This window comes from Panthera onca, chromosome B2, assembly GCF_046562875.1.
Source record: "Panthera onca isolate mPanOnc1 chromosome B2, mPanOnc1 haplotype 2, whole genome shotgun sequence".
Lineage (NCBI taxonomy): Eukaryota > Metazoa > Chordata > Mammalia > Carnivora > Felidae > Panthera > Panthera onca.
Window position 1 is genome coordinate 46991826 of NC_138343.1, and position 72089 is coordinate 47063914.

General features: G+C 37.1%; 1 protein-coding gene, 1 non-coding gene and 1 pseudogene across 3 annotated transcripts; 1 reads left to right on the forward strand and 2 right to left on the reverse strand.

Annotated features, from left to right (window-relative positions):
* Positions 1–1157: 1157 nt before the first annotated feature.
* TRNAK-CUU (transfer RNA lysine (anticodon CUU)) lies at positions 1158–1230 on the reverse strand. The gene has a single exon. It is a non-coding gene; the product is annotated as a tRNA-Lys (tRNA).
* A 9281-nt stretch (positions 1231–10511) lies between these two features.
* RHAG (Rh associated glycoprotein) lies at positions 10512–32113 on the reverse strand. Of its 2 annotated transcripts, XM_060615712.3 has the most exons (11): positions 31913–32023; positions 25678–25776; positions 23376–23559; positions 22628–22778; positions 20467–20614; positions 20196–20362; positions 18562–18699; positions 17847–17968; positions 13427–13500; positions 12960–13033; positions 10512–11197 (listed from the first exon to the last, which is right to left on the reverse strand). In XM_060615712.3, the coding sequence occupies exons 3-11, from the start codon at positions 23537–23539 to the stop codon at positions 11165–11167; spliced, it is 1071 nt and encodes a 356-aa protein (XP_060471695.1). In that variant the 5' UTR covers positions 23540–23559; positions 25678–25776; positions 31913–32023; the 3' UTR covers positions 10512–11164. The 2 variants fall into 2 exon arrangements, with proteins under 2 accessions (XP_060471695.1, XP_060471694.2); XM_060615711.3 differs by lacking the exon at positions 25678–25776 and having other exon boundaries at positions 31913–32113.
* Positions 32114–58595: 26482 nt separating this feature from the next.
* LOC132667936 (mediator of RNA polymerase II transcription subunit 7-like) lies at positions 58596–59416 on the forward strand (annotated as a pseudogene).
* The last annotated feature ends 12673 nt before the right edge of the window (positions 59417–72089 follow it).

Here is a 72089-nt window from a genome sequence, read left to right on the forward strand (position 1 = left end):
ATGAGTTTGTTAACTCCCCTCATTTGCTACTCTCTCCAGCTGACCTATCCCACCAACTCACATACATGTAAACACCCCCCCACACACACACACAAATAACTTCTATCTTCAAAAAGAAGAAGAAAGAATTGATTGAGCAGACTTCTAATCTTTCATTTCATAAACAAAGTACTCTCCAGGGGAAAGAGTTTTGGCTTTATTTCAATAGAGTTGAGTCTTAAATCACTCTTTGCCTAATTGTATGCTTTTTTAATGCATTTTTTTCTGGCAAGTTTTCCTTGATTTTTACTTAGGTTCCTCTCTCTTATTTATGACACTCTGTGTATGCTACCATTCTAGCTCTCTTCACACTTTAGTCTATCACTGATCCACTAGCTATATTCCTGGTTGATACAGATGGATGGATGGATAGATAGATAGATAGGTAGATAGATAGATAGATAGATAGATAGATAGGCAATAGATAGATATTTCTTTTCCCTTGAGGTCAAGGACTTTGTCTTATATGACTTTGTATTTACAGATTTATAGAGTCTGGTGCATAGCAATTGCTCCACAAATTATTATTGAATAAATGAGTAACAGGGTAAATAATAAAAATTTCCTTGCTTTTTTGAGACTGATTTTACTCATTTGTTCATTTATTCAATTATTTACTCATTTATCCACTGAACAAACATCACTTAAACATGCGCTTTCTCAAGATATGAGGGTTATAAAGAACAAAATGAGAAGTATCAGCTCTTAAGAGTTTACTTTTTCATCTTCAAAAGGCAAATGTAACATTACCAAATTGTCAAGTACATGGAATCACACCTTTATACCTTATTTAAGTGGGAAGATGGTTGCTTGAGTGTGTCCCTCCTGATTTCATCATACATCTTTTTTTTTAATTAAAAAAATTTTTAAATGTTTATTTATATTTGAGAGAGACAGAGACACAGAGAGACAGAGAGACAGAGCGACAAAGCATGAGCAGTGGAAGGTCAGAGAGTGAGGGAGACAGAATCCGAAGCAGGCTCCAGGTGCTGAGATGTCAGCACAGAGCCCAACATGGGGCTTGAACTCATGAGCCGTGAGATCATGACCTGAGCCAAAGTCAGCGCCACCCAGGGGCCCCTCTTTTTTTTTTTTTTTTTTTTTTTATGTAGGCTCCTTGCCTAACATGAGGCTTGAACTCATGACCCTGAGATCAAGAGTCACATGCTCTGCCAACTGAGCCAGCCAGCCAGGCACTTTTCATCCTACATCTCTAACCAAACTATAGGACTTGTCCTGAGCTGAGTAGTAGCCAGGTCTGCTGTTTAACTGGATGATGTAAGACCTTGGAGAAAAAAAAGCTGATAGAGAATCTCCCTCCTTTGTGTTGGATGAAAGTTTGGAGGCAGTTGGCAGAGACCCAAGGGGTAAGGATTTGAGAACTACTGGTTTGCAGAGACTTGTGAATTCCCAAGGAATTTATCTTCCTGACTGAGCATTCCTGAGATGACAGTGGGTCTCGCTGGTCCCCCATGAGGTGCAGGAATGCTTAGCAGATGCATTGAGTTCCTTCTGACACTGGTCTAGAACATCAAGCATTGACTGCTGAAAAGACTGAGGAACAAAGAAGCTTTGTTCAGGCTCTAATCAGGGGGAGTATGTGTTCACCATCTGGCAAATCTCTGATGTATTTTTGCCAGATTGCTGTTCCTCCCTTCATTTTCAAGATTGTTGCTACCCAAGGTACCTCAGCAACTGAAACTTCACCCCCCAGGGAATAGACAAACAAAATCAACAGCCAACCAAAGGGGTGTCAGAACACAGAATGAAGAGAATCAAGAGATACACAAAATAAGAGGCTTCTAGCAAAATAAAGCTATTGTAGAAGTCCTCCCTTATATCAGCAGAGCTCTCCTATCTTATGCAATAGACAATTAAAGACTGTGGAAACAAGGGCTTGGGAAGCCTGAAAATATCTCTGCTTTCCCCAAACTGCCTGAAATTGCAGTTAAAAATTATAGACCAGTCTTTCAGACTTAGATAAGAACAAAGAATAACAAAAACTTCCTGAAACCAATCAGCTAGGTAGAGCTTAAAAATCAGCCAATTAGTACAAATCAGCCAATTAATATAAATAGTATTATTTGATATCTGAAGTGTTTTTCTGGGAGAGATACAAAATGGTATAAAAATGTTATTTAAATATTGACAGAGCTAAGTTAGACTTTGAACTTGATCTTGAGCAAAAATGCACCCCATTTCCCAATAAACAAAATTGTAAGAACAATTAAGGATATTTAAGCATAGCATGCACACACACACACACACACACACACACACGCCCCTTTGCCGCATCTATAAAAACGGATGATGATTTGCAAACAAACAAACCAGCAGACAAATGGAAAGAGCACAGAATCTCTGTTAAAACCAATGATATAAAAATGGGCAAGATAATAGATTTGGATAACAGACCCAATAGACTTTAAAAAAAAATATTTACTTTTGAGGACGGGAGGGGCAGAGAGAGAGGGAGAGAGAGACTCCTAAGCAGGCTGTGTGCTGTCAGTACGAAGCCCAATGCAGGGCTTAATACAGGACTTGATCTCACTGAACCATGAGATCATGACCTGAGCTGAAATCAACAGTCAGATGCTTAACCAACTGACCCACCCAGGCACCCTATCCAGTGGACTTTCTGTGTGAATAACAGGAGTGCTAGACAAAAAAAAAAAAAAAAAAAAGAACAGATGGAGAAGAGGAACACATTAAGTAGTAGAAGGAAGTTTATCTGAGCAGAAGACTCAAATCTTCAAATTAAAATGCTTCACCAAATTCTAGGCAAGATGGATAAAAAAGGACATATTCTACTGTGAAAAAAAGGCCATGAACTCAGAATTTTAAAATAAAACTACCGGTTGTAAGAAGATCATTGAAGAAAGGCAAGGAGAAAGTGCTCATAAGCTAAGGGCTGGTGGCCATCATAACCCTGTTTCTAAGCACATAAAAATTATAGACTTAAAAAAATACTTGTGTATACTCAAGACCCTCTGAGTTTTGCCTTATTTTTTTTATTAATTTTATTTCTTTAATGTACATCCAAATTAGTTAGCAATATAGTGCAACAATGATTTCAGGAGTAGTTTCCTTATTGCCCCTTACCCATTTAGCCCATCCCCCCTCCCACAACCCCTCCAGTAACCCTCTGTTTGTTCTCCATTGTTAAGAGTCTCTTATGTTTTGTCCCACTCCCTGTTTTTATATTATTTTTGCTTCCCTTCCCTTATGTTCATCTGTTCTGTGTATTAAAGTCCTCACATGAGTGAAGTCATATGATGTTTGTCTTTCTCTGACTAATTTCGCTTAGCATAATACCCTCTAGTTCAATCCATGTAATTGTAAATGGCAAGATTTCTTTCTTTTTGATTGCTGAGTAATACTCCATTGTGTGTGTGTGTGTGTGTGTGTGCGTGTGTGTGTGTGTGTACACATATATCACACATCTTCATTATCCATTCATCCATCAATGAACATCTGGGCTCTTTCCATACTTCGGCTATTGTTGATAGTGCTGCTGTCAACATTGGGGTGCGTGTGTCCCTTTGAAACAACATACCTGTATCCCTTGCATAAATACCTAGTAGTGCAATTGCTGGGTCATAGGGTAGTTCTATTTTTAATTTTTTGAGGAAACTCCAGACCGTTTTCCAGAGTGGCTGCACCAGCTTGCATTCCCACCAGCAATGTAAAAGAGATCCTCTTTCTCCACATCCTCACCAACCTCTGTTGTTGCCTGAGATGTTAATGTTAGCCATTCTGACAGGTGTGAGGTGATATCTCATTGTGGTTTTGATTTGTATTTCCCTGATGATGAGTTATGTTGAGCATTTTTTCATGTGTCCATTGGCCATCTGGATATCTTCTTTGGAGAAGTGTCTATTCATGTCTTTTGCCCATTTCTTCACTGGATTATTTGTTTTTTTAGGTGTTGAGTTTGATAAGTTCTTTATAGATTTTGTATACTAACCCTTTATCTGATATGTCATTTGCAAATATCTTCTCCCATTCTGTTGGTTGCCTTTTAGTTTTGCTGATTGTTTCCTTCACTGTGCAGAAGCTTTTTATTTTGATGAGGTCCCAGTAGTTCATTTTTGCTTTTGTTTCCCTTGCCTCTGGAGACGTGTTGAGTAAGAAGTTGCTGCGGCCAAGATCAAAGAGGTTTTTGACTGCTTTCTCCTCAAGGATTTTGATGGCTTCTTGTCTTACATTGAGGTCTTTCATCCATTTTGAGTTTATTTTTGTGTATGGTGTAAGAGAGTGGTCCAGGTTTATTCTTCTGCATGTCGCTGTCCAGTTTTCCCAGCACCACTTGCTGAAGAGACTGTCTTTATTCCATTGGATATTCTTTCCTTCTTTGTCAAAGATGAGTTGGCCATACGTTTGTGGGTCCATTTCTGGGTTCTCTATTCTGTTCCATTGATCTGAGTGTCTGTTATTGTGCCAGTACTATACTGTCTTGATGATTACAGCTTTGTAGTATAGCTTGAAGTCTGGGATTATGATGCCTCCTGCTTTGGTTTTCTTTTTCAAGATTGCTTTGGCTATTCAGGGTCTTTTCTGGTTCCATACAAATTTTGGGATTATTTGTTCTAGCTCTGTGAAGAATGCTGGTGTTACTTGGATAGGGATTGCATTGAATATGTAGATTGCTTGGGGTAGTATTGACATTTTAACAATATTTGTTCTTTCTATCCAGGAGTATGGAATCTTTTTCTATTTTTTGTGTGTCTTCTTCAATTTCTTCATAAGCTTTCTATAGTTTTTAGTATATATTTTTCACCTCTTTGGTTAGATTTATTCCTAGGTATTTTATGGTTTTTGGTGCAATTGTAAATGGGATTGATTCCTTGATTTCTCCTTTTGTTGCTTCATTGTTGGTGTATAGGAATGCAACCGATGTCTGTGCATTGATATTATATCCTGCAACTTTGCAGAATTCATGAATCAGTTCTAGCAGTTTTTTGGTGGAATCTTTTGGATTTTCCATATAGAGTTTCACGTCATCTGTGAAGAGTAAAAGTTTGACCTCCTCCTGGCCGATTTGGATGCCTTTTATTTCTTTGTATTGTCTGATTGCAGAGGCTAAGACTTCCAATACTATGTTGAATAACAATGGCAAGAGTGGACATCCCTGTCTTGTTCCTGACCTTAGGGGGATAGCTCTCAGTTTTTCCCCATTGAGGATGATATTAGTGTTGGGTCTTTCATATATGGCTTTTATGATCTTGAGGTATAATTCTTCTATCCCTATTTTCTTGAGGGTTTTTTTTTATAAAGAAATGATGCTGTATTTTGTCAAATGCTTTCTCTGCATCTATTGAGAGGATCATACAGTTCTTGTCCTTTCTTTTATTGATGTGATGAATCACATTGATTGTTTTGTGGATATTGAACCAGCCCTGCATCCCAGGTATAAATTCCACTTGGTCGTGGTGAATAATTCTTTTAATGTATTGTTGGATTTGGTAGGCTAGTATCTTGTTGAGGATTTTTGCATCCATGTTCATCAGGAAAATTAGTCTATAGTTCTCCTTTTTAGTGTGTCTTTGTCTGGTTTTGGAATCAAGGTAATGCTGGCTTCCTAGTAAGAGTTTGGAAGTTTTCCTTCCATTTCTATTTTTTGAAACAGCTTCAAGAGAATAGGTGTTAACTCTTCCTTAAATGTTTGGTAGAATTCCCCTGGAAAGCCATCTGGCCTTGGACTCTTATTTTTTAGGAGATTTTTGATTACTAATTCAATTTCCTTACTGGTTATGGGTCTGTTCAAATTTTCTTTATCTTCCTGTTTCAGTTTTAGTAGTGTATATGCTTCTAGGAATTTGTCCATTTCTTCCAGATACCCATTCTATTGGCATATAATTGCTCATAATATTCTCTTATTATTGTTTTTATTTCTGTTGTGTTGGTTGTGATCTCTCCTCTTTCATTCCTTGATTTTATTTATTTGGGTCCTTTCCTTTTTCTTCTTGATCAAACTGGCTAGTGGTTTATCAATTTTGTTAATTCTTTCAAAGAACTAGCTTCAGGTTTCATTGATCTGTTCTACTGTTCTTTTGGTTTCAATAGCATTAATCTCTGCTCTAATCTTTATTATTTCCTGTCTTCTGCTGGTTATGGGTTTCATTGGCTGTTCTTTTTCCAGCTCCTTAAGGCATAAGGTTAGGTTGTGTATCTGAGATCTTTCTTCCTTCTTTAGGAAGGCCTGGCTTGCTATATACTTTCCTCTTATGACCGCCTTTGCTGCATCCCAGAGGTTTTGGGTTGTGGTGTTATGGTTTTAATTGGCTTCCATGAACTTCTTAATTTCATCTTTAACTTCTTATTTAGCCCATTTATTCTTTAGTGGGATGCTCTTTAGTCTCCAAGTATTTGTTACTTTAAAAATTTTTTTCTTGTGGTTGATTTCGAGTTTCATAGCATTGTGGTGTGAAAATATTCACAGTATGATCTCTTTCATTATGTACTTGTTGAGGGCTGATTTGTGTCCCAGTATGTGGTGTTTTCTGGAGAATGTTCCATGTGCACTGGAGAAGAATGTATATTCTGCTGGTTTAGGATGAAATGTTCTGAATATATCTGTTAAGTCCATCTGGTCCAGTGCCATTCAAAGTCATTGTTTCCTTGTTGATTTTTTGATTAGACGATCTGTCCATTGCTGTGAGTGGGGTGTTGAAGTCCCCTACTATTAAGGTATTACTATCAATGAGTTTCTTTATGTTTGTGATTAATTGATTTATATATTTGAGTGCTTCCACATTTGGGCATAAATGTTTACAATTAGGTATTATTGGTGGATAGACCCCTTAATTATGATATAATGCCTTTCTGCATCTCTTGATACAGTCTTTATTTTAAAGTCCTGATTGTCTAAGTATGGCTACTCTGGCTTTCTTTTGTTGGTTCTCCATCCCCTTACTTTCAATCTGAAGGTGTCTTTAGGTCTAAAGTGGGTCTCTTGTAAACAGCATATAGATGCATCTTGTTTTCTTATGCATTCTGTTACCCTATGTCTTTTGATTGGAGCATTTAGTCCATTGACATTTAGAGTGAGTACTGAAAGATATTAATTTATTGCCATTATGTTGCTTGTAGAGTTGGAGTTTCTGGTGGTATTCTCTGGTCCTTTCTAGTCTTCGTTGCCTTTTTTTTTTTTTTTTATTTGTGTGTTGTGTGTGTGTGCACGCGCATGTGTTTTCATCTTTTCTCCCCTCAGAGAGTCCCCCTTAAAATTTCTTGCAGGGCTGGTTTAGTGGTCACAAACTCCTTTAGTTTTTGTTTGTCTGGGAAACTGTTCATCTCTCTTTCTATTTTGAATGACAGCCTTGTTGGATAAAGAACTCTTGGCTGCATATTTTTCTGATTCAGCACACTGAATATATCCTGCCACTCCTTTCTGGCCTGCCAAGTTTCTGTGGATAGGTGTGCTGCAAACATGATCTGTCTTCCCTTGTAGGTTAGGGACTTTTTTTTCCCTTGCTGCTTTCATGATTCTCTCCTTGCCTCGGTATTTTGTGAATTTGACTATGACATGACTTGTTGGTGGTTGGTTTTTGTTGAATCTAATGGGAGTCCTCTGTGCTTCCTGGATTTTGATGTCTGTGTCTTCCCCTGGGTTAGGAAAGTTTTCTGCTATGATTTGCTCACATAACACTTCTACACCTATTTCTCTCTCTTCCTCTTCTGGGGACTCCTATGGTTCTGATGTTGTTCCTTTTTAATGAGTCACTGATTTCTCTAATTCTTAAATAGTGCTCTTTTGCCTTAATCTCCCTCTTTTTTTCTGCTTCATTATTCTCCACAAGTTTGTCCTCTGTATCACTGATTCTGTGTTCTGCCTCATCCATCCTTGCCTCCGTGACCTTCATTTGAAATTGCAGCTCAGTCACAGCATTTTTTATCTCATCCTGACTAGCTTTTACTACTTTTATCTCCACAGGAATGGATTCTAATCTATTTTCGACTTCAGCTAGTATTCTTATTATTGTGATTCTAAATTCTGCTTCAGACATCTTTCTAGTATCTGTGTTGGTTAAATCCCTGGATGTCGTTTGTTCCTACTCTTCTATTTGGGGTGAATTCCTTCATTTTGTCATTTTGAAGGGAGAAAAGGAATTAATGCAGTAAAAAAATTAAAATTAAAAAATATTAAAATTAAAAAAAATTATAAATTAGAAACACACACACACACACACACACACACACAAATCGAATAAGTGATGCTAGATCCTAGGTGTGTTTTGGTCTGGGTGTTGAAAGGGGCTTGATAGATTAGAGAAAAAAGGGGCAAGAAAAAAAAAAGGAAATCGATTGAAAATTTGAAAAAAATGAATACACTGAAGTAGACTAAAATGAAATGATGGAAGTAAAATAGAATTTGAAAAAGTTTTCACAACAGTAAAAAATATAGTAGAAAAAAATTAAATAAAAATATTTTTAATAAAAATTGAAAATAAAAATGAATTTTTTCTCTTTCTGCATTCATGAGAAGAAACAAAATGAAAAAGATAAAAAAGAAAAAAAAAAGACAAGTGAATAGGAGGACCAGCCAACAGACTAAAATACAACTGAAATTACTTCATTTTCCCCTGGGAGTAAAACTATGAAGCACTTTATAGTCCATAAACTAAGCAGGCGGAGAGACTTGTGTTCCTGAAGAGCAAGGTTGGCCTAGTTGGCTAGTGTAATGGCTCCGTTCTCCACTAGATGGTGCTGCTTAGCTTACTGGGGTGGATGGTTGTGGTGCTTGTGTGTGAAAACGCGCATGTGCGGGAGTAAGACAATGGTGTTACCCAGCTACCCATTGTCTAGTATGGGAACTTTGTCCCCCGGATCAGCAATCATGCACCTGTCCTTTGTCTTCAGCTTCCGTCCACTTCCCGCTTTTACACAGTCTGTGACCAAGCCCCAGGCAGCACCTCCCTCCCGAGTTTTGTCTCAGATGCGGCTATTTTTCCCGGCCCCTTACTTCTGAGGGACTGCGGCTTTGACCCATTCTGCCCTTCTGCAGGAGGGTCTCACGGAGCAATGGCCGGGTGCCGGCCGCACTCAGGAATGTTTGCAGGATCGTGCTGCTACCAGTGCCCAGAGACTGCAACCGGGTGCCAGCCGGGTCCAGAAAAAGTTTGCAAGATAGTGTAGCAGCAGTGTTTCAGGGATTATGGAAAATCTCAACACGTATCTGGCACCAGGTTTCACCCTTAACGACTTTGTTCCAGCACCAGTGAATGTGGTTGTTCTCCTGGGTCCACCGGGGCCTTGCCTTTAGGGGACCCACACAGCCTCTACCAAGTGTCCTCCCAGCAGGGGAACCGCCTCTCCCCATTTGGCCTGAAGACCCCAGACTGCACTCTGCTGCTGGGATTCGCCCTTCCCACCAGAGCACTGCCAGGTATTGTGCTGCGGAGTTTCAGACTCTGCACTCCCCCTGTTTACAGTCTTAATGGAATTTAAACTCTCTCCTTTCTCCTTTTTCCCTTTTTAGTTCAGTCCCTGAGACTGTTTCCACTTTTCTACTTTCTCTCCAGCTGCTTTTGCGGGGGGCGGGGGGGGGGTGCTTTTCCCGTATTCTCTGCCTCTCCACCCCCCCCTGCCCCCGCACGCAAAAGTGGCTCCCTGCCCTCGGCAGCTTCTCTCTCCCCCAGTTTGCCTCTCAGCGCCGTGTACCTGCTGAATTCTGTGGTTCAGGTTGTGCAGATTGTTGTGTTAATCCTCAGATCAGTTTTCTAGGTGTGCAGGATGGTTTAGTGTTGGTCTGGCTGTATTTCATGGACTCAAGCCACACAAAAAACTTCCATGCTGTTCCGCCATCTTGGCTCCTCCCCTCTGAGTTTTGCCTTTTGATCATCAGGAAATGAGGGGGTCTCTGGACATTGGGTAGTGAAGATGATTCCTTGTGATGATCAGGAAGAGTGGAGATAGTGGACTTTATAACGTAAGCACACTTAAAAAACCCATGTGAAAGAGACTTGGATGTACATTTTGAAAAAGTCACCTAAAATATTTAGGATCTATAAATAAACTATACTATTTGTCCCGTGGAATAAAATATTAATTAATTCACTGTTACTTGTAAGTTTTAAGTTCTAGTACCTAGTAACTGAGGTTTTGTTAATTATGCCAGGGGCTTATTTCCTCCCTGATACTAAGACACATTTTGAGAAGATTCCAGGACTCCAGAAATAGAAGGAAAATCTTAAAAAGCCTATAAAGAAAAATGGTTTTATATGACTATGTAAGTTACCTTTTCTAGAACTTAGTTCTTTAAAAACTACCCTATAATGTGAGACATTAACTTGATTATTTTATAGTAAATATATAGTAATAATTTATTTGAATTGAATATGAATTAAATATGAGGAGAGTGTGTGTGTGTGTGTGTGTGTGTGCTTGTTACTAAAATGAATTCCAAACACCAAAGAAAGGAGAGCCAAAGACAATGTTTTAATTTATAATAAAATAACATTTAATTTATTGGAATTTTATACAAAATAGACTTTGGTCAGATAGCATTTGAGCTCTTGTTGCAAATAGTAAACATGCAAAAGGAATTTAGGACAAGAATTCAAGCAAAGACATAACATTACTAACTAGACTATTTTTAAATCAAGAAAGCACCATCAAAACAATTATATTCTTGCTTTACACAATACTTTTCTTTCATATTTCTTATATAGATTTATTATATATTATATTATTGGCTTCAGTTTTACAATTTTGGGATTGAAGACATAGTATGCATATTAAGAATCTTACATAATCAGAGTGTGTTGATTTCTTTGTAAATTTACCTCTATTGGAAAAAAATATATACAAGAGTATACATGGAATTTCACCCTATACCAACCCACTGGCAGAAGTAGTCTGGGAGTCCTAAAGAGAATCCATTTGAACATCTGTTTCATAAGCCACATCCTTCCAACTAAACAATCATTGAGTATCAAGAGATAGCACCAGTCTGTGTGAAGAATTTTTACAGTGGACATTTGGGGCTCAGGACCTATCCATTCTGTTCAATTTTCTCGTTGGATGCTGCCTTTTAAAAAATTTAAACACGATTCTAGATAATGGAAAAGGAAGCTGGGGCACAGGAGGTGTTTAGTCTTTAGGTTCCGGATGGTTGTGTTTGTCACATGTGCTGATGATTGTCTTGTTTGCTGACCTTGAGGACATTTAAAGAAAACAAGGTTAGGGCACTAATTTCTTTCACTTTGGGCTCTCAGAGGTTAGTACTGAAACAGAGGTATATTCTGTAATTATTATCTAAGCTTACAAAGAATTGGGGATAAAAATTGTTTGCATTGGGGAAAAATAAAAGAACAAAAACATTTATCCCACTCACCCTGACTGCATTCTTTTTCCCAAACCTGTTATCCCTGAAAGTCCCACTGAATACATCAAAATATCTATCACTCTTCAGCTTTGCAGGAAATAATTTGGGGGAAATGTGAATGGAGTAATGAGTAGACACTGGAGGATAGAAGGGAGCTGATGTTTTGTTATTTGTAAATCCTCTCATGAGATTCTTTGACCTTCCATATTCTATCTTCTTTTGACCACTCTTATATATGGTATAGAATCTAATGCCACTGTTCAGGATTCATATTATTTTTATGAGTAGCTTTTTATTGCTCTCAGAGGAGCAAAGAATATTGGCCAACTATATTCTGTCTTTTCTTCATGTCCTTTCTGCTTTGGAAAAGACCATAACTTCTGATTTTATCTGCCTGGACACATTGTCTCAACTTCTCTCTATAAATAGGCAGTTTATCCAATTTTATCAAAAGGATGCCAGACAGACATTTAGGCTTCTGTTGAACAAAACATTCACTAATATAGTCATCACTTACATCCTTAATTAGAACACTGTAGCAGGGAGCAAGATAGCTTTCCTAGATTTGATTCCTGAATTCCATGAGAAAGAAATCAAGAAGCAAAGTCTAAATTTGGTTGATTCTTCCTAAGAGCAGCATTTTGGGAGTCTCAAAAATCCTACTATTAAAGATTTTCAGGCAATTTAACCAATAGTGGAAACCAAAACTCATCTTCCTGGTATCTTATTCAAAATATCAACTTTTGTAAAGAAAAAAGTAAGAAATGTAAACCCCACCATAGTTTTCATTAAACCGTTGGGATAAACTTCAGTTATCCAGGGGCGCCTGGGTGGCTCAGTCTGTTAGGGGTCTGACTTCGGCTCAGGTCATGATCTCGCAGTCAGTGAGTTCGAGCCCTGTGTTGGGCTCTGTGCTGACAGCTCAGAGCCTGGAGCCTGTTTCAGATTCTGTGTCTCCCTCTCTCTCTGACCCTCCCCCGTTCATGCTCTCTCTCTGTCTCAAAAATAAATAAACAGTAAACAAAAAATTTAAAAAAACAAACAAACTTCAGTTATCCAATCATTGGATCATCACATTTAGGAATAAAAACTTGTGTGTGTAAGTCTTCCTAAGAGGGTAAATTCTTGATTTCTTAAAAACAGGTTCCACAATTAAATAATGAAGAAACAACATGAATTTTTTTTTAAGTTATATTAAATCTGGTTGACTTCTTTGTTTGGTAAATGAGACTTCTGCCCAATGTGGAACTTGGACTCACAACCCCTTGATCAAGGGTCACATGCCCTATCCATTGAGGCAGCACGGAACTATGGGAAGGTGAGGGCAGTTAGGGAGAGGGGAAGAGAAGAAAAGGAAACAAACCATAAAAGACTCTTAAGGATAAAGAACAAACTAAGGGTTTTTGCAGGAAGGTGGGTGGGAAATGGGCTAGATGGGTGATGGGCATTAAGGAGAGCACTTGTGATGAGCACTGGGTGTTGTATGTAAGTGATGAATCACTGAATTCTGCTTCTGAAACCAATATTGTACTGTGTGTTAACTACCTCAAGTTTAAATAAATAAAAAAAAAAAAAGAACACTGTTCAGTACCTCCCAATAAACAGAATCATCAAAGAAGTTCCTCTCAGATGGTTGTCCACGGACAATGAACTTGAGAATTAAACCTGTGAGAAGAGGGAGAAAAAAAGTCACATTAGGATGCTGAAGAGGAAAACCTATTTGCATAGGTAATAAAAATAGTGAGATAAGGGGCACCTGGCTGGCTCTACCTGTCAGTAGAGACTCTGAGTCTCAGGATTGTAAGTTTGAGCCCCAGGCTGGGTGTAAAGATTACTGAAAAAAATAAAATCTTAAATTATATATATATATATATATATATATATATATATATATATATATATATATTCTAGTTATACAATCATCCCCTTGAGCTTATATGATTCACGATTACTTTACTGTCAGAGTTTAGAACATTTTCAAATTTACCACTCGATATGCTTATTATCTATTATGCAGACAGAATGAGGTACATGGGAGTGTTTTCTTTTCATCTTAACCTGTGATCAGCCCTCCAACAACTGCCGTTCCGATAGAAGAACCTAGAGCAGCTGCCTGCATGGCCATGGTAGACCTAGGAAGACAAAAGAAAAGAAGAATGTTGTTTTTCCAGGCTACCAACTAGCAAATCTCATTTCCTGAGGGAATGGATGCTAGCCATCTTCAGGCCAGAGGGCAGCATTACACCAGCAAACAAATGTTTGTTACAATTTTTTATTTCCTATTTTCATTTTCTTTGAAATTCTTGAGCAATGTTAAAAAGTCTTTATAAGCACATAAGAAAAATTACCTTTCCCTTTAGGAGGGATGAAAAGATCTAACTTAGAAAGAGTTTAATATTTTCTAAAAATATAGTACCAGGTTTTGATCCTCAATCCAGTTCATTCAACAAATATTTATTGAGTACTCACTCTGTGCCACATTCTCTTTTAGGCACTGAGGATGGAATAATGTACAACACGAGTTTCCATCTTTCCCCACCCCATCCCAAAAGAAACAATTGTAATTAAATTTTAAAAATCAATAATCAGGGGCTCCTGGGTGGTTCAGTGGGTTAAGATCTAACTCTTGGTTTCAGCTCAGGTAATGATCTCATGGTTGGTGAGTTGGAATCCCTCACTGGGCTCAGTGCTGACATCAAGGAGCCTGCTTAGGATTCTCTCTTTCCTTCTATCTCTGTGCTTCCCCTTTTCTTTCTCTCTTTCTCTCTTTCTCTCTCCCTCCCTCCCTCAAAATAAATAAACTAAAAAAAAAATTTTGAAAAAAATCAATAAAATCAGAAAAGTTAATTTTAGCATATATCATAGAGACAACTCATTGAATACAGTAAAAAAAAACAACACAAAAAACTCTGTAAGTCATCTTAGATGTAGTTACCTTAAAATAAAATTAGTAAAAAAAAATACCTCATAATTTTTGGGAATGGAAGAATGTAATAAAAAGCTATTGAAGTGCATAAGGTTGTTATATGAGTAACAAAAGGACTAGGAGTGTGAATACCCTGTTATCACAGTACCCCACAGTTAGCAGGCAATTCATAAATAGCTGTTGAAGGACTGAATGAGTGTTTATGGGAAAGTAAACATTTGGAAAATGAGAGTATCTTGGTGTTTCATCATCATCCAAAGGACAGAAGGCACTAAACTCAGATTTCGTTTTTTCTCTTCATTTGAAGTGTTTAAATTTTTTCTACTATATAAAAAAAAATGACCATTGTAAAAATATGAGACCATTGTAAAAACATGAGAAACCATTAATCCAGAAAATGAAGAAAAAAATTTAATTTCCCTCAAACCTTAGTCACAATAAAAATGTAAAATATAAACATATATTTTTACAAAATGCAATCATGTTGTAATATTGATTTTCCCAGGACACTTGGGCTGCTCAGTCTATTAAGTATCCAACTCTGGATTTCAGCTCAGGTCATGATTTCACAATTCATGGAATCAAGCCCCATGTTGGGCTCCCTTCTGACATCAGTGAGCCTGCTTGGGATTCTTCTCTCCCTCTCACTCTGCCCCTTCCCTGCTCACATGTGTGTGTGAATGCTCTCTCTCTCTCTCAAAATAAATAAATAAACTTAAAAAAAAAATAAAACTGATTTTGCCATTAAATCTTCAGTGCCCTTTGATGTCAGTAAATGTAGACCTGGATCATAATTTCAATTGCTACCAATTACTACACTGTAAAAATGTACTGTAATTATAGCTCTATAGTTTAGATACTTGGGTTGTTTCCAATGTTTCATATTTTTACAAATGCCATGAGAACACATCTTCTTATGAAATGCTTATGAATTTGTCCAATAATTTCCCTAAAATAATTAGAAATGAAATTATTAGTAAAATGAAATTATTAGTAAAAATTTATATACTTCTTAAGGGCTTTTCCAAATAGAAAAATGCATAATTAAAATCCCCATTATTCTACTGTAGCCACCATTCAGTATCATCATTCATTTAATCTTTCACTTTGTAACTGAAAAATTAGTAACTTGTGTTAATTTGCATTTCTTTGATTACTAGTGAGGTTGAATATTTAATATATATTTATTCATTTGATTTTTTTCTTTTGTAAACTGCCTGTTAATTTTATCAGAACTTGCCAAAATCTTTTCCAAGGTATTAAAAAATATTTTTTGATGAAAAGATTTCCAAGATTACATGGGCTTGGAAAATAAACATTAAGAGCATTATTAGAATTAGGCTGCCATAATGTACGCAGATGTCCCTTAAGAATACTTACTTCTGGGACACCTGGGTGGCTCAGTTGGCTAAGCATCCGACTTCAGCTCAGGTCATGATCTCACAGTTCGTGAGTTCGAGCCCCACACCAGGCTCTGTGCTGACAGCATGGACCCTGGAGACTGCTGTGGATTCTGTGTCTCCCTTTCTCTCTGCCCTTACCTCACTCATGCTTGGTCTCTCTCTCTCTCTCTCTCTCTCTCTCTCTCTCTCCCTCTCTCAAAAGTAAATAAACATTAAGAATACTTACTTCTTATTCAATGCTTACCAAGAAACCTGATTTGCATTTTAATATTCTGAATAGAAACATCTGAGTAAATAGTCTTGGGTCTTGGCCAAAATATTTTGTCTGGTGTGTGAGATGTATGTGAATTTCACCCAGGAAAGATGTATGTGGATTTCACCCATGTGAATAGACCTTCCAAGGCTCATCATCCAACCCCTCCGCTTTCCCCTCTCCCCCCACCACCAAATCCCCCTGAGTACGTTGAGAAGTGGTTGCCAAACCTGAATACCAAAGCACTAGACTCTCAACCATGGAACCTTCCCCAAATTTGGCCATCCAGCAAGACCCAGCCTGTGAGAGCCAGATAGTCTTGTTTTATTACATCCATGGAACTGGTACAAGCATGATGCTCAAGAATTCCTTTATGTCTAATCATGAGTGACATCTTAAGAGTGTTTGCAGTGTTTACACACTAGAGCATTTAGGAGTTGAGCTCATGGACTCATGCATTTATTGTGTTTGATTTGCATTAAAATATGTTCACATTTAGTCTCCACAGATGTTAGGTCCTGGAGAGAACTGCAAAAAAATATGGATAATTCTGGGGTTGTTCTCCAAATTTTCAAAAGGGGCAAAAAAAGAAAACAAACAGAAGAAAGGGGTCAACTATACACATGAAAGTAGAAGCAAATTTCTGTTGAGTAGTAAATGTGATTAAACTAATTTTTCAAATATTTATCATTACTGGTCTCAACAGAGTTGAATTTTAATCTGTTAAAATTAAAGAAATTTTTCTTTTCAAATTATTCAGCTCTAGTCAGGAGTCACTTTGATACATTTTCAAACATATTCACCTTATCTTCATGCTTTCAATTGGCTTTAAAAATTGAGCATTTTGATTCTTCCTTACTTAATCTCTGAGTGATCTGGACTGTGTGATCTTCCTACCTGTTTTGCATCAGTAACATTCATATCAAACTGTTCCAATCTTGTTGCCTAAAAGTGACAACTGATGGCTTATGACATCACTTTTACTGTCTTGGATTTGACTGATAATTGTTCTTCCTCCAGCCATTTAAATCCTATGCCCCTTTTGGGAAGAATCTAGGTCTGTTTAGAGTTGAAGAGATCTTAGAGACTAAATACTATGATTCTCTCATTTTATAGAAGAGGAAATTGAGAACCACAGAGGCTGAGTGAGTTGTAAGGCCCCATAATTAGTCAATAGCAAAGCCTGAGCCATATGCCAGTCTTCCTGATTCTCCAGATCCAGCTGCTTTCTACATTATGTGAATTCATTCTTCTATGTGTTGATTATATGAAATGGCAGCTCAGCTCATCACAGATGCCCCCTCCTTCATTTTGGTGAGAGCAACTAAAAGAGCAAGCCTGCTGTATTCTGACTGTGATTATCAAATTGCCAAATATGCTAGAAGACACTTGCCTATGGTAGAAAAATTTAAAATAACACCGTTAAGTAAAAACAACCAACCAACCAACCAACCAATGTTAATAACATTAAGTTAAGACCATCTTCCCTTACAATTCTATTCTCTCAATTGTGTCTCTTTTGCTTCAGTAAGGACAATACTTACGAACTGTGGACTGGATTGGTAAAGTAAAAGCTGTCTCATTACCAGATTCCTCCAAGAGTGAGATAAAACATCAGACCTGGAAAACCTGGGTGGCTCAGTCAGTTAATTGTCTGACTCTTGATTTTGGCTCAGGTCATGATCTCATGGTTCGTGAAGTCAAGTCCCAAGTCAGGCTCTGCACTGACAGCACAGAGTCTGCTTGGGATTCTCTCTCTCCCTCTGTCTGTCTCTCTCTCTGCCCTCCCCTTGCTCACTCTCTCTTTCAAAATAAACAGATAACCAAAACCAAAAGCAAAAAAAAAAAAAAAAATCATCAACCTCAGGGTGCAGGAAAACCCATTCTTTAACTCACGTCTTAGATGCTCCCAAGGCTATCGCCACAATGCTTGCGAGGCCTCCTACCACACCAGGTAAGCCATGCAGGTTATGAACACCACATGTATCATGGATCCTCAGTTTAGTGGTAAAAAATGGCTAAAATTGTAAAAAGAGGAAGTTTTGTTATTTTGTTAGACATACAGAGTTTTATAACTGAAGGCAGTGACAAGGCAGGAAAATGTTACTATAGCCCAGTTTGCCATCCGTATCTAAATCCCACTTAAGTCAAAGAGTCTGAATACATTGGTGGCAAAACTACTCATGTCAGTTTTTAGTAGATGGATTTGAAGTGAGTGATTTCAACTCTTCCTCCTTCCTACCTACTGATATCCAAAATCCCCTTCAAAGGACACAGAGTCCTTCATTATGCAAAAACAAACAAACGTCATCAACCACAAAAACTTGAATGGAACTGCCCTGAGGAAAGTAACACAAGTACTTAACATTCAGTTCACACTAATTTATAAATAATTGATATCAAATTCTTTCCTGGTACACAGAAGAAGTCAGAGGACAGCAGAAACCATTGTACACTGAAATGTGAGTGGTATTTCTGACAGGAAGGGAAATGACCCTGAAATAAGGAGAGATGGTGATGAAAGGAATTTTCCCAGCTTTTCTCTATTGGTGGGATGTCAGAAGATGATGGTTCAGATCAAAGTCTGACTAAGAGCACTTGTCATACTTACAGTCAGGAACTTGAACCCAAGCACAGAGACAATTCCTGCAATGCTCCCAATGATCATAGAACCATACGGGTGGATCTTCATGTCCGCACAGGTGCCCACAGCAACTCCTCCAGCAAGGGTTGCGTTCTGAATGTGAACCTGCATGGAGCACAGACACACGAGTGGAGTGAGCTGAACGAAGGAGACTTCAGAAGGAATGAAGGAATGTATCCAGGGTTGGATGGACTCCACGGCACGTTCTTCAGTTCAAAGGGCTATGGATTCTTTTCTAAAAATAGGGTTCTTTGTAATTACAGAAGGCCTTTCTTCCAAGCAGCTGTTTGATATCTTTCTTGCTGGGGTTCCTTGGTAGTGCCTGAGTGATCTGGTTAGTGAGACAAGTTTGGGGAGGGACTTGAGGAAAAACAAAAAAGGTTGTAGTGGGAGGCTTGGGAGTGTAGTGCAATTATTCTAGCAGTGTTATATCTATTTATTCAGTTTGGGGGATGCATCTGTGGTTATCATGAACCAAAAGAGGTCTGTTGTTGCTGTGTGCTTTGCGGAGTCCATGATATTCCAACACTCAAGGAATATAGAGACACCAAAATGTGCACATTGTACATGAAAGACAACAGCTTTCACACGTGTCACCGTGCTGAGAACCTTTAAATATGGTGGAAAGAGTGACCAATTTCCTTTTACCAGAATTCATCAGAAAGATTATCTTCTCACTGATCTGCCTAAGGAAGAAAGTTCATCAGTGTTTTAAAAGAGCAGGACTGGGCTGTGTGTGTGTGTGTGTTTTCTTTTCTTTTGTTTTTAATTTTCTTTCATTAAACAATTTGTACAGCATTGAAATCCATGTCCTTGGCTATGCCTGAAGAAATTACAATATCCTTTTCTTCCCTGAGGCTGGAAAAGAAGAGCCGCTGATGTGCAGATTACTCCTTGACTGACATTTCTCTAGCTCACAGGTCAAAAACTCAAGAGACCAACTTGGGAGGATCTTAAAAAATGTTTTGTTTTGAAGTAATTTTAGACTCATGTAATAGTTGCAAAAGTACTGCAGTTTCCATATATCCCTCACCCAGTTTCCCCTAATGTTAACATCTTACATAATCATGAAACCAGGAAATTAGCATTGATAGAGTACTATTAAAAGTCTTATTTGAATTTCACCAATATTCCCATTAGTGTCCTTTTCCTTTTCCAGGGTCCTACTCAGGATCCTACCTTGTCATTAGTTGTTGTTCCTTTGAGAGGGACATTTGCAGCTTAGGAAAACAGAATCAACTTGCACCCTCCTCCTCCCTCATTCTCTTTTTCTACTTTTGGCAAGTCCTGTTTCTAAGGAAAATTTTCTAAGACCTTGGAGACAGTCAACTCTATCATTAAAGAAATATGTCTCAAATCTTTGATTTTTGCATGACTATATTCTGTAATAGACTGTCAGTTCCTTGAGGACAGTCTTTTTGATTTGCCACAACACAAATTTGATGAAGAAACAAATGCGTGCTCTTTTCAAAATATTCTGCAAGGTTTGCCGTGTTGTGATTTCCTGCGGCGGCCCAGCAGCGATGCAAACATGACCTGCGCATCCGAGCGATCGTCAACATCACTTAGCGAAACTTCCATGGTGGTTAATCTGCCCTTACCATATCAAGCCTGCCTCTCTTTTCAACAAGGCTGGAAAATGCATAGGCTGTGAGCACACAGGCGACAAGAGAGAAGTATGTATTTACGATGGCCATGTACTGTTTCTCTCCGGTTTCAGCGATGACTGAATTAAAGCTGGGCCAAAACATCCACAGGAAAAGAGTCCCTGCCGGAAACCACAAAAAGGGACATTAATTCTGGAAATGAAAGACAGTCGCAGGGAGGCAGTTTGCCTTGGGAACTGAATCAGGCGAGTCCACCTCTACTCACCAATCATGGCAAACAGATCTGAGTGGTACGCAGACTTCTCCATCTCGTGCCCCTTTCTCAAGCTTGGCTGATACAGGATGCCTGCTACCGCCAAGCCAAAGTATGCCCCAAAAGCATGGATGGTCATTGATGCTCCGATGTCAGAGGCCTGAGGACCAAAACACGCACGTTATTAGAGGTGAGATTGAGTCTCACTTTGGGAGGAAAGTCAATGAAAGGACTGCTTCATTGGTTAAACAATAATTAAAAAAAAATTAAAAGAAAATATAAGTCAAAGAAAGGATAAAACAGGATAATGAAATTAAAAAAAATACAGGCTTTGGAGACACGCAGAACTGACTTTCAATCCTAGGTCAGGTACTTCCTTGCGATGTGGCTTTAGACAAATTACCATATTTCTCTGGATCTCTGCTTCTGTAAAGTGGGAAATATTACCCAGCTAATATAGCTATGGTGAGACTTAGTGAGACCACGTTTGTAAAGTGGTAGGTCTTTGTGGACACTCCATTCATTTTAGGTTACTTCTCCAGGTTAGGGAATTCTTAGTGAAATAACTATGCACTGCACTTGTTTCAAAAAAAAAAACAGAAGGTTTTTGCATTCATTTGACATTACAGTTAAAGCTCATTTCATTGCAATTCAAAGACTTGAAGCTTTAAAAAAGCCTGAGTCTTTCCCATATGTTTTCACTCTGTTATATGATGACATGAAAGCCAGAAAAGGTCCAAGATTCACTTGAAACGATCTATTTAGTTCCCTCTTGAGGACACTGTATGAATTTGACCAAGTTTTCTACATTCTCCTGTTCCTAGAGGGAAAGTTTAGAGTGCCAAACCTGCTGCTTAGCTCTTATTATACTTATTAAGTACAATTAAGGTAGGAAAATGATACACATTTATTAATTTATTAAGACTTTCATAGTTGATAAACTCCTATGTACCTTTTAGGTCCAGTTTAACTGTCACTTCCTCAGAGAGGTCTTCCTTGATTCCACTATCTAAATTAGGTCTTCCAGTTATGTTCTCTCATAGCCCCCTCTACTTATTTTTCATAGCATGTATTGCAATTTATAATAATATTTGTGTATATGTGTATGTGTGTATGCACGTGCCTATAGGTGAGTGGGTCTTGCATGATTATCTATTTGATGTCTGTCTCTCTCACTGGACTGTAAACTCTATAAAGACAGGGACCTTCACTGTTTTTTCTGTCATCACAATCACATGACACCTGGAAAGTTGTCAAAAATATTTTCTGTTGAGAGGGGAGTTGGATGGGGGGGATGGGTTAAATAACTGATGGGGATTAAGAAGAGCATTTGTTGATGAGCACCAGGTGTTGTACAGAAGTGTTGAATCACTATGTTGTATACCTGGAACTAAAATTATACTATATGTTAAACAACTGGAGTTTTGTTTTGTTTTGTTTTGTGGTTTTTGTTTTTGTTGTTTTTATTTTAGGGAGAGAGAGAGAGAGCACGAGCAGGGGAGGGAGCAGAGGGAGGAAAAGAGACAGAGAATCCTAAACAGGTTCCATGCGCAGTGCAAAGCCTGACACAGGGCTTGATTCCATGACCTGAGTCAAAATCAAGAGTCAGATGCTCAACCAACTGAGCCACCCTAACTAACTGGAATTTAAATAAAAATTTAAAAAATTATTTGCTGTTGAATTAAATGTTCAGTACTGGAGAGTGCCCAGAAGTATTCTATTGACTGTTCTTAGGGGGAATCAATGAGCTTTTAAAGGTAGGGGAAAAATTTAGGCTTTAACAAAAGTCTTAGGAAGGGCAAGGTCACCTAGTAGTTGAAATATAAATAGGAATTTATCATTGATAGGAAATATAATGTAATAAATAGAGTTGTGGAGTTAGAAAAATCTGGGTTTAAATCCATATTTGGGACAGTTTTTCAGTATCTGTGATGACTAGTTGTAATTTGTAACAACTAATAATACCCAGGTTATAGTGTGGCGGTGACAGTGAAATGAGGCAATGTTGATGAGACTCCTGGTTTATGATAGGCACTTGAATAAGTGATGGGTGTAATTATACTTGCTGTGCTATCATGCTCACTGATGTTTGTCCCTATGTAGAGTGGACATCCATTAGGTGTAACCAGAACTGATGTCCAAAGCTAGTAAGTATAAATCCTCTAATCCTTACCTCAAATATCTCACCAACCAGATATTCATTGCCAACAAAGGCAGCAATTTCTAGTATTGTCATGGCCAGCATTTGGGTTGGACTTATTTTTCCCAGGACAGCTCCAAAAGAAATCAAGACTGTGGCTGTACTGAGGTCTCCATTTATCATGCTAAGGGAAAAAAGGAAAGAATACATTGAAGAATAAGGCACACCCAACATAAAACTGAGAGTAGGGATTTACTATAGCACCATTTTATCCAGAGTGCAAGCCCTGCTCCCCTACTGCTCCCCATCAGGCACTCCTCCCAGGCACCCTTTCACACACTCCACTTTCCATCTTCCATGCTCTCTAGCTGCTCCAATGTTTCCTTTATTTTGACCTACCTGTTCTTGATCTCACTGAGGTTTTCCTTTATTTTTGTTGATCTGATAAATGAATTACTTTCTACAGTGTTTACCTTTCAAAATGTAAATATAGAAAAGTAGCTAAAGGAGGATTTTGCCCCCTGTAGCTGAGATGGAAGGAATAATGTTTTTATGAAAGGGGATTTCTCTTATCTTTAAAGTCAAACTGGAGAAGATATAGACACGAATGTATGACCCTGCTCAGTACAGCAAGGTGTTGATTCACATCCTAGGATCCCAATATTCTTCTCTTGTCTAAGGGGGACAATGTGCCAGCTGGTTCAGAGGCTTACTGACAAGAGACTAAGCAGAGAAACAATTGCTCTGAAAACACAATTGTTGAAAAATAAGGGATGCTCACTTTTTGATTCCAATGTGAATTTTCTGTCCATGGTTGTGCACGATCCCCCACATAAAAGTGCCCCATTGGAGGCCCAAAGCAGCAATGAGTAGATTGATGCCCACACTACTGAAGCCATAATTTTTCAGGAAGGTCATGAGGAAGCCAAACCCAACAAATATCATTACATGTACATCTTGAAACACTGCAAAAAAAAAAAAAAAAAAAAAAAGTAGCGGAAAAAAACTCTGCGTTAAGGGAGAACTAAGAAAATGTTACATCATGAAATACCGCATTTATTAAATTTTACATCCTCTACGTAAAACACTGCAAAGAGACAGCATTAACTGGGCAGCCAAAGGCTGGGTCTCAGTGCCAGCTTGGCTCCTTACCAATCATGAGACCTTGGGTAACTATTCAAGTTTTTCTTGGAATACTATGTGCTCTCTTACCCGTGTGCCTTTCATCCTCTCCCTGAAGAGTTTTCCATTCCTTTCTACCTGAGGAAAACTTTGCACAGAACAATGCAAACATCACCCCCTCTTGCAGACCTTCCTAGTACTCCCAGGGAAAACTAATATTTCCTCTTCCACACAGCATTCTGTACATACTTCAACTTTAACATTTGACACACTGTGTTAGCATATTTTTGGCATGCATCACCCTGTAAGAGTTCCTTGATGAGGTGTTTATCTCCTGCACCAGATTTTGAGTTTCTTGACTGAAGGGATTAGAACATATTCATTTTTTGCTCTCCAGGATTTGGCATAAAAATCTGCCTATAAGAGGCAATAATGACTAAATGAATGAGCTTCAGTCTCCAATGATCAAATCTGTATAATAGTACCAGATTATTGTTGAAGTCCAGTATGATAATGTCTTTGTTAGCACTTTCTAAGCCAAAGCAAAAAAAAAAAAAAAAAAAATGCTGTATCCTCTCGAGGAGCAAATACTTTACTTAGTGTTTGGAAATGTAAGCTAAGGTCCCCCAGTTCTATTACATGATTGTGTGACCTTGGGCAAGTCACTTACTCTCTTTGAGCTTCAGTATTTTCATCTGCAATACTGAAAAGGCCCTGTTTCACAGAGGAACTCTGTGTGAGATAACCTGTGTGGGAAGGAGTGTGCAGTAGAGCACTATATAAATAAAACATAGGGTCAAAAACAAATAAAACATATGATCAAATATGAGATAGTGGAAACATAGGCTTTTCCCTCAAGAAAGGGATAGCTTCATTAGCGAGACATGCATTTGGTTGAATCCCATGAAATGGAAAATTTTGCATTAAAATTATCAATGAAAATGATTAAATTATTGGCAATTTCTTGTGGTTTAACCTAATGGATACACAAAGCAAACTGAGGTCAAATTGGGCACAAATATAAAAACAGAGAGACAAAAAGAAAACATTTAAATGTTGGATTAATATTAATCATTGTGGCCAGGGGTTTAAGTGAAAATAGGCATGAGAGAGGACATTCCTAAGAAATGTATCTCAGAGGAAACTGATGTTAGAATCCAATTAATTCATCTGAAGGGTGGGCTTAAAATTTGAATCCAGGCCTGACTCCACCAATTCCTCTCTGCATTGAGCACTGTAGGGATTAACAGGAAAATAATGAAGGCAGAGTGTTGGCCTCCCAGGCTCTCAGAGACATGTTACTACCCTTTGGCTCTTTCTACCTCTGTCCTACCATTAGGCTCAGGAGACAGTGTGTTTGAGGTTGGGAGACGATGGCACTCAGGTTTGTCTGCTGTAGGAGATGCTGTGATACGCTGCCCAGATACCTCCTTTAGAAATGGATAACTTATTTTTCCATTTCCCTGGATGTAGGGAGTCCTGCTACATGAGAGTCTTAAGCTCTCAATTCTCTCCGGAAAATATTCTTGTCAAGGTCACAGCCTTTTCCTGGGGTAGCCTGCACCAGAGAGAAGAATGCTGTGCAGTCCTAGTTGGATAAGGCAGATTGATGACTATTTCACCTATGCCAGCGTTTTGGCTGACCACCCTCATCTCATATATACCCAGACAACTTTGGTATTGGGGCTTTACAAGACCTGTTGATGGACAGTGGTCAACTAACATGAACCTGTTTGGTTTTTGAAGTATTAAGTGACCATATCTATTAACTGTGTGCTCAGATGGTTTTTTTCCCCTCAAAGCTTATTCTTGCTTTTCGCCACAAGGGGGCTTAAGAACCTCATCTATTATTTAAGTTGCTATAGAGAGCTCACAAAGTTGTGAAAACTCTTGACAGATCATGATTCTGTATAAAAAGTGTGGATAAGAAAGAGCTATAAACAATTAGGATTATGTATTACCTTTTATCCTGCTCTAAGATTTTGTGGGTGGGGACTGGAGGGAGGGCCATGAGATTAGTTCTATGTTGTAAGAAGGCCATCAAAGGAATAAAGTATTCTCTGTAGAAGAAAAGGAGATTGAACTTTTGTAAAGTCTTCCAACAGGTTTTAAGAATTGCCAAGACTTGTCTGAATCACATATTCTCAGTAGAGTGTGATTTTTGTCTCCCCAGTAAATGTGACAATGTCTGATGTTTTTGTTCTGTTTTACATCCACCTTTATCTTGTGTTAGGATATCTTGCAAGCTCTGATAACTCAACATGTTTAAAATACAACCGATGATTCCAACTCACTTTCTACCACCACTAGCACCAAATGAATGAATCAGATCCCTCCTTTCCTTCTATTTCCTACATATGGCTGTTGCCTCGAATGTCCTTTCCATCCCAAACCCAACACTTCTTTACCTGACAAACTTCTATACACACTTCAAGAACCAGATCGTCTGCTATAACATGGCGCATACCCTCCCTTATTTTATTTTCTTTGCTTATGTGTTTGTTTTGTTATTCTATGTGCTCGCATGCCATTTATTCAAATAGAGTATTGAGCAAGCACTGCCAATAAGGCACTCTTTCAAGAGAAAGTGAATCCAAGTGTGAAGGCAGTAATCATGATGTGGCTAACAGACCCCAGCAGAAAGTCTGGCACCTGTACCTTTTCAGGAAATGCCTCAGATAAGCAGGAATAAATGGATCACTGGTAAGGACCATTGAGAATTTGTCTGACTGGGACCATCAGGACCTTATTCAGAAAAATTGTTTTTCTCGATCAAGTGGTGAAAGTTGTTCAGCTGGCCAATTAGAACTGGTGGCTTTCTTGTTTTGTTTTGTTTTTTAATGGTTAAGGGCTGGCATGGTGTTTGCCAGGCATGTAACTTTTTTTGCTCTTCTAGAGTTCCAGTCCTTGGAACCACTGGGATTATATTCTGAACTCATCTTTTCTGAGAAGAAGGTATCCTTAGGGTGGCATCTTTACTCCCCACCTCCCAAATATTTTAATTTCACATATTTCAAATATTTAGAAAAATAGTACAATGAACATCTATGTACTATTCACCTAGATTTATCAGTTGTTCCTATTTTCTATATTTTTTCTCTCTCTCTCTCATCAGATATATATATATATATATATATATATATATATATATATACATATATATATATATTTTTTTTTTCCTAAGCCATTTGAAAGTAGGATGACATTTTGCCCCCAACCTCTTTAGAATGAGTTTCCTAAATAACCATAACACCATCCTCACATCCAAGAAATATGACATCAATACAATAATATTATCTAATACAGTATCTATATTCAAATTTCCCCAACTGTACCCAAATTGTTCTTTTATAGGATTTTTAACTCATTATCCATTCAACTGTCATTCATTTTTTTTGTTTGTTTGTTTGTCATGTGTCTTTATTTTTCTTTAATTTTGATCGGTTCTCCCACATGCTTTTTATTGGTGGTGTTGTTCTGTCTTTTACATAGAATGTCCCACAATTTGGATTTGTTTGACTGTTTCGCCATAATTAGAATGAGACTAAATATTCTGGGAAGAATATTCTACAGATAGTGCTGTGTACTTCCCATTGTACCACACCTGGTGGTGCATAAATTTTGTCCTATTATTGGTGATGGTAAATTTGACCACGTGGTTAAGACTGTTCTGCCAGATCTCTTCACCATAAATGAACCTTATGCCCTGTAAAGGATAAGTAGTCTGTGGGGCAATTCTTTCAAATGTGTGTTCTCCAGTAACTTTACATAATGGTTCTTGCATTCCTTGAAGAGTCTTGCTGGAATCAATTACTACATTTTTAATTTTAAAATTATAATTTTCTATATCTATTATTCCTTTTGTATTAATTAGTTGGCATTCTTTTGTGAGGAAGAGTTTCCTCTTTCTCCCCCTACCTGCTTTGGGGAATATTTCTATGGGTTCATTGGCTCCTTTATCTTTATTTCAATGAGTTACTATTACCATCTGATTATTATTTTTAACTCTCTGTTTATCCTCAACTTGTCTAGTTGGTGCTGCTTCAAACAGGATCCTGTGTTCTTTTGGCATCCTCCCATTAGCTGTTACACCCTTGGCTTACCTTGTCTTTCTTCACCCTGACCTTGAACCAACAATTTCTCCAGTGCACCTCTGAGTGGGGAATGGTATATAACTACTAGGGTTTGGGTTTTATTTGTGCCCATCGCTTCCAGTCCTTTCCAGTACACAAAAACTATTCAATCAAAGGCAACACATAGGGTTCTACTGGAGGCTGATATCTTACTGTTAGGTTACAAACTACAGACAGTATGTTAATTCAGGAATAGTAACAATTCCAGGTAACACTTAGAGTAACAGCAAGCAATTCTTTAGGAATCATTTACACTGCACAAATTAGTTACTCTTTGCCTATAACATATCTAGATTTGCTGAATCTTTTGGTAATAAATGAACTGAATAGTATCTGAGTAAATATAGAAACAAATTCTTAAATGTAGATTTTTAAAAATAAATCATTGTACTTAATCCATTACTGGTATTGAAATTCATAAAGTAATGTCTAGTGCTGTGTACATCCTTTGTTAGTTTACCTATATCTTCAGTGGTTCCCAAAGCGTGATCTGCAGACATCTGGGGGTTTTGGAGACACTTTTAGGGAATCTGAGAGGTGAAAACTATTTTCATGATAATTATACAGTGTAATTTGCTTTTTTGTGTGTGTGTGTGCTAATATTTCCAGAGAAGGTGAAATAAATATATGTAAAACTACAGGCACTTTAGTCTGGGTGAAAGCAGTGGCATCAAAGTGTGCTGGTTGTCGTGGTATTCTTTTTTATTTTTTTAAAAAAAATTTAATGTTTATTTGTTTTTGATAGACAAAGAGAGACAGAGCATGAGTGGGACAGAGAGAGAGGGAGACACAGAATCTGAAGCAGCCTCCAGGCTCTGAGCTGTCAGCACAGAGCCTGATGTGGGGCTTGAACTCATGAACTCTGAGATCATGACCTGAGCTGAAGTCAGACTCTAACTGACTGAGCTACCCAGGCACCCCTTCTCATTGTATTCTTTTTTTTTTTCAATATATGAAATTTATTGTCAAATTGGTTTCCATACAACACCCAGTGCTCATCCCAAAAGGTGCCCTCCTCAATACTCATCACCCACCTCATGGTGTTCTTAATGACCACTCACTTGCAGGAAAAAAAGTAGGTTTCTTTCTTTCTTTCTTTCTTTCTTTCTTTCTTTCTTTCTTTCTTTCTTTCTTAAGAGAGAGAGAGTGTGTGCAAGTAGGGGAGCAAGGAAGAGGGGGAGAGAGGGAGAGGGAAAGAGAGAGACAGAATCCTAAGCAGGCCATACACTCAGTGGAGCCTGACAGAGGTGGGGGCGGGGGGGTGGAGGACTTGACCCCGACCCTGGCATCATGACCTGAGGTGAAATCAAGAATCAGATGCTCAACTGACTGAGCCACACAGGCACCCCAAAAATGCAGGTTTTAATTACGAATTCTTTTATGAAGCAGCAAAAATTATCAATTTCACTACTGAACTCCTTCTACGTGTCCTTTTCCTATTCTGTAGGAGAGTGTGCTGAAATGCAATTGTACATAAAGCGCTGCTGAGACATGTGGTCATCTCAGGAAAATGGCACTTTTGTTATTGTTTGAGTACCAACTGAATGAGCAATTTTTTTTTTGTGGAACTCTATTTTTACTTGAAATAAAGACTGACATAAACTATGGTTTTTCAGACAGGTATTGACATCGTCTAAAAAATGAGGGGAGGCTGTCCTTTCAGTGAAAAGAATCGACAGTATTTGTTGCCAGGAATACATTTTGACTTAAAAAAAAATTAGAATTTCAGAGTTTGTGTCTGCCACTATGAACTTATCAGCTTCCTGATGTTCTCAAGGGTTTTCTGGTGAGACTGTTGGTGATATTAACAAGTATCCTCTTCTGTTATTATATGATGGAATATGTCCATGTTTGGAATATTTGCATAACTGTGAATCAGTATTTTTCAAATGATTGATGCACACTGTAACAAGATCTCACCTTGGTAAAAGCTCTACTGAAAGTGCAAGAGAGGGGCACCTGGGTGGCTCAGTCGGTTAAGGTTAAGCGTCTGACTTCAGCTCAGGTCATGATCTCAGAGTTCGTGAGTTTAAGCCCCTCTTCGGGCTCTGTGCTGACAGCTCAGAGCGTGGAGCCTGTTTCAGATTCTGTGTCTCCCTCTCTCTGCCTCTCCCCCACTCATGCTGTGTCTCTCTCTGTCTCTCAAAACAAAAAAAAAATTACAAAAAAAAAAAAGTGCAAGAGAGACCAATGGATTTTAATGTAACAGAGTACAAAATGATCATGGACATGGCTTTAATGTCCCATAGATATTAAAGATGTGTGTCTGCAGAATCTCTAATAAAATGTTGACAGGCCTCAAAGGGCCTTCTCCTTAAACTCTCCTGTTCTCTGCTCTGTCTATATGTTAACAAGGATTAGCAGACAGTCACAGTAGAACTTCACTCCTTGTCAAATTATTTGCTTCAGCAGTGTGACCAATACCTTGCCAGGAGCCATGAAGGCCAAAAAATCATAGAGTGTAGCTTGTTTCTCAAATGAGTGTCTATGGAGTCATTCAGGACATGAAACATGATATTCAGATGTGCCACAGACTTCCGTGGCTGTGCCTTGGGATGGGCTGTGTGACACCATGTATTGCCCCACTATGCAGAAAAGCATAGCAGGATGCAAGCGATGAATAAACTCATATCTAATTGACTTTACTTAAAATATAAATTAATATTCTGCTTCACCTATTTGTGAAAAACTCATAACTTTTGCCACACTGCATCTGAGAACTGTTGTAACACACGTTGAGTTCCTCATGCAGAAGCAGAGCCTTCCCCATACTGGAATCCCCCCACTTGGTGCAATTCATACAGTACAAGGCAGGTACCCCCAAGGGTCTGACTTGAACATTTCTTAATAAGTGAATGTTAAATAATCTTCTCTCTAATGACTTACGCTGTCACCTAAGTTTTGTGTGAGTCAATTTGAAATGTAGGGAAAAATGTAGAAAATGTAGAACAAAAAATATGTATGTATAACCATAATCATGTAGCTTTTAGGGCTATTCCACAAAATATTTTATCCGGCGGTAATATGGCTGAGTCATTTAGCAGTGGTAGGTCATGATGTCTGCATGAGAACACTCCCTGTTATATAAACTTCCTCAAAAAATGTAGCAATGAGGGAATGAATGTCATATGGTCTTTAAAAAGCTTAGATATATGCTATAGAACCTTAATACGCATTGCTACTATTTTAAACATTTAATAAATTAATAAATTTAATCATTAATAAATTAATAAAAAATTTATGTGTGCCTTATTAAAAAAATACAATGTATATAATAGGGATATATTATCACCTCCCTGCCTGGTTAATGATGTAATGAATATGCCTGGCTCATAATAGGCAGTCAGTTAACAGTAGTTATTAACGTTATATTAACTATTTCATAGCCTTCCCCGTCAAACTTGAAACTATATACCTTCTTTTCATCAGCTACCATTCCGGAGGAAGGAAGGATTCTGCTTTTAAAATATGTTAGGTGCTCACACTTTCTTCCCATTGCTAAGGAACAAATTACTTTCCTTTTAGAGCATTATAAAACCCAGAGTACATCCATTTACTTCCTATACCATTGATAATACCACTTCTTATACCTTAGGGCCCCCACATGAAATCCATGTTCCCTTCTCAATACTTCACTTTGTTTCTACTCTCTCCTTGAAAATTACTTTTGACTCTGTTGTTGTGTTGTTTTTTTGTGGGGTGGTGGGTGATATTTTTATACCTCACAAAACTAGGGATCAATTTAAGGGAAAGTTAATGTCATTTAGCAGATGTAGTTAACACAAAAGATTGACCAATTATTTTAATTTTTGCCTTCTTGTGCTGATATTTTAATAGACTCAGATTCTATCCAAACACATTAACTACAGAGACCATTGCCATGGACCAGATACCTCAGCACAAACTTATAATAATACCCTCAGCACTCATAAGTATCATAAATTGAGTTCCAATGTGGCACTCAAGTGGTTACAGAATTCAGAGTTCACATTCTAAGTCCCCCAAATGGGTTCACATTCTAAAAACCCCAAAATGTATAATAAGAAGTAGATTGCCTACTCACGAGAATGTAACTCAAGAAATCTGTCCACTTTTGTTGAGTTGGTGGTGTTAGGTTGCTGGAGATTGATCTGCTCCGTTTCATACTCGACAAAGTATCCAAATAAAATAATCATGGCAACCTCCAAGACGATGGCCACCATAGGGAATTTGAGCTTCATGTTTGTGGAAAAGGACAGAGGCACACTGAGGGCTTCACAGGCTGTGGGAGGTTGATAAGACTGCTCTCTGTGTGGAATCAGGCTGCCTGTTCAACTCACTCCAATGACGTTGCAAGAAAAAAAAATGGGCAAGACTGATGAAAACACCCCCACTTCTTGGGGAGAATTATGGTCTGTAATCAGATTATTCTGAATGCTAGTTTGAATAACATACAATGTAGATTGGAAGAAGCCAGGTGAAGGAAATGATCTATTGCACAGAAGTGTCTAGAATCTTATTTACTTCTTCAGTGCTTATTGTATGGCAGGCACTGAGCTAGGCTCTGTAGGAGACATAGGACTAAAAGAATATAGAATGGGTCTATTAACTTCCAGAAATATAAGCAAATGATTGTATAAAAACAGATAGGTAATATAATAGTGGTTATAAAAGTATTAGGGAACATACATAAGGCAGCAATTTATTTGGTCTTGGGCTAAGAACACTAGCACATAAAATGATATTGATGAGGACATTAAAAAATAAATAGGCTTGGGGCACGTGGGTGGCTCGGTTGAGCGTCCGACTTTGGCTCAGGTCAGGCTCTCGCAGTTTGTGAATTCGAGCCCCACGTCGGGCTCTGTGCTGACAGCTCAGAGCCTGGAGCCTGTTTCAGATTCTGCGTCTCCCTCTCTCTTCCCCTCCCCCGCTCATGCTCTGTCTCTCTCTGTCTCTCAAAAATGAATAAACGTTTTAAAAATTAAAAAAAAATAGGCTTTATTAATAATACAGATAGAAGGATTAGCATAAGATGCCAAGGAATTAAAAAATACCATGATAGTTCTTGACTCTATCCTGAAATTGTTCTTGTAGCAGTATCGAGAACTTTGAGAACTTAGGGCTAGCAGTAAAATAAAATTCCTTTGGTGAGTCCCATTGTCAAAAGATTCTATTCAGAATATAAGTGCAAATGACTGCTAGGCCAAATTGTATGTCACAACAAATGTTTACAAAAGAAAGCAGCAAGTTTATTTTTTGTTTTGTTTTTGTTTTTCTGCTCTGTTTGTCTACAAGAGAACATGAGATATTAGGACTAAGTGATTTTGACATTTTATAAATCTACAATCCAAAGATTTGGGAAGTGGCCATGTCCATTGTTCCTTATAGGCTGGTACAGCAGGAGTGGGTTCACATACTTAGCTATGGGAATACATGTGTCTATTCCACACTTCGATTTCTGGTTTTAGAGAGGCCCGAAGAGCATTCATGAGAACTCAAGCAAATCATTAATGCAAAGTATTTATGTTGATAAACTATACACCAGGTTGTAAAAAAACAAGTAACAAAGTATAAATTGTGAGAAGAGCTAAACAATACCATAAAGCAATGTGGCTTTAAACTATTTAAAAATGATAATATAGTAGCTATATTGGAGTATTGGCCATTGAGGAGTTCAGATCTGTTGCCCGTCTTCTGAACCTTTGCACTGAAATAAGCTGAATCACATACAATCTGGGAAAATAGTTATTTTTTTCTTTTAGCTCTTTGCTCAAACTGCTCTAAATGGAACATCCTTTTCACATATTTTTCCCCCATACCTCGCACTTATCAGCCTTCAGTTCTCAGATAAAAAGTTACCTTCTCAACAAAGCCTTCCTCAATCTCCCATTTGAGCCCAGTAGATCTCATTAAATTGTGATCTTCTCTTTCATGCCACTTCTTATAGTGGGTTGTGTGTGCTATGTTTCTGTAGTGTTTGTTATTTTTATTACATTTTAAAAATGGCTATCTCCCCCACGGCCCTGTTGCTCCCTGAGGGCAAAAGCTATTGTCTCCTTAGCCCATTATTTGTTTTCCAGAGTCAATACTGTGCCAAGCACACAGTGGACAATCCATAAATATCAGTTGAGTTAATTAAATTAGAAGAAATTTTGAAGGAGGAAGAAAGCTCAGAAGGCAGTCCAGGTGGTGTGAGGGAAGGAGATAGGGACAACCTTACCTGACAAACTGCATTTATGGATATATAGAATTCCCAACAGTTAAACTACACTATTGCTATTTGCTCTTAGTATTCTAGTCAGTAAGGGCTCATCATCAGGATCTCTGCGGCTTGAGCAAAACTGAGGGTCGAGCTCAAACTATGACACATGGAAAGACCAAAGATCAGGCGTATATGGAAACAAGGCCCAAAGTAGTGTGACCTTAAATGTCATAACAGCTTTTAGAAAAGTCTCTCCTGACAGGGTTTAACCACAAAGAGAACAGGCTGGAGATTAGGATTAATGTAAATGACTGGAGACAACTCTCTTTAATGGGTAAGCCCTGTCCTCATCCTAGGTTGATCCTTAACTTGCTGTGCGGCTTTAGAAAAGTGACATAATTTCTTTATCTTAATTCCTGAATACATGTAAAATGGGATAACAGTTATTATTAAGAACTTTAACTTGAGTTTTCTTATTTTTGTTAGCAAAAACTGATTGAAACAGGACCACTACTGCTCTTAAATTGTCTCTCTCTCCGTTTATGTGGATCCGCAACAGGGGGACATTGGAAGACAAAAGTGCTAAAAGGTTTTCAGCATTTTCTGTATTCTCGACTCAGGTGCCTATTTATCCACTGCATTGGGTCCCACCACAATTGGACATATTTCTCTATTTCACAAATATAACTTTCTCCACTGAGTTAAAATATTTAAATTGTTACTCAGGCACCCAACTGCCACACTGATATGAGGTCCAGTGACTGCCTTGTGGTGCTTCTCTAATGTTTTATTTCCCAAAAGAGACCATGGGCTTTTTTTCATCTAATGGGACGGTCAGTTCAGCTTCTCTTCCCAAGTGCAGATTGGAACATTTTTTGCTACCACATGGTATCTAATAAAGAAAAAGTTCTTCTCACTCCCATAAAGGCTCTTTCCACCTTTTTAAGGCTATTGTTGGGGGGCCCTGTGCTCTCCTCTATGGGTTTCTCATAGCCTGCATGACTATGTTCAGTATTATTTCCTAGAACACTACCACTGAGTTGGGTTATAGGACCAGAGGAGTGAGTCCCAGCATACCCAAAGTAGCTGTCCAAGAGCTTAGGCTTTTAAGCCAGGGGTTCGTAATATGTCTTAGTGCTATGGACACTTTGAACAGCTTGCTGAAGCCTCTGGATCTCTTCTCAAAATATTTCTTAAAGGTACAAAATAAAATACATAGAATTACTAAGGAAACTAGTTACACTGAAATTTGTTGATCAAAATATAATAAAATATAATAAATATATAATCAAAATATAATAAAATCCAAAAGTCTGATGTATACACTCCTTTGTAATGCACAAAGCAACCAGATTCAGTGGCATTTCTACTAATATAATTTAAAAATAAGAGTAATGAGTGTTATTGTTACTCATTTTAAGATATTTAGAAAAAGTATAATACGAGAGAAAATTATCTGTGATTTCTATTGGTCACAAAATCATAAAACCGCATTGTATATTTACAATGGAAATACTAAAATCAGTTAAATGCATTTTTCCCTATTCAAATGTATGAACATGAATTCTATTCCTGAGGCCCCAGGTTAAAAATTTGTCTGTTCTAACTTAGATCTTACTTCCCCTTTTCTTCAATGCAATTTTACCTTATGAGTCCCCTTATCATTTCCTTTTTTTTTTTAAGTTTGTTTATTTATTTTGAGAGAGAGAAGGAGCTTGTACAAGCAGGGGAGGAGAGAGAGAGAGAGTGAGAGAGTGAGAGAGAATCCCAAACAGTCTCCAAGCTGTCAGTGAGGAGCCCAACTTGAGGCTTGAACTCACAAACTGTGAGATCATGACCTGAGATGAAATCGAGAGGATGCTTAACTGACTGAGCCACCAAGGTGCCCTACGAGTCTCCTTATTGTTTCTTGTTCCTGGTAATTCTCACAGACACCTTCATTTATAACAATATATCTCCTTAACTCTGAATCCCAGGAAATAGAGGAATATTAGTCAAAATCTTCCTAGGAGACCATGTACTTCTTAGACAATTTGATTCCATACCCCCTCATATAACTAGCTTTGCATAATATATAATAGCTAGAGAGTCTATGAAGTGATGATCACTAGCAAAGACAGTAAATGAAATTTTGCCAGGTTAGAAGAGAACTCTATAGAAATGATAAATTTGAGGCCCATAGAGTTTATGCAACTTGCTCAATGTTACACAGCAGGTAGAAGGCAGAGAAGGCCAAATAAAGGTTTGAGAAATATCCTAAATTTCCCTTCTTTCAGCTATTCCATTTTGGTTTTTTTATGTAAGATAATTTATGTTCACACTGGTCTCAAGGTACTGAAGATATCAAAGAAACATCTGAAATATCAAAGAAAGGATTTTTTATTTTAGCTCTGTTTTTTGCTTATTGTATTTTATTCTACAATTTATTTCAATTTAGAAAGTGCTATCAAATTAAGATAGATATCAAACTTCTTACTTGGAGCACTCTTTTTCCCAACCAGGATAGATTTAGATGACAGAGAATGTTTTGTATTTGCATATAGTTATTCAGTAGATGCCCCCAAACTTTGTCCTTAAGATGTAGTGGCTTTCTTGTAGAATATTAAAATCAACATGAACTTCAAACTTCATAGACTGAGAAAAAAATGGGTCTTATGTACTTTCCAAGTCAAAAGATATGGAAGCTACATCTCTATTCTTTGGGGAATGCTATATATACATTTACAGTCCATATTACATATTTTTAAATTTGTTTACATGTTTACTTAATGTAGTTTTACTCTGGAAAGATTGGGGATCACTAACATGAATTACTCCTCCCCCCCTCCCCCCACATATTAAATGGACAAATCTCATCATTAACCTATGGTCAGACACAAAGAATCTTCAAATCTGATTGTTATCATGTAAAAGTGTTGAGCCATCATTGACATTCTATAAACACATCCCCCTTTTGAGTGGGTCACTCCTTGCTATTCACATTTCCCTAATGTTCAGAGTGAGAGATCTTGCCTATAGCAAAGGTGGGATGCAGATGTAAAAGTTCCAAGATTATTGTTGAGATAAGCTTTTCATTAAGTGCATGACTAGTGTCTCCTTCTTTTACTGTTCTCTTGGTCTGGTGTTAGATTGAAGAAATGGATCTTACATGTAGTATGTAAAGTGCTTCCCTGGTTTGAAAAGTGCCTGACCTACCTAACTGGATGACTTATATTATGTGGTGGGGGAAAAAAAAATCCTGGTTTAAGAATTAGGTCCAGGGCAACAGCTTTAACATGAGTATTTGCTATTATCTTTCCTCTCCTCTACTAGATTTGAACCTCGTAAGAGAAGACAGCCATTTTATTCATTTTTTTATGTCTGGCCTGACCTTTTTTAAAATTTTAATTTATTTAAACAGCTTCATTGTGATATAATTCATATTCCACACAATTCACTGATTTAAAGTGTACAACTTGGGGTGCCTGGGTGGCTTAGTTGGTTAAATGTCTAACTGTTGGTTTCGGCTCAGGTCATGATCCCAGTGTGGTGGGATGCAGTCCTGAATCAGTCTCCTTGCTGATTGTGGAGCCTGCTTGGGGTTCTCTCTCTCTCCCTCTCTCTCTGCCCCCTCCCTCTCCCCTGCTCACTCTCATGCATGTGTGTGCTCTCCCCCTCTCCAGAAAAGTGTACAATTTAATAGTTTTTAGTATATTCACCAAACAACCATCACCACAGTCAATTTTAGAACAATTTATCACCTCAAAAAGAATCCCATACACTTTTAGCAATCACACTTTTATCTCCACACTCTGTTTCCAGCTCCAAGCAACCACCAATCTACTTTCTGTCTCTATTGATTTCCCTATTCTGGACTTTCATATGAGTGGAATCATAGTGTGAAGACTTTTGTGACTGGCTTCTTTTCTTAGCACAATATTTTCAAGGTTCACTTATGCTACAGCATATTTCAGTACTTCATTCCTTCCCATGACCAATTCATATTCCATTGTATGGCTATCCCATATTTTGTTTATCTGTTTTTCCACCGACAGAGATTTTGATTGTTTCCAACTTATGGCTATTCTGAATAATGCTGCTATGAACAGTCATGTACTAGTTTTTGGTGTAAACATGTTTTCATTTCTTTTGGGGTATACTTTGAGGGGTGGCATTTCTAGGTCACATGATAATTCCATGATTAGTTTGAGGAACTTCAGGACTGTCTACCAGCAGTGTATGAGGGTTCTGATTTCTCTACATCCTCACCAACATTTGCTGTTATCTGACTTTTTGATCTAGTGGGTATGAAGTGGTATGTCATTGTGGTTTTGTTTTGCATTTTTCTCAGGATGAACAATGTTGAACATCTTTTCATGTCTTTTTGGCCATTTGTAATTCCTACCTGAAGTAATGTCTATTAAGATTCTTTGCTTATCAGGTAATTTTTTAAGTGTCATTGAATTGCACTGATCCAGGTTCTTGACAAGGCTTTGTCACTAACTCATATACCAAAAAATGGATCTCTTAAACTGTCTCTGTCACTATTTTTTTTTTTTTTCGTCCTTAATGTGGCAGTGGGAATTCTCATCCATCTTAAGCAGCCATTGTAAAGACTAGGTGAGAGAGCATATATGAAGGCACTTTATAAATCATAAAGAGACGAGAAATCTAGGTTATTAAAGAGCTATCAAGGTGACAAATGTATGGGGCAGGGTTTTTTTTTTCTTACAAAAATTTCAAACTTCTGTATCAAAGTACAATAAATTGTAAAAATGAAGATACTATTTAAATAATAAAGTCATCAAAATGGTGACATCCTATCAACATTAGGAATCAGAAAAGATTTTTAAATCATTTATATTGAATGATTTTGTTTACAAAAGAGTTCCAAAGATAACAGAGAGTTCCTTATTACCTTTCATCCTGCTTCTTCTAATGTTAATATTTAACATAATCATAGTATACTGACTACAACCAGGAAATGACCACTGGTAAAATATTAACTAAACTCCAGACATTATCATTAGTGTCCTGTCCTGTTTCTGTTCCAGGGTTTGATCCAGGATCCATGTTGCATTTAGTCATCATGGTTTCTCGGTCTCCTGCAATCTGTGACAGTTTCTCAGTTGCTCCTTGTCTTGCTTGACCTTGATGGTTTTGAGGAGCACTGGTCAGCTCTTTTGTAGGATGCTCTTCAACTTGGGTTTTTCTGATGTTTGCTCATGATTAGCTTGGGGTTATGGGCTTTAGGGTTAACTACTACAGAGAGGAAATGCTCTTCTCATCCTATTATATCATAGAGTACATGATATTGATATGTTTTATTACTGATGATGTTAACCACCGTTACTTGGTTAAGGTAGAGAAGAGTTTTAATGTTTAAAAATATTCATTCTCCACAGTCTTGCCAAGAAAGGATTAGATCCCAAACATGTTTCCCTAAAGTCATTAATAAAATGAGTGTGGTAGCTGCTATCCCACTGTACAAAATTAATATAAAGAACAAAAGAGAAGGAGGAGATAGAGGAGGAAGGGGACAGAAATTTGCATCTGGGTTCCAGGGAGATCACCCTATTAGTATGCTGGCCGTTGGGCCCAAGGGAGTATACAGCTTAAATGAAAGGGAAGTCATAGAAACCAGGCATGGCCTTGAGCAAGCTGTTTTTCAAAGATAAAGTTGAAACCGAAGATCTTCCCCAAAAATACAACAGGCCTTTTTCTTTCTTTTTTTTTTTTTCCCTTCCAGAACTTGGTCTCTCTCCCCACCACATTTTATCAACGTGTCTCAGCTTGCCGAGCTTCAGGCACTAATGCGTCTTTAGAGTAAGTGTTTGGTGGCCTTTTTAACATCTACTGGCACCTGATACCTGTCAGGCTCTTTACACAAGCTAATTATAATCCTTAAAACATTCCAACAAGGTAGGTTTGTTTCTTATTATCATTGTACAAATAGAAAAACCAAAAAACAAAATGACTTCTGAAGTCTAATACCATTTAGAAAATTCCAGGACCCAAATTAAAATGCAAGTCTGTCTGACTCTGAAACTGTTGTTCTTTTTCTTTGACTCACCAACCAATCTTGGGTCTCTTCTACCTAGTCTTTCATGTATTATCACATCCTAGAAAAAGTGCTTCCCTTCATAGAAATATAAACTATTGTATATGTATATATGTATGTACATTTATATTATATATTTATATTATATATTTTAGTTTTTAAATTATAAAAGCTATAAACAAATTTGCCCTTTTGAAAATGATTCATACTGCATGGAACTACATAAAGTAAAAATGAACATCTACCTGTTCACCCCCTGTTCATCAACAGTTTCATGTTAATCTTTCTGGCCTCCTTTATATATATAAATGTTTTTATATTTACATATAAATATGTTTTTATATACATAAGTCTTATTTTCTTAATATCACCATCACAATATAATACTTTTTTCTTTAATTTGAGAGAGAGAGTGAGAGCAGGATAGAGGGACAGAGGGGGAGAGAGAGAATCTTAAGCAGTTTCCATGTTCAGCATACAGCTCCACACAGGGCTCAATGCCACGACCCTATGATCATGACTTGAGCTGAAATCAAGCATTGGATGCTCAACTGACTGAGTCACCCAAACACCCCAATACTCTTTGATTAAAAACTTAACCATAAAAACAAAAGAAAACAAACAAAAAACCATATGTCTTGAAGTATGAGTTTTACCTCTTTATTTTTTAATTTATTTTTAACTGAAGCATAATTGGCACACAATAGTACATTAGTTTCAGGTATACAACCTAGTGATTCAACAACTCTGTATGTTATGTGGTATTCAGCACGAGTATAACTCTCATCTACATACAACACTCTCATCTCATATATCTCATATAACTCTCATCTCACCATACAACACTATTATAATACCATTGACAGTATTCTCCTTTATTTTTTTTTAAGTATTTATTTTTGAGCGAGAGAGAGAGAGAGAGAGAGAGAGAGAGAGAGAGAGAGAGAACAAGAAGGGGAGGGGAAGAAAGAGAGGGTGACAGAGGATCCAAAGTAGGATCTGTGCTGACAGCAGTGAGCCCCATATAGGGCTCAAACTCATGAACCTGAGTCAAAGTTGATCAATCAACTGAACCACCCAGCTGCCCCCTCTTTATTTCTTGAGATGTTAAGAAATATTTCATAGTATAGATGAACCATACGTTTTGATATATTAATAAAGGATCACTAAAAATTCTTATTAGAAGATTACAGCCCAAAGGATAAAAACTATGCTTTGAAACTTTAGGCATTACAACCAGCTGGGAAAGGAGATGTTTGAAAGCGTTTTGGGGCATGTAGTAGTATAGATTAGTTCTTAGTATGCAGACCTTGAATCCAGCCTGCCTGGCTTCTTATCCCAGGTACAATGTGTACTTGGTATATGAACTTGGGTAAGTCAAATTCTATGATTAGTTTTGTTTTCTAACAAATGCAGATAATAATTACTTCACAGAGACATAAAAAAAGTTATAATGAGGATTCAAAATGTAGTGCATATGAAAGACTCAAAACAAAGTCTGGGACATAATATGGACACATAAATATAACTATTTCTCTTATTGTCATTTTTGGCCATGAACATCCAAGACTATTTATTTTTTTATTTTTATTTTTTATTTTTATTTTTTTAATATATGAAATTTATCCAAGACTATTTTGAGGGAATTTTTAAAGACCTTGGTTCTCACTGTGGAAACGCAAGTTGGGATGGATATTTCAAATTCTCGCCAACCCCCCTTTGTCAGTTTAAGCCTGGGAACCATCAATTGGATCCTCATATCTGGAATTTAGAGAATTTGGGGACAGTTATGCAAAATGTATGGGAAGCGACACCCTGGAGGCTATTTGTGAACAGCAATAATGGTGGTTTTCTAACCAGAATAACTAGGATGTTCCCAAGGTGTCCTCTGCCCGTGAATCAACTTGCTTTGATGGGGCTTGTTTCCTGACCTTTAAGTCTCCAGCCATTAGTTAATTTTGTGAGCTGCTTGGTACTCTTCCAATGAATCCATTTTCTCCTTAGAAAAAAATTTAGTTTCTGTAGTTTGCAACTAAACACCTTGATGGTTCCATATCTTCTCTGTACTGTTCTTTAATCTCACTATTCACTCAAAACATTCACTGAAGCCTTCTTACATATTGAAAGAAAAGCTACAGCATGTGATTTTGCTCCTCCTTAATAAATTTAAGAATGTGTGTAGGAAATACACATTCACATTAGGATCCCCTGACCAAACTGCAATGGGTTTTTGGATCTGTCAGTGGATTTAGGGCATTTTTACCAGTCAGAATCATGAGATTGCATATCTACAAACACACACGTCTCGGGGAAAAAAGTCACTTTAAGCTAAAAAAGAGATTAAGTGGCTACTTATCAACATTTTAAAGAGTTTTTGCATTCGGTATTTATTTCTCAACCATTTTGCATGTGAGAAAAGCATAATCAGCTGGTGTTGTCTGGGTGTAATAACTTGGCAATTTCTGTTCATGTTTGAGTTTCTGTGGGAACTTCCTGTCAAACTGGCATTGGATTGTGCTTTTGGCTAGGGCAGTCTCTCTATTTACAGTGACTTCTGCCTGATGTAATACCATCAGCCTAAGAGTATTTCTCTCTGATCCAATTCAAATACAATTTTACATCTACTAAATGGAAGCCTCAGGTTAAATATCCTTACATGATTTCATTTTTTATCTTAGTTCCCAGCTTTAAAGATTAGCTCACTTAATCTTTAACTACTTGACCCATTTATTAGGACACTTTGGTCTGACACTCTTAACTTTCCATGACTTCTTGATTCTTGGCTCTGTTGTAATTTGATTCTTTCTCACGTTAGTGACTCTGTAAATGCTGCTAGTATGGATATGATGCCATTTACCAACAGAATGTCATTGCACTGAAGGTGTTCTGATACTTGCCTCTAGTTTATCGCCACTGCCCATCATGAACTAGCCAACCATTTTAATAAAAGACATTTTAAGCAATGTATTTCTTTTTTTTTTTTTTTTAATTTTTTTTTTCCAACGTTTTTTATTTATTTTTGGGACAGAGAGAGACAGAGCATGAACGGGGGAGGGGCAGAGAGAGAGGGAGACACAGAATCGGAAACAGGCTCCAGGCTCCGAGCCATCAGCCCAGAGCCTGACACGGGGCTCGAACTCACGGACCGCGAGATCGTGACCTGGCTGAAGTCGGACGCTTAACCGACCGCGCCACCCAGGCGCCCCTAAGCAATGTATTTCTTGATGTTGAATATACATGATAAAGATAGTTTTTAAAGAATATTGTGGTGTATAGGAGTGTGTGGGTGGCTCAGTCGATTAAGTGATGGACTCTTGATTTTGGTTCAGGTCATGATCTCATAGTCATGAGATCAAGCCCCTGCGTCAGGCTTGCACTGAGCATAGAGCCTGCTTGGAATTCTCTCTCTCTCTCTCTCTCTCTCTCTCTGCCCCTTCCCCACTCATGTTTTCCCTCTGTCTTTCTCTCAAAATCAATCAGTAAACATTAAAAAAAGAATATCGTGGCTTATAATGACTACTTTTTATCAGGGCACCAGTGGATAAAGGCAGTCAGCAGGAAGAAATGAGAAATTTACAAATATATACTATAAACAAAGAGACTCAAGTGCATTCAATTAATCCAAAACACTGTTCCTTTTGACAACTTTTCACCCACAAAGATCAGTTTTCCCTTTGGAGGTTTTTTGCTCGTTGAGAGCTTTTCTGCACTCTAAAATTGTGTATAATTTATCAATGTGATTCTTTACACTTTTCTATTTTCCAAATTTTCTAAAACTACTGTGCATTATTTTTACACTAATAAGGAAACTAAAAACATTATTTTAATATATTGTTGGGTCATAGAGATCAGAAGGGATATAAAAGACAGTTAAAATCTTTGAAAACTAGCTCAAAAGGAATTTTTATTTCTCATTAATGGAAAAGATAAAAGACCTTAGAACTTAAATTTTGAAGACAAATAAAAGATATTTAAAAACCTTGATGTACCTTACCTAGCTTCAGGATACTTATAACTTTGGAAAAATTCTGTGCCTTGAAGTATACCGACTCATTATCTAATTTCCAATCCTGTAAAAAAATTCACCTATTATACAAATAGGTAAATATGTGGAGCTATTATTTAATATTTAGACAGAGAACTGCAGACATTATTGATTCATGAGTATGTTGATGACAGACCTCTTCAGTTACAATGTAACTGAATCATCATTAATGGAATGATAGATGGTATTGTCTCAGAAAAATAGATCTATATCATCTTCTGTACTGTTAGGTAGGTAAATGGAATATCATCACAATGGAAAGTTTTATTTTTTTTTTTTTGAGCATTTTCTTTTGGATTGTAGCTGCTATTAAAGAGGAGTCAAGGGGTGCCTTGGTGGCTCAGTTGGTTAAGCATCCAGCTCTTGATTACAGCTCAGGTCATGATCTCACACAGTTTGTGGATTCGAGCCCACATCAGACTCTGGAATTCTCTTTCTCCCTCTCTCTCTGCCCCTCCCTGCTTGCACTCTATCTCAAAAATTATAAATAAATAAATAAATAAATAAATAAATAAATGAATAAATAAATAAATAAATATATTAAGAGTCAAGTATTTGGGACAAAATAGGAGAGTGATGTGGAAAAATGAAATGCTCCTAATAATTTCTGTCCGGTAAAAATCAGACAGTGAGCACAGACCTGGCATATAAAGAAGTCTTGTCTGTACTATTCATTGATATTTTAAAAGTCCATTTGTGAGACTTATGACTAGTGAATGGATATTCATGAACTGATCTTTTCTCAACCAAGGAAAATCTACAGTTACCTCCAATTTAAGTTGAAAATTAAGAGGATAAATATATTGTTATCATACAATCCATCAATTCTACTTCTGGGTATAAACCCAAAATAACTGAAACCAGGGACTAGAACAAATATTTGTGTATAAATGTTCATGGCAGCATTATTCACAATACCAGAAGGGAGAAGAAGCAACCAAATATCCACGCATGGATGAATGGATAAACAAAATGACTATAACCTTAAAAAAGAATGAAATTCTGATAGATGCTACAACATGGATGAACCTTGCGGACAACATGCTGAGTGAAATAAGCCAGACACAAAAGGACAGATGTTGTATGATTCCATTTATAGGAGGTACATTGAGTGGTCAAATACATAAAAGACAAAAAATAGAATGATGGTTGGAAAAGCCGGGAGAAGGAGGAATAGAGAGTTATTGTTTAATGGTTATAAAGTTTCAGCTTGCAAAAAAACTGAAAAAAGTTGTGGAACTGGATGCTGGTGCTGATTGTACAACAATGTGAATGTAATTTAATGCTGCCGAATTGTATACCTAAAAATGGCTAAAGTGGTAAGTTTTATGTTATGTATATTTTGCCACAATTTAAAAAAGTTATTTCCTCTGGGGTGCCTGGGTGGCTCAGTCAGTTAAGCATCTGACTTCAGCTCATGTCAAGATCTCACAGTTCCTGAGTTTGAGTACCCCGTTGGGCTCTGCACTGACAATGCGGGGCCTGCTTGGGATTCTCTTTCTGCCCCTCCCCTGTTCTCTCTCTCTCTCTCTTTCTCTCTCTCTCCCTCTCTGTCTACCCCTCCCCTGTTCATGCTCTCTCTCTCTCTCAAGAATAAATCAATAAACATAAAAAATAATAAAAAAGTTATTTCCTCACTATGACTTCAACATTAATGAAGGTTATGAGATATCTTGTGATCACAAACATAACATTAAAGTATTTAACATGACATATAGCATCTAGCATTTGCAAATAATTAATTCACCACCTCTTCCTTCTAACTATTCTCCTGTCTCAGGCTGGAAAATAAAGCACCTTCTGTCACTTTCTGGACATAATTTTTATTAATGACTACTCTGCTTCCAGCACCTTTCAGGGCTTGCATTAATGTCTCCTTCACTTTATAACCCAAGGTAATGCCAGGGGAGCCGCTGCTGCTCTCACTCAGCTCTTTCAGTTTAGAATTTTTCCAGAGCAAACAAAATCTTTCAACAAACCACTGTCTCACCTTAGGAAAAACCATCAGTGCCAGTAGTGCAGGGATTAGGGAAATCAAAAATTAAAAAGAATTTTGCAATATGAATTTTGCATCTAGGTTGGCTTTCCTAATTAAAAACAAAAAAAATTTCTGGTACCACCATTTTAAATTTGAATATTTTAAGATCCTGTTGGGATGGTTTCCCGGTTCACTGTTCATCTGTGACACATCATCATGGCAACTCATTTAAAAAATGTTTTCATTTCAATAAAAGAAATGTTTAGTTCTGGCTATTTTTTTCTTCCTTTCCCATGTTCTTTTTCTTTCTGCTTTCATTTTTTCCCCCTGCAATTCTCTTTAAATAAAAGCACAGTTTGTATAACAAAAAATTGAACTCAACAGAATAACTATGTTTTGGGGGGCATTGTAATATTGGGATTTTGAACTGGAGTGGATCATCACTTCTGCAAGTCAGATATTTTTAATATAATTACTGTGTTGTGCATTTCACTCATAAATGTGGTATCAAAACCTTCAGTGTTCAGATTATACTGTCCCAAATGTGAAAACATTTATGAAATCTAGTTGCTTTTAAAGAACATCTTTTAATTTCATTGTTAAAACTCTACATGACCCATGAAAGTATATTCGTTACCACAAATATAACAGAAAATTATAACTAACTCTAAAATATGTCAGCTTCTTTGTGAAGGTTTTATGATGTTGTTGCCTTTTTTTTTTTTAATGCTTTTGTTTTTCTCCCAAGGTTATTTGTTTAGTTGACAGAATTGTGTTTTACTATAAGAATTTTGATTTTGAAGGGTGCCTGGGTGGCTCAGTTGGTTAAGCATCTGACTTTGGCTCAGGTCATGATCTCACGGTTTATGAGTTCAAGCCGCATCGGGCTCTGTGCTGACAGCTCAGAGCCTGGGGCTTGCTTGGGATTCTGTGTCTCCCTTTCTCTCAAACCCTCCTTCACTCGTGCTCTGTCTCTCTATCTCTCAAATAAACATTAAAATTTTTTTTAAAAATTTGATTTTGATGTGTACCACAAAGAAGTATCTTAGTGTCTCTCTCACTCTCAAAATAAATAAATAAAGCTAAAAAAAAAAGAATACTTAAAAAAAAGTATCTTAGCTATTTATAATTTTGAATATATAATGACCTTAATCTTATCCTTTAAAAATAAATATATCTTTGCAGTGCCTGGGTGGTTCAGTTGGTTGAGCATCTGACTCTTGATTTTAGCTCATGTCATGATCCCAGGGTGGTGGATGGAGCCCCACTTCAGGTTCTATACTGAACGTGGAGCCTGCTTGGGACTCTCTCTCTCCCTCTCTCTCTCTCTTTCACTGTCCATCTGCCGCTCTCCCCAACTCATGTGCTCTCTCTCTCTCCCAAATATAAATAAATAAATAAGCAAACAAACAAATAAATATTAAATAAAAATAAAAATAGTCTTTTAAATAATCTTCCTAGAAAAAAATGAAATAGCAAAATAAATTCAGTATACAATTTGAAGGAAATAATTTTTATTCTTTTTGAAGAAAATAAAATTTATATTCTTCCCTAAACCTCCATGTATTACCACTAGAATTATTTAAACAATAAATTTGATGAAACATTTGACTAATATTTTCCTTGTTATGATTCCAATATTAGCTCTAATCATCTATAGAGATGTTATTCATGTTATCTTTATTTCAGTATAAAATTCCTTTGGATCCTCTGGAAAGTTAGTAAGAACTGATCATTTTCCACTTATGAAACTATATTTAGTAGAAGAGATTCCTAATTTGAAACTGCGTGTAAAATAAAAACAGCATTACAGTGACATTGAATTCTTTTCAAAATATTTGTTAAGTTTTTTAAAGCATAGTTGAGAATCTTCTCTTCTCATACTGTTTACAATGATAATGCCATAGGAGCAAAGGTTGAGCTTACATCTTGTCTTTTCCCTTTGTTCCTACCTGTTTGGTGAGGGCAGAATAGGGAGTGAGGGGGCAGTGTTTGGAGGGGAAGATGGTTAATGGTTCTGAGTCCCTTGTGAGGTAATTAGAGAGGTATGCCTCTGCACATCTTGGGATTGAGGAAGAATTGATCTTTTTCTGATCTCTTCCGTCTCAGATGACTTTTGTATTTTTTATCTTTGGCTATAACCATGATGGCAGATTGATTTGGTAATGCTTAGTATTACCAGGGACACTCTTTAGTAATATTCAAGTAAAGCCAACCATTCTGTCCCTTGCTGGACCATCCTAAAAAAAAAATGCTCAATTAAAATTCCCTTGCTCTACAAATACTAACTTTCCTCTTTGCTAGAATCTGAGGATGGTGAGAGAATGTGCTTTGTTAGGGGGCTACTTAGCTCTGAGTTTTATTTTTTTTTATTTTTTCTTTAAAAAAAAATTTTTTTTTTTACATTTATTTATTTTTGAGACAGCATGAACGGGGGAGGGGCAGAGAGAGAGGGAGACACAGAATCGCAAGCAGGCTCCAGGCTCTGGGCCATCAGCCCAGAGCCTGACACGGGGCTCGAACTCACGGACCGCAAGATCGTGACCTGAGCTGAAGTCGGACGCTCAACCGACTGAGCCACCCAGGCGCCCCAGCTCTGAGTTTTAGAATATAAAGATGAAACTGAATTCTACAAGTTCTAGTTACCAAGTTCTAGAATCTAGTGGAATCTAGTTCTACAAGTTCTAGACTTCTCCTGTGACATAGGATGAATACGTAACCCTAACCATCTTATAAATGTGGGTCATTGCATTTATAGGGGAATGGTATTAGAAAAACTATTCAAAGTTTATGTCCTATATAAGATAGCTAAGTATGAAATTTTTGTACACATATGGATAAAGAATTAAACTCAATGGGGAAAAGCAAATGTCTGTTCATTTTATTACTGACCCTTCTTGTCATTCAGGATAAGTCATTTCTCTAGTTTGTGCACTATTTTCCCTTCTGACAAATCATGATAACCTTATAAAGAGGAAAGACCTCTGGAATTAGAACTCTTTTAAAATAACAACTTTTGAACAACTTGAGCAAGTTAGATAATTTTCTGAGCTTCAATTTATCATTAATAAGTTGATACTTACATTGTACAGATAAAATAAGAGTGGTCTACTATAGTGATTGGTGCAAAGTAGTTTGTTAGTAGATGTTAGTTTTTATTTTATCTACTCGACACATTTTTAGTGGTCCTGACAAAACACATAAGAGAGTGCTTTGGAGATCTAGGATTAATTTTGGATTGATGTATCAATACATAATGGAAACTTGGATCCATTTTTATTCATTCATTCATTCACATATGGACGCAATGATTATTTTGGTTAGAAACAAACAACTGAACCAAAAATTGGTCAGTCTAGCATTTTCAGCTATATTTAGGTTAAAATAAAAAGACAAAAAACATGTGGAAGGGTGACTAAGTTGAATAATAATTTAACTACCTATGGTTTATTCATATGACTTCATTATATGGTATCTAAAAATATTAATCATTAGTTGTTTGCCACCATTTTGTGTGAGGATCTGTCCTTAGTATTAAAAATACTCCCCAAACTACGTATAATCTGGTAGCTTTAGGATCTATTGGTTGAGAAGATGCATAATAAAAAAGCTAGTGAGACTTCTACTTTTCTGTGCATTTGTATTTCAGTTATCTTATCACAGGAGTATATGTACAAGTCCTGTATTTCAGTGCATATTTACTAAAGCTGGGGCTTATTATTGAACATATATAAAGGTAATTTAAAGGCAAAATGGAGAACTGTTTTTATTAGTTTTGTGCAAATATAAACCTACTTTTTCCATGATCTTTAGAAAGTCATGGAAGGAGATTTGAATGCAATAAATTTATTCATCCATTCATTCCCTCATTCATTCTTTCAAAAACTGCTCATAAGCAAAGGTGCTCAGGATGTAATGTGAACTAAAACAGAGATGATCTCCTCATGGTACTTTTGGTGGGAAAGACAATTAACAAACAAAACATTTTATTATATAATTTAGCAATAATAGTAATAGCAAGTAAGTAAGGGTTAAAAGAATGAGAGATGTGTTTGTGTGCAAGTGTGTGTGTGTGTGTGTGTGTGTGAGAGAGAGAGACAGAGAGAGACAGAGAGAGAGAGAGAGATTGGCAGGGTTGGGGTGGGGAAATATTTCAGGGAAAATCTAATGAAGTGACCAACATCTAAGCTGTTTAAGTGTTCTGCACCCAATTCCAATATGGTGGTGGGGTTTTCACACCAATAAGCAATTCTTGAACATTAGCTGGGTGTCCTACAATTCATCTCCTTTCTGACCCTATCTACAGGAGATTGCATCAGATTCCACAGATTATGGACTCAGTGACACATTTCACTACCTTTCACTTCAAATGCTGAATGGAAGCCCATGTTAGCACCTTTCTCTGACCACCAGTTGTAGATTGAATGTTCCAAGGACTCCCTCCACAGATTCAATTTATTTGCTACAACAGCTCACAGAATTCAGGGAAACATTTTACTCATCAGATCGCCGGTTTATTATAGAAGGATATAACTCAGGAACAGTCATATGTAAGAGCTGCATAGGGCAAGGTATGAGGGAAGGACAGGGAGTTTCCATGCTCTCTGAGTGTGCCACAAGCTCATCAACTGAGAAGCTCTCTGAACCCTGTCTTTTTGGGGTTTCATGGAGGCTTTGTTACATAGGGAAGGTTGATAGGGATGGTTGATAAAAGCAATGGCCATTCACTAACCCTTCTCCCTTCCTGGAGGTTGGGTGTGAGACTGAAAGTTCCAACCTTTTAATCACATAACTCCATTAGCAGCAGCCCCTATCCTTAGGTGTAGTCCCAAAGTCACCTCATTAACACAACAAGATACATGTATTTCTCTCATCCCTTCAGAAATTCCAAGGGTTTGAGCAGAACTGTGCCAGGGAGAGGTTGAATATCAAATACATATTTCTTATTATAAATCAGAATACCACGGTCCACCTCCTAGTCTTTGAGAAAAGATCCCTTAGAGCAAAAACAGTCATAAAACCCAAAAGATACTGGCATATTAATAGAATCTCATTCAGTCATTAATCACTATTCCAGTTCATCATAATATCTTATGGAAATGCCTAGGGCAAGACCACTCAGGTTTGCAGGCTTCCATTCCACCTTGTCAGGTTCCAAAAGCAAAAGTGGTCTCAGTCATAATATGGCTTACCCTTTCAGGCGTCTGGTATCATCGAGTTAAAGGAAAATATCATCTCTTGCTCTGAACCTCTTCCAAGGTGTTAATGTAATAATGAATTTCCCTCATTACATAACCCACATACTCATTTCTTTCTTATGAATCATCCCTGTTTCCAACATTTGTGGTTGCAACCCTGGTCCTGTGACCAATACATGAGGTAGTGGGGGAAAATGTTGAGGTGATGTGGGGAAGAAGATTTTTAAAAACTATGATTGTTATACTGGAGTCCTCCCAGCTTTGGAAAGATTTGCATTGTCATACTAGCATCTTTCCCCACCCGTACCTCCCCAGATCTACCAGAAAAAAATCAAATCCGGTGGGGTACTTTTTAGTGAGCGCACAACTTGTGAAGGTGTGTAAACCAGCACTTTGTTGGTATCTCTTATTTTAGACAAGCAGTGTTTTAATTGCTCACTCCAATTCTCTAACTACCACTCTGTGGAGGATAGCTCTTTGTCTATTGTTGGATTTCATGGACTATAAAGTGTGGTCTTTGGTCTAAGGAAATGACAGTTGGCCATTACAACTGGTGTGATATCTTTTGTTTGGTTCTTTTATTGTACTCTGAGCATGTGTCTCTGCCCACTGGGTCAGCAAAGCCCAACGCTAAGCCAGTATCTATTCCTGTCAAAATCCATTTGTAGCCCTCAAGGCTACCAGTAGCAGTCTGATACGCCAGCTATGATCAGGGCCTTCCCACAAGGGAATCTGCCACATAGCCATCTGCAGTCTCTGCCTCTCTTGTTAGCAGACAGAACAGTTCTTATTGCCATGTGGTGTCTCAGGGAAGCAAGAGGACTCTAATTAGATTTAGCCCATCTCTGTACTACTGCCATACCCCCATATCCACTTATTTCAAGGACCCACATTGCTGCCTCAGGGGAGCATGTTGGATATCTGCTGTCAATTCCAGTCACTTTCCAAACCTAGAAAGTAGTTCTTCTAATGGGCATCCACATGTCCTGCTTTAACACTCCACTAATTTCCATAGAGCCATGCTCCATAAGGTCATCCCTTTAATAGGCCAGGTTTCCATTGCCCCTCTGCCCAGCCATATGGCCATCCCACTGACCACTACCCATGAGTCAGTAAAAACCCAAACATATGGTCTTTTCCCAGTGTTCAGTCCTTCTATCACCACTAGGAAAACAGCACACCAAGCTGACCTTTCTTACCTTCTTCAATCAGAGTGGTGGATTTACAAACAAGATGTTGTTGTTCATTCACTTGGGAACTGCCAGCCACAAACAAAGAAGCTCTTCGTCAGTCAGTCCAGAGCTCTTATAGATATTGCCTAAGCAACAAAAGAATCCAGAAGTTCCTCTCACACAGTTCCAGAGTCCATCCTGGAGAAAAGAAGCTTCCTGCCCACGAGTATCTCTCTTGCATTCTCCTCACAGCAAGATTATGTATAAACGATTTCCATATTATTATGGAACTTTTCTGGGTACTGCCATCCCCATTAGAGCGTTTTCTCCAACATCATCCTAGACATGGCTATTTCAGATTTCAAAATTGCTTTCGTTTTCAGTCATTGGGGGTAGCTTCCATTAATGCCTGATAACAAGGTAGTAAATGCCACTCAAGTGGAAATTCTCTAATTCAAAGCCCCAGTGGCCATCCCTGGAAGGTGCTCATGGGCATTTGTTCTAAATTAATGTCGAGGTTCCATATAAAGCTATCACACAGAGAATTTGTATCTACCCTTGTTCCAGGTATTATTCCACACTGTGTGGGCTTGGGTAATCTTACTCATTTTCATTTAGCATGTCCAATAAACATCATTTGAAGGGCTAATTTACATGTCTTCTGTTTTATAATACTAGATGGGGGAAATATTCTCCAGTCAGATACAGTCTCCATCTCCATAATATAATAAGGTAGAAGATATACAACCACTTCACATAAAGCCAGTTCAAACTTGTCAATTCTTCTGCAAACATTTACCTTAATTCCATCAAACCTTACATTCCTAAATGTTTCTTCCTTTAGGACTTCAACAAGTTTTGGTTTTACAATAGTAGGTCAGGGGATTGTTCCCCAGTATAACAGAATATCCATTCCCTTAATACATGCACGCAAAGGAGACACAACTTCCTTATATAAAACTTGCTTAAACATTCTTATTTTCATAATCTTATCAACCAATCAGTCTAATTATAGTTCTAGTCAGGGCTTCCCCAATGGGCTTTGAGACCACAGTTCCTGGGACTTCTGTGGTCAAGGAGTCCTGGAAACTTATTTTCTCCACCCCCGACCATTTTACCTATTCTTGTGCAAATGGTTTGAGTCCCCAGGGAGGGATTGAGCCTGGTGACTCTGGCCTTTTTTATCAGTCCTTTCCTTAATTAGTCTGCCCAATCACTGCCCCAAGCGATTGATTACTCCTCAAATTTCTCATAGTAATTTCTACCTTCAAATTTTTAAGATTTCTTCAACCAAGGATATATACATCCAACTTATATTTGGCCCTATAATGTTGGGAGACCAGCAGGCAGTCCCTTTGGCAACAAGTATTAAAAACTTTGTTTTAGGGGCGCCCGGGTGGCTCAGTCGGTTAAGTGTCCAACTTCAGCTCAGGTCACCATCTCACGGTCCTTGAGTTCGAGCCCCGCGTCGGGCTCTGGGCTGATGGCTCAGAGCCTGGAGCCTGCTTCCGATTCTGTGTCTCCCTCTCTCTCTGCCCCTCCCCCATTCATGCTCTGTCTCTCTCTCTCTCAAAAATAAATAAACGTTTAAAAAAAATTTTTAAAAACTTTGTTTTAAACTCATCAAAGTCTGTTTTATTTATCCCTGATGGCAATGCTTCCTTAACTCCTTAGAACACAATCTTTCTTTGACTGGTAAACAATGTCTCTCATACCCTTCAGTATTAAATGTGGTGTTCTTTGTGAAACCTCTCCAGGATTCCTAGATAGTTAGTAACCCCCACCCTCTATGTTTCTAAACACACCCCCCACTCTGTTTTTCCTTCACATTTTATTATCATTAACTGATAACAACCCTGTCTTTCTTAAAGGATACAAGCAGTATTAGGGCAGAAACCATTTCATTTATCCTCATGTTCACAGCACATACCATACTGTCTGTCTTATAGCATCGGTTCAATTAATGTCTAGTGACATAGAAAAGGAGAGAAGGAAGAAATAAAATGCAAATAAATGTAAAATGTAGAGGAAACATAGTACCAAAACTGTTAGTGTAAGTGAATATTGTTGGCTTCTTTATAGAGGATATTAGGTTATATCGTAAAGTGGTTTCATGTTTTATCCCTTGTAATACAAAACCCCTAAATGTCAGATATTAGAGGGAAAGATTTATACACAGCTGAAATGATACAGAGAGTACTGGTTAAAAAACAAAACAAAACAAAACACTACATATAAATAGCTCCCTTTTTATAATGTTGTCCAGGGTTGACTGTTGCTTTTAAGGCTGATCTGGGCAATGCTGCGTGGAGTCAGTTTTCATCTTAGTAGATGATGAGAGCATCATGTATGTAGTGGCCACAGGCGAGCAGCCCCCAAGGGCATCACTTGGCATATTGATATTCTGAATTAAAAGATACTGAAGAAACAGCCAGTACAGGAAGAAAGAACACTCTGACAGCCACTTTGTCTCCAAAAAGCAGAAGATAAATCTCCATGTCAAAGGAACTATTCCAGTACCAGAGATAAAGAGACATCCTTACCACGTAGATAGAGAATTCAGAGTTGAGAAGCCCATACTGATAAACCATGTACTTGTACTAATTTACTACTGCAGCTCAAATGCTATTTAGATTTTTTGCCAGTCCAAGCTCCCAACATAAGTCACCTTTGCTCTGTCAGTTTCTCACAGATTTATTGTTTCTTGGTCTAAAATATATCAAAACTGCATGCCTTGGCCATTTCTTTGGGTCTCAATTCCATTATTAGGCCTCTGTGTACATATAATTAAATTTTGTTTTTTATTGCTGTTAATCTGTCTCATGTCAATTCTCAGACTAGCTAGAAGAACCCTGAGAGAATAAGAATAATTTTCTTCCCCAACCTGTGACTATTATATTAATTATGAAGTCCAAACCCTATTTATTTAAGTATGAAAAAACTGAGGAGTTAAGTGACATACCTATATTCCTTATTCTTTTTAAAAATGTTTATTTATTTATTTTGAGAGAGAGAGAGAGAGTGGGAGAGGGGCAGAGAGAGAAGGAGAGAGAGAGAAAATCCCAATCCCATGATCTGAGAGTCCCATTCCCCATGACTTGAGCTGAAATCAAGAGTCAGATGCTTAACCTACTAAGCCACCTGGGCACCCCACTATGTTCCATATTGCTAAGATAATTTGGTTCTATACAAAGCTGGGAGACCCCTGACCTCCATCTTCTTTTGAGGTTCCTTCTAGAAAATATTATAAACTCCTAACTCCCTAACATGAGATACAAAGAAGTTTAAAACATGATTGCTTCCCAGGGTTGAATTTACCTCAGTCTGGATGCCAAATTGTACATGTGGAGTTGAGACTTGCAATCTTTAAACAATTTGTTTATTTTTACACTTGTGTAATGCTTTGACAAGAAAGTTGCAGGGAGAGAATTCACGTTATAGAAAGGAAAGGGAAATCGAGTGCAAAAAGCCTAGAAGAGAATGAAAAAAAAAAATTGTGACAGTAGGAATTTGCCCTATTGTTTCTATAGTCTTTATATTTTTTTGTAAATTGTCCTTTGGTTAATTGCCTGAAGTTAAAAAGCAATAAAATAGGGGCACCTGGGTGGCTCAGTGGGTTAGGCGACTGCCTTCAGCTCAGGTCATGATCTCACAGTTTGTGAGTTTGAGCCCCGCATTGGGCTCTGTGCTGACAGCTCAGAGCCTGGAGCCTACTTCAGATTCTGTGTCTTGCCCTCTCTCTACCCCTCCCTTGCTCATGCTCTGTGTCTCTCTGTCTCTCAATAATAAATAAAGGTTAAAAATTAAAAAAAAAAGCAATACAATAAATGTTAAACAAGAAGATATCTAGGTGAGTTGACAATAATTCCAAGCTTTGCCTTGGGCTGACAGAAGAGAAAAATGAGAGACATGGAATTGCATAGAGGTCGAGATAAAGATAGATAGTTGGGGGAATAAAGGAGAGGTGGAGGACTAGGATGAGTGAGAGCTGACACTCTCTTGCCTCTCCTATTGGCATTAACCCAACAATTGCATGTCATTCGTTTTTCTATGTATACCCATGGTGCCCCCTGACCCAAAGACTATAAACCTCCTACCTGGTGGTGCCCCATTCCCCATGATCATAAATTGCTACTCCTTACTTTCATCTGAAACTTCCAGTTCTGCAGGTAAACTAAAAACCAATAAGAGATGATGCTTGGTCATAGCAACAAGATTTATTAAGCTACTTTCATGTAGACAGAAATCTCTTTAAAATAAAAATAATAATAATTACTAATGCAGAATTAGCAATTATTTTTTAAGTTTAAAGAGACTTCTATAATCAGCAATTATTACTGATCAAATTAATTCATGAATGAATTGATGAATATGGTGGTCCGTATGTGCCTGACATCATTCAAAAGACTGCTTATAAACCACGTGGGCCCTGCTCCCAGGCAGTGCTTGGCACAGAGTAAGGAAGCCATAACTATTGGAGGAGTGACTAAATTTAGTGACAAAAGCTTGAGACTCTATTGTCACAATCCTGTCATTAAGTAACAAAGAAAAGGAAAAATATATGAGGAAAAGAACTAAAGGGAAAAAGGGGAAAGGCCAAAAAGAAGGCAAATATACACTGAGAAAGTGATATTTTGGAACAATGCACTGTCTACTCTTGAGCACATATCACTTTCCTATTCCCAGCACTACCTGCCCTGATACATACTGTATCTTCTTAAAGTTCAAATAATTATTGAAATTCTTTGCAATTATTGAAATAATTCCAAGTTAATAATTTGATTACTATAAAATGTGATTATTCAGAAATTTAATGGCTGACACTTTTAACAAGTCTTTTCAAATTTACCTCTCATTCTTGATCTCATGAAGCTTTATTGTTTGGATATTTAGAATTCCATGAAAAAAAATGCTGCTATAAATTGAATAAAATGCCTAACTGATTTAAGTTGCAATAAAATATTTTTATTCTGGGCTTTGGTCATTATGCTCAGACCTAAGCTAGAGGAAGAAAGCATGGTAGATGAAGGAAAGAAGAAAGGCTTGATTTATTCTATAAAATAAGAGAGACTGTTGAAAGTGGAATAGCATGATATTAACTAATTTGAGGTATAACTGCAGATGAAGTTTTGGGGTGATGGTGGGGTGGTCTGGAGCCGACAGCCTAGAAAGAATTCTTAAATAAGTCTTTGGTGTAAAAAGGTGCTTTCATTAAAGCACGGGGTCAGGACCCATGGGCAGGAGGAGCTGCACTGGGGTCTTGAGAGGTTAACTCATTTTAAACCCCCAGATTGGGAGGGGGTCAGAGATAGAGTAAGTCTCTAAGGTATTTTGGAAGCAAGGTTTCTAGGACCTTGAGGGACTAGCTGTTGGTAGGGAAATGCCGTTTATTACCATTTAATAAAACCTCAGTCATGAGACCCTTCAGATGTATATCAGGGGGCCATAAGCTTGGAGTATGATTGCCAGCCTGTATCTTGGGGTAGTTGAGATAAAGGAAGTAGACTTACAGGATCCTCGAGGTTGGGATAATGTTAAGCTAAGATTCTCTTTTGCCCCTAGCAAAGTGTTCTCATTGAGGCAACTGGGCTTTTAGAGAGCGGTCACTCTGCTGGTTTCAAGGACTTGTCAGTGGGCTATCAGCAGTAAGGAATTAATTTTTCATTTGCCTAAGTTTCCCACATCACCCTGGCAAGCAACTAAACCCCTTTTCTTTGTTCTTGGGTAGCCATGAGTGTCCGAGGAATATCACACATATTCCATGACAGGGTTGGGATGGGGGATACTCCCTCATCAACTGCCATATAAAGAATGAATCAGGAGGTGGAGGACAAGGATGAAAGCAGAGACCAGGTAGAGGTTTATTTCAGTGACAGGCCATGAGATGATAATGGCTTCTTGTAGGTTTATAGCAGTGGAAATGGAAGAAAATGGATTAAACTGAGAATGATTTTGCAGGGAAAGCCAACATGATTTACTGATAGACTAGAGGTGGAAAGTGAGTAAAAGAAAGGAATTTTTAAAAAGCACCAGTGGCTTCTTTTTGGAGGAGGAGGCCAGAGTTAGATGTTGGCAGGGAGGCCAAGGCCCCTACCAGTGTAAACAGAGAGCTGGGGTTTAGGCTGTTCCACAATGGGTGAACCAGAGCCAGTGGAGTGTACAGATGAAAATATTCAGGAAGGCCTAAGCGTCAGGCCTATACTTACAATAAGAAAATAGTTGGAAGATGTTAAGCAACCAGTTCCAATGTGATGATCTTATCATCTGCCCTGCAGAAAGTTAGGACAATAAACAGCTTCATCCTGTACAGTTTGGTCACAAGAATAAGCTGAGAAAACTCAATATGTCTATCCTTATTAATTTCTTAGACTTCACAGACTTTATTTATTTATTTATTTATTTATTTATTTATTTATGTAATTTTTAAGGAGGCTTCATGCCCAGCACAGAGCCCAACATGAGGCTTGGAAATCAGGACCAATCCTGAGATCAAGACCTGAGCTGAGATTAAGAGAAGGACACTTAACTAAGTCACCCAGGTGCCCCAGACCTCTTAGATATTTTGATATGGAGTCCTGGGAATATAAAATGAGAAGAGAAAGCTAGAAGATCTTAAGCTGCTTTTTGTACTAATGCATAGGACTCCATCAAGAGAGACCTTGAGAATTACAAGGAAGGTGAAGAAATGCTAATGCCTTGAAATAGTTAAGATGTTTCAAAAGCATCTACAATGAGTCATTGAGATGACACAGTTGGTTGGCTTCTTTGCCTGATGATTTGCCCCATTCAGAAGCAGATATGTGAGTAAAAACTGAAACAAGAGATGTTGATGATAGCAACATTTGAAGTGGTCAGAATGAACTACAGAGAGAAAATGTATTTTGTCTGGAGAGACCAAATGATAAAGATGCTGCTTTGTGTACATAATTGATGCAATGAATGAAAGACAGTGAAGGATGTTTCTTTTTCTTCTTGCTTTTCTTTTTCTCTTTCAATAAATAGCATCGTATATCAGCTAATTTGCTTTTGGACAGCCTTAAAAGAGTTATTACCGGAAGTCATGTAAATGGCTTGAGTCTCCAACTTTTTGAATCACGAGATGTCACAGGCAGTAATTTCATTTTATGGCAAGCATAAGAAAATGAATGCACTTGCATTAGTGCAATCACCTTAAAAACCACAGTATTTGCTGCTATTGTATGGAACATTTCTGTTTTTGGAGTTGAAGTATAACATTGAAGATATTCTCAATAACAGCAAGATTTCATCCTTGAAAAGTAGATTTGTCATTTGCTTTAAGAATGAGAGATAAATAAAGGATATCATGCTATATAAATGTGAAATAATAGTTATAAAAAAAGCAATATCTGTCTATTTTTCAGTCTGAGGCAGAGCACCCCAGGAAGGAACAGACTGGGATGAGGTAGAGTAGCACAGTGGAGAGCAAAGGATGATGGACTTAGAGCTGAGAGGCAAGAAATTGATAACAGGCACACACCTTATTCGGGATGTCTACCCTGTTTACACCATGTTGGATAACAATCCTTCCCTCTTCAAAAGTCAATGCTTTCTGTTTCTTATTGTCACTTGGAATACTACATAGGTTTTTGTTGGTCTGCTTAATGCCATTTTCACAACAGTGGAATACTGACATAATGTTGTCATCACAGGTCTGGAACGTGCCGGTCTTCAACAAATATTAATCAAACCAATGATCATTGCAGTTGAACTTTTCACATTTTATTGTCTTAAAATACTTCTTTTGTGAATTTTCTATTGCTATCTTTGAGTATCTGTCCAGCTTTTATTATTTGTTTGAATGATTTATATATGCAAGGTATCTAACCTTTTTAGTATTTGCAGAGAAAATATTTTTTCTTAGTTTTACATACTTTTTATTTTTTGTTTTTCCTTTTGTGTTCTTGTTTGTTTTGTTTTTTTAGTAATTATACCTTGAGCTTTCACATAGTCAAATATAATATTCCCCTCTTTTGTGACTTCTTCCATTATCTTTATACTTATAAACATCTTCCCGATTAAAAAAATTTTTTTTAAGTTTATTTATTTATTTTGAGAGAGAGAGCAAGTAGGGTAGGGGCAGAGATAGAGGTAGAGATAGAGGTAGAGACAGAATCCCAAGCATGCTCTGCACTGTCAGCACAGAGCCTGATGCAGGGTTCAAACTCATGAGATCATGACCTGAGCTGAAATCAAGAGTTAGATGCTTAACTGACTGAGCCACCCAAGCACCCTAACATCTTCCCCATTTTAATGGCACATATTCATCATGTGTACATTTATTGTTTTTTTATTATGACATTTAAATTCTTTCTCTAGAATGTATTATAGTGTGTAATATGAAAAGTATGTGACAAGCCTTGTTAAAATTATATTTGTTTCTAATACATTGAATCATAAATTCAATTAACATTTTGTTAGGTATTTATTCACCAGAAATACTATTGATTGGTTGATTGATTGATTGTGTAACTGACACCATTGTTTGTTTCAGGTGTACAATGTAGTGATTTGATAATTGTATGCTGCAAAATGATTACCACAGTAAGTTTGTCACCATACACAGTGACACATTTTTTTTTCTTGTGGTAAGAACTTTCAAGGTCCACTGTCTTAGCTGATTTCAAATAAGCAATACAGTATTATTAGCTATAGTAATTATGCTGTGCATTATATCCTCATGACTTATTCATTTTACAACTAAAAAATTGCACCTTTCACCCCTTTCACTGGTTAGTTGTGTCCTCCCCTAGCCCTGCCTTAGGCAACCACCAACCTGTGGTTCATTTAAAAAAAAAAAAATATTTTAGATTCTACATATAAATAAGATAACATGGTATTTGTAATTTTTGTCTGACTTATTTCACTTGGTGTAATACCCTCAAAGTCCATTCGTGTTGTTGCAAATGGTGAGATTTCCTTCTTATTAATGGCTAAATACTATTCCATTGTGTATATTTACCATATTTTCTTTATCCATTCATTCATCAATGGACATTTAGGTTGTTTAAATACCTTGGCTATTGCAAATAATGCTATAATAAACATAAGGATGCATATATCTTTTCGTTAGTGTTTTCATTTTTTTTGGATAAACACCCAGAAGTGGTATATCTATTTTTAATTTTTGAGGAAACTCCATACTGTTTGCCATAATGGCTGCACCGATTTACATTCTCAACAACAGTGCATGAGGCTTGCCTTTTGTTTCACATCCTTGAAAACACTTGTTATTTGTTTTCTTTTTGGTGATAGATTCTAATGGATGTGAGGTTCTATCTCATTGTGCTTTTGATTTGAATTCCCCTGATGATTAATGATGTTGGGTGTCTTCTCATGTACTTATTGGCTATCTCAGAAATATTAAGTGACAGCTATCTACTAGATAAACACAGAGATAATGAAAAATATATGCCTTTTTTAAGTTACAGGTTAGTAGGTGAAATAGTAATGAAATATATAGGTAACAGTAATATATTTGCTAATTTATTTGCTAATAAATAATATTAAATCTTATCAAATGTCTTTAAGAATTACACCTGTATTTTTCTTTGGACCTATTATATGATGTTAATTGTTTTTAAAATAATAAGCCATCTTTATTTTCCTCTTGGTATCAATGCCTCCTTTTTCACTGTTGTTACTGTTTAACACATTCCTTGCTTTAATTTGGTGGTATTTTATTTAAGATTTAATATTCATAAGTGAGTTCACTTTTGTGGAGGGAGTTTTGTGTGAGTAAAAGAGACAGAAAATAAACAATATAAATGACATAGAGATTAAAATAATGTTCTTGGAAACTAAAATCATCACGTGGTTTAACAAACTGCATCATAATGTTGCATTTGCATGTGTACACATAACAGTGATTTGGCACAAACTGATGGGAGATATCATTCTAGGAAGACAGTCAGGGACCAGATCACAGATATTTATATCATTTTAAGGAGTTTTTTGAGAAAGAGAGAGAGAGAGGCAGAAAGAGATGGAGACACAGAATCCGAAGCAGGCTGCAGGCTCTGAGCTGTCAGCACAGAGCCCAATGCGGGGCTCGAACTCATGAATGAGAGCCAAACTCATGACCTGAGCCAAAGTCAGATACTTTACTGACTGAGCCTCCCAGGCAACCTTTAAGGAGGTTTTAATGGCTTTATCAGAGAAATAATATAATAAGTTGTATGTCTTGGAAAAATCACTTTAGCAGAATTATGGGGACAAATAAGAAAGGTTGTGGTTATTTAATATTTTCATTGTCTAGATTAGAAAATATGAATGCTTGAACTATTTGTCATTGGGGATGGAACTAAGGGGATGGAAAAAGACAATAAGGACATTCAACAGAACATGGGCATAACCGAATATGGAAGGTGAGTGGCAATGAGAGAGAGGTAACCAGGGTAAACATAAGATTTTCATTTGCTTACTGCTAACCACTGAGATAAGCAATACAGATGAAGAGGAGTATTGATAAGGGGAGAAATTGGGCTTGAATCAGAGATGCTTATGCAACATCTAGATGGAACTGTCCAGTAAGCATTATAAACTTGCATTTCAGGGAGGGATACAAACTTGGAGTCGTAAAGCAATTAGTTGAGGTTATGCAGATGGTAAAGGCAGCCCTGGGACAATTTATATTTTGAGAAGAGATGCAAAAATAGAATGGTAGGGAAATGCATATATAGGATAAAACTGAAGTAGAGAATTGAGATAAACAAGGAAAAGCAAGAGAGATTGGTGGCCTGAAGGGCAAAGGGGGTAACAAAAGTTTAAGAAGAAAGGAAGTGATCAGTAATCTTACAGATACCAGAACTTCATGAATATGAAGGGAATAAATGTCTTGAATTAAGGAAATTGGATGTCAATTATAAATTATTTTGTACTGTAGACATTTCTTAATTTCATTTACTTACCAATATTTAATCAATAGAAAATCACAATAAGCCTGATTCAAAGCTGTCATGTTGGTTTGGCAAAATGTAGCTTAATAACCTTTAATGATAAAATGCCACATTTCCTGTGGATTCTTTTTTGATCCTCACATTCGTTCTATTACAAAAATTTCCCTTTTCTGGATAATAGATGTAAGATCAAGCATATTTTGGCTTTCTAGGAACCAAGAGCTACTTTCACTGGCTATAAGCAAATGAGTGGGAGTGTCATGGTCAAATCTGGGATGGAAAGGAGATTGAGGTTGAAGTCCTTTAGTGACTTCCAAGAAACACACAAAAATCACCCCCACAGGGAAGGAAAGAGGTTACCTTTCTTGTGATTCTGCCTGATGACTTAAAGTCAAATGCTACATGCAGCCCTGTCATCCTAAATTTGATTTACTGAAGGCTGCCACAGATTAAAAAAAAAAAAAATCTGCATCTTATGATGGAAGTAAAGTGTCTTGAAAAATGGCACCACTTTCTTACTTGTACAAAGGTTTCATACGGCCCATCAGTCACTTTAGTCTTACTTCAGTCTGTGACCTAGAAACACAAGGATTATGTATAGATCTCATTCAAATTTAGACATCTCAAGAAGGAATGTCAAAGCTGAAGAATGAAAGTTTGTTATGGTTTTCTTTGCCATTGCAGGCCCTCTATTTGTAAAGCTTGAATATCTTTCAGTTTTATGGCATCCAATCACAATCATTTTCACTATTGTAATGAAGGCTGACACAAAGCTGGGTCCAATATTTTTCAGTATAATAAGAAAGAAGGTCATTAGATAAAGAAAAGATGTTTTGTTCTTTTTGGTTTCACCAAACAATATTTCACATGAATTTTCTGTTTTCACACATGAATGATTTTTACTGGCTCTAATATTCCATTCTCTAGATTCGAAGTTTATGAAAATACTGTATTAAAGAAAAGAATATGTGATTGAGGTTGAATGTGGTCCACAAGCCTAAAATACTTACTATCTTGACCTTTACAAAAAGTTTTTCAGCTCCTGCTGTAGATGGACCATAATGGTCTTTAACCAGTTTATTCTTTTTTTTATTATTTAAATTTTTTAATGTTTATTCAGAGAGAGAGACAGACAGAGACAGAGACAGAGTGTGAGAGGAGGAGGGGCAGAGAGAGAGGGAGACACAGAATCCGAAGCAGGCTCTGAGCCATCTGCATAGATCCCAATGTGGGGCTCGAACCCACGGGCTGTGAGATCATGACTTGAGCTGAAGTTGGAAGCTTAACCCACTGAGCCACCCAGGTGCCCCAACCAGCTCATTCTACATAGATTTAAGCATGTAGGTTGTTTTCAAAAAAATTTTAAGCCATTTTGCACAATACTGCAATTATACCATTTTGTACAAACATTTCACACACATAAGTGAATATATCTATTGAAAAATTTCTCTGAAGTGAAGTTGTATTTATGCAACTATGTGCATTTAAAAAATCATCAAACTACTCTCCTCAAATTTGCATTAATTTATGTTCTGTTAAGAGGGATTTTTTTTTTCACTGACTTTGGATGCTATTAAACTTTAAATCCTCATGAATATAACACATGAAAAATAACTTTTCATTCTCTATATCTGCAAGTAAGTGTAAAGCTGAGCCTCTTTACATATTAGTGATTATATTTATTTTGTTATTGCCCGATAAAGGCAATTTCTTATTGGATTTTCTTGATTATGTTGTTCTGCATCAAGTCTAGGCATATTGTAGAAATTATCCCTTTGGTGGTCACATAACTTTATTAGGCATCCCTTGTCTTTTTTTCACATCATTTTTTCATTACTGAGTTATGTGCTTAATGTTTGTGTTATTGAATGTATCATTCCATTCCTTTGTATTTCTGGGTTTTATTACATAATTGGAGGATTTTCTCTGTATCAATATTATTAAAATATTCTTTCATGTTTTCTTTCAATAAATTTATGATTTCAATTTAGTTTAATTCTTTTGACCATCTGGAATTTGATTACATTGGGGTGGGATGAGGTAGGAATTTATATATATTTTCTTTTCAAATGAGTAGTCAGTATTTGCATTGACTGAATAATCATGACATGTATATATGCATGCATATGCATATATATATGTTTGTATAAAGATTCTGATTAAAAGAAAAAAGGCTGAGGGAAAAGGATTTTACTATATAATAATTTTCAAAAGTTTATATTGAAGAAAAAAAAGATACATTTCTTTCCTGCCATAAAACTACTAGAGAAAGAGGGAGTTACTCCTTAATTGGATGCAGTTAGAAGTTCAATGAGGAGTATTATCTTTTCTTCATTTCTATGTGACCCTTGTGGGGGCCTGGGTAGGCTGCCCTAAAATATGCCACAATGGCATATTGATTATTTTTAATTAAAGTTACTTAAGAAACGGCCAGTGCAAGAAGCCCTCAAATTCCTCATTATCTTCCCGAAAGACAGAAAATACATCTCTCATGTGAAGGGTACCTTCTTTGTACCAGGAGATAAAGAGACATCTTCAGACATAGGGAATTCAGGACCAATAGTGCTGCATACACAAACCTCATTACTTTTGCTAACTTACTACTCCAGCCCAGATTCTGTTTAGAATTTCTTACTAATGGAAGCTCTCAGACATAAGTTTTCTTTTTTTCTGTTAATTCTTCACAGATGTATGTTTCTTTGTCTAAAATGTATAACAGCTGCATGACTTGGTCATTTCTGTAGGGCTCAATTTTATCAGGCCTCTGTGTGGGTGTAATTAATTTTTTTTTCTCCTGTTAATGTGTCTTTCACATTAATTTAATTCTTAGACCAGCTAAAAGAATCTTGAAGGGTAAAGAAAAAATTTTCCTCTCCAACACTCTTGATTTAAATCTTTCTTCCCTCTATATACAAGTGATATTGCCAAGCTTACTTGTTGATATGCCAGCTTCTGAGATCTTCACAATACTAATATTGCTAATCTTGCTAATGGAGGCAGGTTTTTGTAGTATTTAAGATCATGAGCTCCGGAGTTAGTTAAACCTAGCTTGTGAAAATTACTGGCCTGTTTCCTCATCTTTAAAATGGGTTCATAGTGGGGAGCCTGGGTGGCTCAGTCGGTTGAGGGTCTTTCGGCTCAGGTCATGATCTCACAGTTCATGGGTTTGAGCCCTGCGTCGGGCTCTGTGCTGACAGCTCAGAGCCTGGAGCCTGCTTCCGATTCTGTGTCTCCCTCTCTCTCTGACCCTCCCCTGCTCCCGCTTTGTCTCACTCTGTTTCTCAAAAATAAATAAATGTAAAAACAAATTAAAAAAAAAATAAAAATAAAATGGGTTCATAGCAATACCTGTTTATAGGGTTGTTTTTTTGTTTAAATTAATAATTTGTAAAAAGACTTTGCCATAGTGCCTCCACATAATAAGTGCTTAATAAGTGTTAATAATTACTATTACTATAACTTTTGTTACTCTTATTATACTTATTATTGTTCTCCCTAATTCCATCCTTGGAAATTCTAATCTAATTGTCCTGAGATGAGGCCAATTATCAGTAGTTTCAAAAAGGTCCCAGGTGATTTCAATGCACAGCCAAGATTGAAGAACAAAATAACTTTTTGATTCAAACCAGCAGCCATCTAGTTAGTCTGGATAACTCACTCATATCATTGTCCTAGGTTATAAGCAGCCAGGGGATTACAATATTCAGATGATGCTTGCAATTGCTCTTGGCTACTCTCATTCAGCCCATGTATTTGTACTTTCGGCTCTCTAGAGAAAGCTATTCCTAGTTAAATTTCAAAATGAATTTTATTTTTGACCTAGGCTTTACCATATTAGAAAGATCCAATAAAGATTCAACTAGTCAGGGCCTCTGAAAGATGATGTGTCTATAATGTCTGTAATGGTGAAATTGGTTGGTGTCACAGAAGTTGGATGAACAAGACCTAAATACCATATTTTCTATTCCTAGTTGAGGAGCTATATCCAGGACAATAATTATCAAATTAGAATAAATTACCCATGTTATATTTCAAAGGTCCATCTTTTGGTCTGATTCACTCCTTAATTTATAAAAGATAAATGGCAAATAATTACACAGAGCTTTTTTTTTTTTTTTTTTTTTTTTTGGTATGGTGAAAGTTCCCTTGGTACTACAATGTAAAGCAAGTTTTTAAGAGTTAATAAAATTTACATCATAAGCTAAAATTAAGCTGAAAGAACTTTCAATATTCTGTTATAAAGATTGGCTGCCATGAAATGCTTGTAAATATTGCCAAATTCCTACAGTGCACATGCCCACATTTTAATTAGTAATTCCTATAATATTAGGGAGAGATAGTTATAGGTATATTGGCAAAAATGTCTTGAGTTGGTTACAGTTGTCTATTATTGCCATCCTTATTACCTAATGATAAACTACTAATAATGTTGCTTCAGTTTTTCTTTTACTATATTTTGTTGGGGATATTTGGTTAACATAACAGAATGTATTATTAGATATTGAATTTTTTGATTATACTTTTCTAATATCTGGAACTGAAGACATAAATGTATTATGGTTCAAATGTTTCCAAAGTAGATACAGAAATAATACACACAATATTTATTTGGACTATGATTATTGTTACTGGTAATTTGTTTTTTTCATAGGTAAGAAGTAGTGAAGAGTTAGTGTGGTGGATTGAATACAGGTTTTTATTTCCACTCCATTTCCCAAACCCACAAATATTTGGGTAACAATATAAAAGGGAGAGAGCATCAAAATTTTGGAATCTGGACACTCATTGGATAAGAGGCAAATGATTTAGCAGAACAGAAAAAAATTGAACACTAATAGTGGAGAAGCTCCAAAGAGCTGATTCATGATGTAGAACTCCAGAAAGTCTCAGGAAATGGTAACATCGAGTACTTCTGAAATTGCAAGTATAGATAGGAATAGAAAAATGAGAATTGGTTGAAAGTCTTCTATTTAGAGGAATCCCCCCTTCCTTTCTAATCACCCAGGTAACTACCTTTTCCTCCCTCTAATAGAAGATCAAAGCTTTACTTTTCAGACTGGTTAAACCAAGAAGTATTCATGCTTCAGGGAGCATAGCTGAAGGAGAAATGCCCTACAAAACACACAAGGACTAAATGGATGCCCAAATGTTTGTCTACCTTCCTCTAGTCAGGCTCTGAAATTCTGGAGTGTGGCTTGGGCTTCACGCTCAGAGATCTGAAAGATTTCTTCTCCATAAATTGAGCAGCAAAAAAGAATATATCAATATAAATTAACGGATAACAATGTTCTAATTACATAGCTGACTTCTTGCAAAATTACCCCAATATGATGCTCTCCTGTCAAGAAGTCCTGCCTATACAAAACTTCTGGTCCATATTTTAGTGTCCTATTTTTACATGTGAATTCACAGAGTCACCGGGGATTGGATGAAATCTTCTAATACCATTTGAGGTCAAAGTGTACACTGGTTGATGAATGGATAAAGGAGATGTGATATGTATATACAATAGACTACTATTCAGCTGTAAAAAAAATGAAATCTTGCCATTTGCAATATGTATGGCACTAGAGAGTATAATGTTAAGTGAAATAAATGAGGTGGAGGGGCGCCTGGGGGCCTCAGTCAGTTGCGCATCTGACTCTTGATATCAGCTCAAGACAAGATCTCATAGTTCATAAGGTCAAATTGACAGTGCGGAACCTACTTGGGATTCTCTCTCCCTCTCTCTGCTCCTCCCCTGTGCTCTCTCTCTTTCTATCTCAAAATAAACTTTTTTTTTAAAACAACAGTAAGTCAGCCAAAGACAAATAACATGATTTCATTCATATGTGGGATTTAAGAAACAAAACAAACAAGCAAAGGGATAAAATAAGGGAGAGAGACAAAGCAAGAAACAGACTCTTAATTATAGAGAACAATCTGATGGTTACTAGAGGGGAGGGGAGGGGGATGGGTTAAATAAGTGATGGGGATTAAGGAGTATACTTATCATAATCACAGAGTGAGGTATGGAAGTGTTGAATGACTATATTGTACACCTGAAATTAATATAACACTGTATGCTAATTAATTGGAATTAAAATAAAATTTAAATTTAAAAATATGTATGGAAAAGAAACTCAGAGGTAATAAGGGCAATATAAAGATCAGAAAAACAATAAAACTCTTATCATTATTATCCTTTGAGAGATGAGAGAAGATATAATGAAACAAGAACAGGCTACTAAATCTCCATCCACAGATGAATGGATAAACACACACACACACACACACACACACACACACACACACACAGGGGTGCCTGGTTGGTTCAGTCGGCTAAGCGCCCGACTTCAGCTCAGGTCATGATCCCATAGTTTGTGACTTTAAGCCCTGTGTCGGGCTCTGTGCTGACAGCTCAGAGCCTGGAGTCTGCTTTAGATTCTTTGTCTCCCTCTCTCACTGCCCTTCCCCCACTCATGGTCTCTCTCTCTCTCTCTCTCTCTCTCTCTGTCTCTCTCTCAAAAATAAATAAACATTAAAACACACACACACACACACACACACACACACACTCAATGGAATATTATTCAGTCTTAAAAAAGGAAATTCTGACAACATGGGCAAACTTCAAGGGTATTACTCACAGTGAAATAAGCCAGATACAGAAAGATAAATATCGCATGATCTCCCTGATATGTGATTTGTAAAATAGTCAAACTCACAGAAGCACAGTAGAATGGTGGTTGTGAGAGGCTGAAGGGAAGGGAAAATGAGTAGATGTTGGCCAAGGGGTACAAAGTTTCAGTTATGCAAGATGAATAGCATAATATATCTAATATACAGCATTGTGAATACAGTTAACAATACTATATTGTATACCTGAAATTTACTAAGAGAGTAGCTCTTTTATTTTTTTTTTTAAGTTTATTTCTTTATTTTGAGAGAGATAAAGACAACATAAGCAAGGGAGGAGTAGAGAAAGAGGTTGAGAGAGATAATCCCAAGGAGGCTCTGCACTGTCAGTGCGGAGTCTGATGTGGGGGCTTGAACTCATGAAACCTAAGCAGAAACAAAGTCAGATGCTTAACGAACTGAGTTACTTAGGCACCTCTAAGAGAGTAGATCTTAAGTGTTCTCACCGCCCCCCCCATACAAATAGTAACTATGTGAGATGAATATGTTAATTAGCATGATTATTGCAATTATTTTACAGTGTATGGAATATCAAAACATCAATTTGTACACCTTTTATTTTTTTAATGTTATGTATTTTTGAGAGTCGGCGGGGGGGGGCGGGGGGTGGGGTTGAGGGGCAGAGAGAGAGGCACACACACAAAATCTCAAGGAGCCTCCAGGCTCTGACCTGTCAGCACAGATCCCAACACGGGACTAGAACCCATGAACCATGAGATCATGACGTGAGCTGAAGTCAGATGCTTAACCCAATTTGTACACGCTTTATATATATAATTTTCATGTCTCAATTTTACCTTAGTAAGGTTGGTGGGAAAAACAAGATATTAAGAATATTGAGAGAACAAAAAAGATTTTAGAAATTAAAAAAAAATAAATGAGAGTAGAATCTTCAAACACTCAATAGGCGCTTTAGAAGATAAAGTTGAAGAAAGCAGGAAGTGAAACAACATTGACAACAAAGGAAATGCAAATAAAAGAAAAAGTAAAGCAAATAAGATAAACAATCAAGGGGCCCAATGTCTGAATATTTTTAAAAGCAAAGAACAGAAAATTGAGAGAACATTTTCAAAAAATTAATTTTTAAAACTTCCCAGAATTAAAGGGTTGAATTTAAGATTAAGAAACTCCATCGAATGGCTGCTCAGTGATTGAAAACAAAACAAAACAAAAAAAACATACACCAGTGCCATCATCATGAAATGTGAAAAAAACTACCAATAACTACTTTTATGAAAAGTTAAACTTTTAACATTTTTGAAAGAAAATAGGTGAGTATCTTACAAAATCAGTGGAAAAAGCATTTACGTAACACAAAAGGAAAAAAGCAAAAAAAATCAACACATTGGAATGTATCAAAATTTAAATTATTTGTATCAGAATACATCACTTAAACATTGAAAAAGTAAGCCACAAACAAGGAGAAGGTATTTTCAAAGCACATAACTTACTATAGAGACTATATAAAGAACTCCTATAATAAGAAAAATCATGCCCTCCCCCCATTACCATAAATAGACAACTACAGTAGGCAGTATACTAAGGAGAAATTGCCAAATGCCAAGGAACATATGGAAATATTTGCAACCTTACTAATAATTAAAGGAATAAAAATTTAAACCATAACAGAGTATCATTTGTAAATTTTTAAAAATGCAATTAAACCCAGTGTTTTAAGGATATAGAGAAACTGGAAATCCTATTCTCTGTTGCTGGGAATGTGGTAAACTGGTTCTGCTAGTTGGAAGAGTAATTAGGCAATTTCCAGTAAAGTTGAAAATGCAAATTATCTTTCACCCAGCAATTATAGTCCCAGAGAATGCTGGTGCATGTTTACAAGGACATGTGTGAAAATATTTACTATAACCATGCTTGAAATGGTGAAAAATTGGAGACAATCTAAGAGCCACAAATAACAAAGTGAATACATAGTGTTAGGGAATCAATTATCCACAGTTACTGAATTTACTATTTTTTTTTTTTTTTTTTTAAACGTTTATTTATTTTTGAGACAGAGAGAGGCAGAGCATGA

What these genes read in the sequence shown, in the direction of transcription:
- RHAG (XM_060615711.3), bottom strand. Translation starts at nt 32,069, where the DNA reads ATGAAGCTCAAATTCCCTATGGTGGCCATCGTCTTGGAGGTTGCCATG. An exon ending in TTGGGTTCAAGTTCCTGACT is followed by an intron (nt 17,969 to 18,561) that starts GTAAGTATGACA and finishes TTACAATTTTAG; the next exon opens with CCATTTTTTACCACTAAACT. An exon ending in ATGATTCTGTTTATTGGGAG is followed by an intron (nt 11,198 to 12,959) that starts GTACTGAACAGT and finishes AATGTCCTCAAG; the next exon opens with GTCAGCAAACAAGACAATCA.